This window comes from Ovis aries, chromosome 3, assembly GCF_016772045.2.
Source record: "Ovis aries strain OAR_USU_Benz2616 breed Rambouillet chromosome 3, ARS-UI_Ramb_v3.0, whole genome shotgun sequence".
Taxonomy (NCBI): Eukaryota; Metazoa; Chordata; class Mammalia; order Artiodactyla; family Bovidae; genus Ovis; species Ovis aries.
In genome coordinates, this window is record NC_056056.1 from 205,727,686 (window position 1) to 205,799,774 (window position 72,089).

The following is a 72,089-nucleotide window of genomic DNA, read 5'->3' on the forward strand; positions in this document are numbered from 1 at the left end:
AATTAACTTCAAATGTACAATATAGAAGTTCTAAATTTTTATACTATGTATATATAGTTATAGATGCAAAGAACAAATACATGTTTGCCAGGAAGGAGTGGGGGGAGCAGAGGTAAAGAAATAGTACGAGTGAGAAACCAAAACCTCTAGTTACAAAATAGATGAGTTATAAGTATGAAACATATAGTGCAGGGAATAGAGTCAATAACTGTGTAATTTATTTGCAAGCTGACATGTTGTAACTGGACTTATCATGGTGCTTAGTTTGAAATCCATTGTCTTGCAATTAAAGTATTATTTGTGAAATAGCTTCATCGTCTTTTCAAACATTCATACAAAGCCCAATCTTCTGTGTGTGTTTGTGGCAGTGGCCTTCTGACTAAAAATGTGTGGTTCACTGTGTAACTCTTTCACTATCCAAATTAGCTTAGCTTGACATTTTCAGTTACTCAGGAAGTTCCGACCTCAAACTGTTGACTCTAGATTTAGTTCTCTAATAAAAGCTGGAGGTAAAGTGCATGATATAAATATGGTAAAGAAAGATGTTTTCCAACTGTGTGGACTGCAAAAAGAGGTAAGAATTTGGGTTGTAAGGAATGAGGGTGAGGATTGAGGTGATAAAATAATGCTACTGATAAGATTCTAGTGTCTGCACAGGGAAAGTGGTTCAGAGGTACAGAGTTTTCTAAGGATGAGAGACCTTGAAAGAGTACTATAATTTATAAAATTATAAATGTGTTTGTAATTTGTATAAGAATAAACAGATATGGAAATTCTTGTTCTCACAGGTAATGAAAAGGAAATATTAAGAGAAAGAGATAAGAGAATGCAAACAAGTAAAATTTATGACTGACAATGGAATGATTAATTTCACTGGGAAAAATACGTACTGTAAAGTGTTACACAGATGTAGCATATTATTATTATGAATTAAGTATAAAACTTATTAGGGAAGCTCACAAAAGAGAAACATTAAAAGACAAGTAAAAGATATTTACCAATTTTAAAAAGTGAACAATTCCAGATAAAAATTTAAGAGAACATTCAAATAAAATATCTTACATTAGATGCCATATAGAAAGAAAAATGTGTGTGTGTGTATATATATATACACATATATATCTGTATATACGTATACATACATATATATGAGATTGAAATTAAAAATCATGTAAGACCAGAAACTATAAAACTCCTAGAGGAGAACATAGGCAAAACACTCTCCGACATAAATCACAGCAGGATCCTCTATGATCAACCCTCCAGAATACTGGAAATAAAAGCAAAAATAAACAAATCGGATCTAATTAAAATTAAAAGCTTCTGCACAACAAAGGAAACTATAAGCAAGGTGAAAAGATAGCCTAGTGAATGGGAGAAAATAATAGCAAATGAAATAACTGACAAGCAACTAATCTCAAAAATATACAAGCAACTCATGCAGTTCAATTCCAGAAAAATAAAGGACCCAATCAAAAAATGGGCCAAAGAACTAAATAGACATTTCTCCAAAGAAGACATACGGATGGCTAACAAACACATGAAAAGATGCTCAACATCACTCATTATCAGAGAAATGCAAATCAAAACTACAATGAGGTACCATTTCATGCCAGTCAGAATGGCTGTGATCCAAAAGTCTACAAGCAATAAATGCTGGAGAGGGTGTGGAGAAAAGGGAACCCTCTTATACTGTTGGTGGGAATGCAAACTAGCACAGCCACTATGGAGAACAGTGTGGAGATTCCTTAAAAAATTGCAAATAGAACTGCCTTATGACACAGCAATCCCACTGCTGGGCATATACAATAAGGAAACCAGAATTGAAAGAGACACGTGTGCCCCAATGTTCATCGCAGCACTGTTTATAATAGCCAGGACATGGAAACAACCTAGATGTCCATCAGCAGATGAATGGATAAGAAAGCCGTGCTACATATACACAATGGAGTATTACTCAGCCATTAAAAAGAATACATTTGAACCAGTTCTAATGGGTGGATGAAACTGGAGCCGATTATACAGAGTGAAGTAAGCCAGAAAGAAAAACACCAATACAGTATACTAACATATATACATGGAATTTAGAAAGATGGTAATGATAACCCTGTATGCAAGACAGCAAGAGACACAGATGTATAGAATGGACTTTTGGACTCTGTGGGAGAGTGAGAGGGTGGGATGATTTGGGCGAATGGCATTGAAACATGTATACTATTATGTAAGAAACAAATAGCCTGTCTATGATCGATGCAGGATACAGGATGCTTGGGGCTGGTGCATGGGGAAGATCCAGAGAGATGATATGGTGTGGGAGGTGGGAGGGGGTTCAGGATTGGGAACTCATGTTCAACCGTGGCGGATTCATGTCAATGTATGGCAAAACCAATTTAAAAAAAAATCATGTAGTAAGATTTTGTTTGATGACTTATTATGTGAAAAAAGTGACTTTTACCTGTTGGAGAAAATTGGGGTGTCATAATTTAGGATGGAAAATTTTCCTTATTCTTGATAAAAGTAGCAATCAATTTAAATGGAAGGCAATTCAGAGGAGGAAAAAGATGATTTCTAATTCTTGTTAAATGACTTCATTTATTTCTTCATTCCTTTGGTATTTTGAGTATCTTTATAATAGCTGCTTGAAATATTTGCTAGATAATTCCAACATCTGTGTCATGTCACCACAGCTTCTGTTGATTGCCTTTCCTCATGCAAGTCCAAATTCTCATGGTTATTCATATGCTGAATAGTTTTGGATTGTCTTCTGGACATTTTTAATAAATATTTTGTTAGGAGACTCTTTGTTTAAATGTCTTGAATATATCAAAATTTTTGGTTTGAGCAGACAATCACTTTGGCTAGGTTCAGGCCTTCTGTTGGCTCTGGTTCCAGTTCAGTTTTCAGAGCCCTTGTAGTGTTATTTGGATATTTCTTGCAAGTGAATCAACCAAAGGCCAATGTGGAATGTGGGCAATGTTCTGTTATGAAGAGTTTAGGTCTCAGTGTCTTTGGTACATTAGAGTGGGTGTAGGCAGCACAGCTCATGTGTCTATGGACAGGGGAGGTGCAGGAATTTGCTCCCCTCTAATCACATGGTGGTGGTTTTTCTGGTGGCCAGACACTCCCTTGAAACTGTACAGAACCTTCACAATGAGTGATCACTAGCATAACAAAATTAATTCTTCTATGACTTAAAAAATGGAAAAAATTATAATGAATTTTGAAGCTCCTTGCCAGGAATCAGAGGTAAAGATCAAATATGTTTTTTACAACACAGTTTTCAGTCACCCAGGTGGTGCTAGTGGTAAAGAATCCCCCTGCCAATGCAGGAGATGCAAGAGATGCAGGTTCAATTCTTGGATGGGAAAGATCCTCTGAGGTAGGCAATGGCACCCTGCTCCAGTATTCTTGCCTGAAAACTTCCATGGGTACAGGAGCCTGGTAGGTTATAGCCCATGGCACTGCAGAGGGTCATACATGATTAAGCACAGAAAACAAAACAAAAAGTTAAGCACAGTTTGAAAAGTATCAGAACTTAGATATATCAGAAATATTGTAATCATCACAGTGGAAACTATTTTAAAACTATGACTGACATGCTAAGGACTCCAATGCAAAATATAGATACCATGAAGAGTAAATAGGTAGTGTAAGGAGAACATAGAAATTATAAGAAAGGAAAAATAAATATCAGAGAATCAAAAACACTTACAAAGATAAGGAGTGTCTGATTGTCTCATTAATAGATTAGACATGGCTGAGGAGAGACTCTCTGAGTTTAGCACATAGCAACAGAAACATCCAAAACTGAAAAGTTAAAAGAAAACAACTGAAAAAAAAGAAAAGAAAAGAAAACCCAAAACAATATCCAAGAATTGTGGGATAACTACAAAAAGTGTAACATGCAATGGGGATACCAAAAGGAGAAGAAAGAAGTAGAAGCAATATTTTAAGAAATGGTGACTGAGAATTTACCCTCAAATTAATATCAGACACTAAAGCACAGATCTAGGAAGCAAGCAGCATAAATCTGTGCACGCACACACACACACACACACCTCCATCAAATACATCTGGGTATATCATAGTCAAATTTCAGAAAGTCAAACAAAAATTGAGAAAAAGTTTGGAAAGAAGCAAGAAGAAAAAAAGTTACCTTGCCACCTTTTGTTATCTAAGAAGCCAGGTAAACAAGCAGAGTGGAGTGAAAGGTTCAAATTGTTGAGAAAAAAAAAAAAAAAAAATTACCAACCTAGAATTCTATGTTCTCTGAAGTGAAGGGGAAAAAAACCTTCAGGGAATTTGTAGCCAGGAGACTTTCCTTGTAAGGATGTTAAAACAAAGAAAGAATAGAAAGAGATAAGGAAAGTGATACAAATCAGAAACTAGGATTTACTTTGAGGAATAAATGAGAAAATTTAAAATGTATCTTTCCTATTCTTAATTGATCACACTGGTAACAGCTTGTTCAAAATAATGGCTGTATTGGTTTCTTGTAGTTTATGCATAAGTGGGATGAATGGCAGTAATGATGTAAGGGACAAGAGTATAACTAGGATTATTTTGTTATTATAAGATATTGCACTAGTCTTGTGAGGTTTACAGTATTAATTGAAAGCATATTTGAGCTAGTTGTAATTTTGTATTACAAGCTTCAGGGCAATCACTAAAAACTTTTTTTTTTTTTAAAGAAAGAAGTACAACGGATACAAGATAGGAGAGAAAATGCAATAATCTAAGCTACTCAACTAAAACTACATAAGGCTGAAGAAGTAGAAGACAAAATGGAAACAAAGGAAAATAGCAACAAATAGAAAACATTTACATACATGGCAGATATTAATTCATCTGTTTAAATAATCATCTGCATGTCAATGGTTTAAATATACCAGCTAAAAGAAATTGTCAGAGTGAAACAAAAACAAGATGCAATTTTGTATTTTCTGCAAAAAATCCACTTTAAAGATGAAGATATATGTAGTCAAAAAAGAAAAAGAAACAGATGGAGAAAGATATTCCTTGTGAATACTAATCAAAAGAAAGCTGGAGTAGCTACACTATATTAATTTCACACAGAGCAACTTCTAAACAAGAAAACTTAACAGGGAGAAAGAAGGACATTACATAATCATAAAACAATTAATTCTCCAAGAAGACAATTCTTTTGAATATGAACCTAACAACAGTGTCAAGATGTAAGGTAGAACATGATAGAACTGCTAGGAGAGACAGGTGAATTCACTATTATAGCTGAAGACTTCTGTAACCCTCTGTCAGAAATGGGCAGACCCATCCAGCAGAAAATCACAACAAGGCTGTACTAATAGCACCATCAACCAACTGTATATAAAATAATTGACATGTATAAGCTACTTTATTTAATGACAGCAGAATATACATTTGTCTTGAGGTTATGTTGAATATTTGCCATGCTGGACCGCATTCAGGAAAATTATAGCTTAAAAAATTAAAAGAATAGAAATCAGATAATGTATGTGCTCAGGCCATAGTGGAATTAAACTAGAATCAGATGGCTACATAGAAATATAACTAGAAAATTCTAAATACAGGAGATTTAACAACATATTTCTAAACAATACATGAATCAAAGAGGACATTTCAAGAAAAATTTTAAAATATTTTTAACTAAATGAAAATATAACTTCAGAATTTGTGACATAGAGTAAAATAAGTGTTTAGAGGAAAGTTTACTGCATTGAATGCACATATTCAAAAAGAATAAATATCTAAAAACAAATATTTAAGCTTTAGCCATAGTGAACTAGAAAAAGAAGGGAAATGCAAAGTGAAAAGAAATGAAATTGAGCAGTAGATATCAATAGAGACGATCAATGAAATCGAAAGGTGGCTCCTTGAAAAAGATCAATAAAGTTGATAAGCCTCTACAAAGCAAAGCTTGTTCTTCAGAATAAATAAATAAAATTGATAAACCTCAAACAAAATGAGGGAAACAGAGAGAAGACACAAATCAATAATATTAGAAATTTTAAAAAGGGGAAATACTACAGAATTTTTGAATATCAAAAAGATAGTGAAAGAAAATTCTGAAAATTCCTAATCTACAAAGTCATTGTACAGTCTTGCTTCAGTTGGATCTTAACAGTCTGTGGGATTGCAGAGTTGTCAGGACTGAGCGACTAACACATACACACATACAGTACTACAGAGTCTTTGGACATCAAAAGATGGTGAAAGAAAACTATGAAAAATATTAATCCCACAGATTCATCGTACAGTCTTTCTTCACTTGGATCTTAACGTCTATACATTTCACAAGCACACATACTGAAGAAGGTTAATGTTTCTAATTACTATAAAATGGATTGAGCTATATATGGTTCATTGTTTAAAAGCAAGTTAGCTGGAGTTCCTTTTGTTCAACATCTGGAAGAAAACTATTATTTTTATTCTAGATCAGCACTTTTGAATCAACTTTCTACAGTGGTGGAACTATTCCACATCAGTGCAACCACAACTGTAGCCACTAGCCACATGGAGCAGGTGAGCACTTGAAATATGGCTAGATTTTAAATTTTTATTTAATTATAATTGATTTAAATTTTAATACTCAAGTGTGATTAATGACTATCCTATTGCACAGCAGTTCTAAAGGCTTCCCTTGTGGCTCAGCTGGTAAAGAATCTGCCTGCAATGCGGGAGACCTGGCTTCAATCCTTGGGTTGGGAAGAGCCCTGGAGATGGGAAAGCCAACCCACTACAGTGTTCTGGCCTAGAGAATTCCATGGACTATATAGTCCATGGGGCCGCGAAGAGTAGGACATGATAGAGTGACTTTCACTCCACTTCACTTCTAAAGGTATGGTTTGGATTTAGACCTTAAAGCACTTAGAGAAGAATTTTTTCACCACAGTTTTTAAAAAATTTATTTATTTTAATTGGAGGCTAATTACTTTACAATATTGTACCACCATTTTTTACCACCAATGATAGGAGTGGAGTAGCAAAATCAACGCATATTTGAACGCAAATTCTTCCGTACGTCTTGTGAAAAAGTGTACAGTTATAGATGGCAACAATGATCAGATATTTATTGGTTGTGTTTACACAAATGAGTACCTGAACAAGGTATTACTCAAGGATTGATTTCAAAAGATCTGATGCTTGTGGTCACGCAGAAGATATTATGTTGGAAAAGCTGTAAACTTGCGGTGCAAGATTAAAGCCTCAACAAAAATTCTAACTGGGAAAAAACTATGGTGGAAGTGTAATTCATGGTTACAAGGATGGGCTTTGAGAATGAACAAGAGAGTAAGAGTACTGGTTGGCCACTGGTAGCTGTGTGATACTGGCAAGTTACATAGATTCGGTGAGATTCATTCATTTTACTACTAAAGTAAAATGAATAATAATAATAGTTTAATAACTTTTAGGATACAATGACTTGGACAATATATATGCTATATATGTTAAATTTCATATAATTAACTGCTTATTGTGTGTCTTAAACATAGAATTATACAGATTCAAGAGATGTAAATATTTAAGAAAGAGCATCCTTGGTATGCAGGAAAAATTACTTTGCTAGTAAACAAGTAAATAGATCTCCAGTATTTCCAAAGGCATAAGAATGGAAATATGTAACTATTGATTACAGGTGCCTGTGAATATAAGCTTATACCACTGGGAGGCAGTATAACATTAGATTAAACAACTTTAGCACAGAAACAGTATTCTTGCCTGGAGAATCCCATGGACGGAGGAGCCCGGTAGGCTACAGTCCACGGCGTGGCAAACAGTCGGGCATGACTGAGTGACTTTACTTTCACTTTCTTTCACTTTTTGGCACAGAAACAAATTCGTGTACCAATCTCAGCTATTTTATTCAGTGATTCTGTGAATTCAACCAGATACTGTAATGTGTGTGTGTGTGTGTGTGTGTGTTTCTTTCCAGATATGGTAAACTTTTTAAAGCTCAACATTCAGAAAACTAAGATCATGGCATCCGGTCCCATCACATCATGGCAAATAGACAGGGAAACAGTGGCTGACTTTATTTTGGGGGCTCCAAAATCACTGCAGATGGTGATTGCAGCCATGAAATTAAAAGACGCTTACTAATGGCACCCCACTCCAGTACTCTTGCCTGGAAAATCCCATGGACGCAGGCACCTGGTGGGCTGCAGTTCATGGGGTCACAAAGTTGGACACGACTGAGTGACTTCGCTATTCCTTGGAAGGAAAGTTATGACCAACCTAGACAGCATATTCAAAAGCAGACATTACTTTGTCAACAAAGGCCCGTCTAGTCAAGGCTATGGTTTTTCCAGTAGTCATGTATGGATGTGAGAATTGGACAATAAAGAAATCTGAGCACAGAAGAATTGAGGCTTTTGAATTGTGGTGTTGGAGAAGACTCCTGAGAGTCCCTTGGACGGCAAGGAGATCCAACCAGTCCATCCTAAAGGAGATCAGTCCTGGGTGTTCTTTGGAAGAACTGAGATTGAAGCTGAAACTCCATTATTTTGGCCACCTGATATGAAGAGATGACTCATTTGAAAAGACTGTGATGCTGGGAAAGATTGAAAGCAGGAGGAGAAATGGACGACAGAGGATGAGATGGCATCAACGACTCAATGGATGTGGGTTTGAGTGGACTCCGGGAGTTGGTGATGGACAGGGAGGCCTGGCATGCTGCGGTTCATGAGGTCTCAAAGAATTGGACACGACTGAGCGACTGAACTGAACTGAATATTTTTAAGTCAAATATAAAGTGGAAATAATGATGTCTGTCTTGACTGCATCACAGTAGCGCTTGTAGTAGGCACCTTCAATTTTATTAATAACGTATTATATATATGTATCCATCCAGCCCATTGTTTTGTATGATGTACTCTGCATGTAAGTTAAAAAGCTCATGTCAACATACAGTCTTGACATATTCCTTTTCCAGTTTTGAACCAGTCCATTATTCCATGTCCAGTTCTAACTGTTGCTTCTTGACCAGTTTCTCAGGAGGCAGGTCAGGTGGTCTGGTACTCCTATCTCTTTTAAGAATTTTCCACAGTTTGTTGTGATTCACACAGTCAAAGGCTTTAGCATAGAAAATGAAGCAGTAGACGTTTTCCTGGAACTCCCTTGCTTTCTTCACGATCTAACAGATAATGGAAATTTCGTGTCTTCCTCTACCTCTTCAAAACCTAGTTTGAACATCTGGCAGTTTTCTGTTCATGTACTGCTGAAGCCTAGCTTGAAAAATTTTGAGCATTACCTTGCTAGCATGTGAAATGAGCTCTGTTGTACAGTAGTTTGAGCATTCTTTGACACTGCCCTTCTTTGGGAGTGGAATGAAAACTGACCTTTTCCAGTCCTGTCTGTGGCCACTGCTGAGTTTTCTGCTGACAGTGAGTGAAGCAGTTTAACAGCATCATCTTTTAGGATCTGAAATAACTCAACTGGAATTCTGTCACCTTCACTACCTTTGTTTTGGGCTTCCTAAGGCCCACTTCTCGGCCTTTTAGCTGAGATCGCAGACGGTAAAGCGTCTGTCTATGATGTGGGAGACCTGGGATCGATCCCTGGGTCGGGAAGATTCCTTGGAGAAGGAAATGGCAATCCACTCCAGTACTATTGCCTGGAAAATCCCATGAACAGAGGAGCCTGGTAGGCTACAGGCCATGGGGTCGCAAAGAGTCGGACACGACTGAGCGACTTCACAAGGCCCACTTCACTTCACACTCCAGAATGCCTGGCTTTAGGTGACTGATCACATCATTGTGGTTATCCTGGTCATTAAGACTTTTTTGTACCGTTCTTCTGTGTATTCTTGCCACCTCTTCTTAATCTCTTCTGTTTCTGTTAGGTCCTTGCCGTTTGTGTCCTTTATCATGCCCATTCTTGCATGCAATGTTCCCCTGATAGCTCCAATCTTCTTGAAGAGATCTTTAGTTTTTTCCATTCTACTGCTTTTCTCTATTTCAGTATAGGTGTGCATTTTATTAATATAGAAACCTTTTAAATAATATTTCAAAATCTTTAATGTATCAAGAAATTTTGGACCAAGCAAATCTCCTTCAAAGAATTTATCATAAGGAAATAAATGGATTCTTATATGATACTTATTTCAAAAATATTTAAAATAGTAAAATCATTATAAACAACTTTAATGTCCATATATATGAGTTAGGTTAAATTATGGTACATTTATACTCTACACTTAGAGAAGGAAACAGCAACCCAGTCCAGTATTCTTACCTGAAAAATCCCATGGACAGAGGAGCCTGGGGGGCTACTAAATAATACTACAGAAAACAATACAGATATTATAAACAATAATGTAGTGCTACAAATATTGCTATAAAGTTCTACAATGTTTTTTTTTAAATTTTATATTGGAGTATGGCCAACTGACCATGATTTGATAGTTTCAGATGCACAGCAAAGGGACTCAGCCATACACAGACATGTATCCATTTCCCTCCAAACTCCCCTCCCTTCCAGGCTACTGTGCTATACAGTAAGTCCTTGTCAGTTATCCATTTTAAAAATAACAGTGTGTACATGTCTATCCCAAACTCCCTAACTATCCTTCCCCACATCCTTCCCCATGGCAACCATATATTTATTCTCTAGGTCTGTGGGTCTGTTTTGTAAATAAGTTCATCCATATCATTTCTTTTTAGATTCTGTATATAGAGGATGACAAACAATATTTCTCCTTCTCTGTCTGACTTACTTCCCTCAGTATGACAATCTCTAGGTCCATCCATTTTGCTGCAAATGGTGTCTTGTTCTTTTTAACAGTAAGTAACATTCCGCTGTGTATATGCGCTGCATCCTCCTTATCCATTCCTCTGTCAGTGTACATTTGTGTTGCTTCTTTGTCTTGGCTATTGTTAACAGTGCTGCAGTGAACATTGGGATGCATGCATCTTTTAAGATCATGGTTTTTTGGGGGGGTACATGCCCAGGACTGGAATTGCAGAATCATATGGTAGTTCTACTTTTAGCTTTTTAAGGCCTCTCCATACTGTTCTCCTTAATGGCTATACCAATTTACATTTTCACCAACAGTGTAGGTGGATTCCCTTCTCTCCAAACACTCTCTAGTGTTTATTGTTTGGAGTTTTTGATGATAGCCATTTTCACTGGTATGAGGTGATATCTCATTATAGTTTGCTTTACATTTCTCTTGTAATTAGAGATGTTGAACATCTTTTCATGTGTCTCTTGGCTATCTGTGTGTCTTTTTGGAGAAATATCTATTTAGGTCTTCTGCTGATTTTTTTATTAGGTTGTTTTGATGAAATTAAGCTGTTTGCAATTTTTGGAGACTTCATTCCTTGTCAGTCATATCACTGGGAATATTTTCCCCCAATCTGTGTGTTCTCTTAGTCTTTCTAAATTTTGTCTATGGTTTTCTTTGCTGTGCAAAAGCTTTTGAGCTTAATGAGGTATTATTTGTTCATTTTGGTTTATTATTCTGCAAGATGGGTTGAAAGAGATATTGCTGCAATTTATGTCAGAGAATGCTCTGCCTATGGTTTCCTGTAGGAGTTTTATTGCTTCCCATTTCACAATTAGGTCTTTGACCCACTTTGAGGTTATTTTTGTGTGTGGTATTAGAGCAAAATCTTCTTTCATTTTTTTACATGTTGCTGCCCAATGTTTTCAACAGTTGAAGATACTGTCTTTCTATCATTGTGTAGGCTTGCCTCTTTTGTCATAGATTAATTGACCATAGGTGAGTGGGTTCATCTGTGGGCTTTCTATCCTCTTCCATTAATCTGTAGGTCTATTTTTGTGCCACTATCACACTGTTTTGAAAACTATAACTTTGCCCTATTGTCTGTGGTTAAGGAGACTGATTCTTCCAGCTCTGGTTTTCTTTCTCAAGATTGGCTATTCAGGGTCTTTGTGTTTCCATGCAAATTGTAAAAATTTTTATTCTAATTCTGTGAAAAATGCCCTTGGTAATTTGATAATGATTACATGAAATCTGTAGTCTGTTTAGGGTAGTATTGTCATTTGCACAATATTGATTCTTCCAATCCAAGGACACGTTATATTTCTTCATCTGTTTGTGTCATCTTTGATTACTTTCATTAGTATCTTTTAGTTTTCTGAGGACAGGCCTTTTGCCTCTTAGGTAGATTTATTCCTAGGTATTTTATTCTTTTTGCTGCAATGGTAAATGGAATTATTTCTTGGATTTTTCTTTCATAATCTTATGTTGTTAGCGTAAATGAATGCAAGAGATTTCTGTGTATTAATTATGTATCCTGAAACATTACTAAATTCATTGATTACCACTAGTGGTTTTCTGGTGGCATCTTTAGGATTTTCTATCATGTCATCTGCAAACAGTGACTGTTGTCTTTCTCTTTCAGTTAGGATGCCTTGTCTTGTTCCTGATCTTACAGGAAAGGCTTCAGTTTTTCACTATTGAGGATGACGTTTGCTGTCGGTTTGTTGTATATGACGTTTATTATATTGAGGTAGGTTTCCTCTGCCCATCTTCTGGAGAGTTTCTTTAATCATAAATGGGTATTAAATTTTGTCAAAAGCTTGTCCTTCATCTTTTGAGATGATCATAAGGTTTTTATCCTTCCATTTGTTAATATGATGTATCACATTAATTGATTTGCATATATTGAAGAATCCTTGCCTCCCTGAGCTAACTCTTACTTGATCATGGTGTATTATCCTTTTAGTGCATTGCTGGATTCAGTTTGCTAGTATTTTGTGGAGGATTTTAGCATCTATGTTCATCAGTGTTATTGGCCTATAATTTTCTTTTTTGAAATAACTTTGTCTGGTTTTGGCATCATGATGATGGTGGTTTCTTAGCTTGAGCTTGAGAGTGTTCCTCCCTCTGCAATTTTTTGGAAGAGTTTGAGAAGGATGGATGTTAGCTCTTTGCTACATTATTATTATCTGAAGTCTATAGTCTAGGATTCACTCTCTGTGGTGTGTATGCTACAGATCTTGAAAAATGTATAATGACTTGAATCCATCATTGCAGTATCATATAGCATAGTTTCACTGCCTTAACAGTCCCCTGGACTCCACCTTTTCATCCCTCTCAACCTCTCCACCTTGGCCCTTCAGACAGATCTTTTCACTGTCCTGAATTTGGAAAGATAAGTTGTTGAAATTTACAGTATGTAGCCTTTTCAGATTGACTTCGTTCACCTAGTAACCTGCATTAAAGGTTCTTTCATGTTTTTCTTCCTTAATTGCTTCTTTGTTAAGTCCCAGAATATTTTGCCATTGTTTGGAGAGTCTAAAGTGTGTTTAGTCATTTACATATTGACAGGCATCTTGGCTGCTTCCAAGTTTTGGCAATCATGAATATAACTGCTATAAACATACCTGTGTATATTTTGCAAAAACATTAGTTTCCAAATTATATGTGTAGTTTTGGATCATATGATGAGTATATGATCAAAAACTGAGATGTTTGGATATGATGAGTAGAGCAATGCCTTAAGAAACTGTCAAACTGTCTTCTAGAGTCATCTGCTTTTTATTATCACTACTTGGTGAAACTTCTAAATCATTTCAAGAACTAAAGTAATTCACTAGGAAAAAAATGTTCAAAGACAACTTTCTGCAGTTACTGTCTTGTTTCAAGAATATGTTCGTAAACTCTATTCCAACTGAACCAATCTCACTGTGGACAGATCCTTAGTTTGGTATTTGATCACCCAAAAAAAGGGTAATGAAAACAGGTGATGACATATTCAAGATCATTTAAAAATTAAAATGAAATATCTATGGCTCACACTTTCAAAATGGAGCTGGGTAGCCATCCATGGATGTGGTGTCACACATGTTCTTAAATCTCCGAGACCTTGAACTTTAGGGACTATATCAAACTCAAGAATACCACCAGCATTTTTTTTTTTTTTTGGACATGCCCTGCAGCATGCAGACAGAGGTGTGCCCCATGAAGTAGAAGCTTTGAATCTTAACCACTGGACCACCAGGAAAGATCCCAACCATTCTCAGAACAAAATCTGCAAGCTGCAGGCCAGCTGCAAACATAGTTTCAAAGTACCCTATTCCCCTACCTGCAACTATGTAACCATTTTGACCTCCAATCAATTCTTACTTAAAGAAGCACCTTTATTTCTTGCCAACTCCAATCCTAATTCTTGACAATTTATGTAACATTGTAGTTTGGGTTTTTATAAATTTCCCCTATTTTGTAATCCAGGGGTAGTTTCAGTGATTTTGATCTGTGGCTCCTGAGAGATAACACTCCTAACAAGCCAGAAATCAAGGCCTTCTGAGTATGGATGTGTGTCCTCAACCAGAGTTTCCGCCCTGGTCACCTCAGGACAGAAAAACCAAGAAGTCTTGGCTACCTCAGATTGAACCTCCAAGAGACAAAGCCTTGTCCGCATCTCTGCTAGGCCAAGCCGATTTCCAGGCTGTGACACCTTCTGCAGACTTTCTTTTGCTCTGCCAAGAAGGCACCCAGAGTGGCAGACAGCCTGAGCAGAGGTTCATTCTCTTAGATCCACCATTAGCCCACCAGCCCCCGTCAGGCATTTGGCAGTTTGAAGAGGAGCCAAAGACCAGCAACCTTCAGGCGTCCTCTTTACTCCTGTTCTGACTTCCTCTTCTGCCTTGAAGCCCTGAGAAACAAATCACAGGAAGCAGAACTGGGTTAAAACAAAGCCAGTAAAAAAAAATCAAGAAATAAAACAAAGCCAGTATGTGACATCCAGACTGAGGGGTACCTAGTGTCATCTGGTCTACTGTCAATGCTTGATTTCTGGCCCCTGCATCTTGTGCCCCCCCCCCATCCCACCCCGCCAAGTCTGGGAGGAAGACTGAGGCCTGGAAGTGAGAGACCATCCAGCAGAGGCCGTGGGTGGCGGGTGTGTATGAGGACCCAGGAAACAGGAGGGCGTGGCAGTAGCAGCAGTGTTTGTGGTCCTGAGACCAGCCAACCCCATTGGCCAATGGCAGCTCACAGTGAAGAGGAACTGCCACCGGGAGAGCCAAGGAGAGGATGAAGAAACTGCCTTCCCTGGTTTCACTCGGCCGTGACTGAACCCACATACAAGTGCCTGTGTTCTTGTCTTTTGAAGTAGAATGCCAGCTCAAGAGTCGGTCATCAGGAAATATGAAGATGCAGAAACAGAGACGAGCTGTTGGGCTGGGGAATCAGTAGTAGTTTAGATTATAATTCTGCCATATGGCTGAATCACTGAACTCCAAGCTCCCTGAAAGAGATAGACAAAGGCCTGACACACATTCCTAAGCTGTTTTTACAGAAAGTGGACCCTCTCCAGATGAAAACTGCTGACCATCAGAACATTGATCCTAGACTGGTTGAGACCAGAAGACTGAAGATACTTGAAATTTCATCTTGATGCCAACCAATCTGAGAATTGTCCTCGCCCTGCTCCTTGAACACTGTCAAACTCCTTGTGACCACAGTCTTGAGGGCATTAGCCTGCTCTGGCCCCCTTTGCCTGGAAAAGAAATTAACGGCTATTCTTTTGTACTTCACCCAACACGGTCTCCATGTTTCTACTTGGCATCAGTGAACAGAGGCCAAGTTTTGGCAACATGACCTCCTAGGGCTTTGTTTTCAATGTGAGTACCTGAACTAGTAACTAGTATCTGAACTCGTTACCTAGTAACTAACTAGGTATGTAACACAGCTACTGCAATAAATAACCTCCTAAATTTCATTGATAGCACACTATATATTTACTTATCTCTTATGCAGGTATGAGTATCTGGCCTGGAGAGGAGATGTGGAAAAATATAACCTGATTTCTCCCCAGATAACTGTGCCCCTAAGCTGCCCTCTTCATGGAAGTTTGCAGAACATTAGCAGGTGACTGGGAGATTCCTTAGGACAGGCCGTGTGGTCTGGGGATTAAGGGCTTTGGAAAGCTGGGAGAGGGTGGCCAGTGTTCCTAGTGAGCTGGTTCAGAATATTGCCCCCCCCTTTTTTTTCAATATACCCTGCCCCCCAGGAATGGTATCTTAATTGGAAACTAGAGATCTCTCTGGAACTGGCCTGAATCCCCCTCTTTTCCAGGAACACAAAAGTCTCGGGGAGACTTCTCTTTAAGCTTGGTTTGAATGTCCTCAAGGTCTCTCTGGCAAAATAAATGTGTTTTAAAAGAAGTTCCCTTCTTGGTGTCATACAGCTTAAGTGAGCTTGGTTAAGTGTTATGTGTTGTGAGCCTGGTTCTGTCAAACTGGCCTGAGGTGATCTTCTAAAGGAGTTTCTCTGGTTCCTTTAATTTGGAATGAAGAATCTTCATTCTGTTGGGGATCTTCCATCTGTTGGGGATTTAGTTCTATAAAGAACTTAAAGATATTGTGTCATATATATATATATATATATATATATATATATATATACACACATATACATGCCTCGAGGTAGAACCAGGATCCTGCCCCAAGCTTGCTCTATTGTTTCTTGGCTGCTCCTCCTCCCTTGTCTTGTGTCCCTTTTCTTCCCTGATTAGCACCTGTTCTAATCTGCTCTTTAGAACTCAAGGGAAAAATTTAGAAAGTAATGTGTAAAATAGATGCTAGTGGGAATCTGCTATATAAAACAGGGAGACCAGCTTTTTGCTCTGTAATGACCTAGAGGGGTGTAGTGTGGGGAGGCGAGGAGAGATGCTCAAGAGAGAGTGGATATGTATATATATAGCTATGTCTGATTCCCATTCTTGTATGGCAGAAACCAACACAACATGGTAAAAGAAGTATCCTCCAATTAAAAATAAATAATAAAAAGAAATACCATAAGAAAATGTAAAAAACTATTAAGAAAAAAAAAGAACACAAGGAAGATCTTAGGACTGGAGTCTATAACCTACAAACAAGAAATGGGGGACAGAAAGACTTCCCTACCCAGGAGCCCTACAGAGTCCTGCTCGGTTTCATTCCTGGGTCTGTTTTGGTTTTTTTTTTTTTTTTTTTTGGCTCACTTTCTCCACATCAGGGGCCATACTTCTCTGCTTCTGTGCAATCTTTGCACTCCAGAGATTGTGAGTTTTTACCTTTGGATGCTGGATATTTTTGCCTTTCTCTAAATATTCTTGAGTTTGTTCCAAATGATGTTAAATTATTTGAAAGCAGTTCTATCCTTTTCAGTCTTCCTTTTAAGATTTGTGTAAAGGAAAAATCCACAGTTCTCCCTCACTGGTTTTTCTTTCCCGTGAATCTCCGTTATTGTGCACACAGGCCTCTTCACTTCTGACATTGGTGGACACCAAGTGCACAAGACATTCCTACTAAACAAATGACTCTCTGTGACACTAGCCTGGTGTCCCATAGTTGAGCTCACTTCTCACACTACCAACCTGGGGATAGCATCAGATCCCACAGGCTAAGAGCTCAGCTCCACAAAACTGCCCCCCACCCCTACTTCAAGATGCCAATGCAAATGACAGGACCCAGGTTACAACAACCTCTGTTCAATTTGACTACAAATCAAAGAGAGTATGACCCCTCCTCCATTTTGATTAATTTGCCAGAGTGGCTCATAGAGCCCAGGGGAACACTTGTGCTTACCAGTTTATAAAAGGGTGTGATAAAGGATACAGACAAACCACCAGATGTATAGATTATACAGAGTAAGTTCTAGGAGGGTCTTGAAGGTAGGAGTCCACACAATGCCAGTCCCTGCACACAAGAAAGACTTTTCTTTGCCAACACATTCATGTATATCTCTGCTGTGTATACTTCACATTCTTTCTTTCTGCTGTGTGCTGTGCTTAGTCACTCAGTGTTATCTGACTCTTTGCGACCCCATGGACTGAACCCTGCTAGGCTCCTCGGTCCATGGGGATTTTCCAGGCAAGAATACTGGAGTCAGTTTCCATGCCCTCCTCCAGAGGGTCTTCTCTATCCTGGGATTGAACCAAGGTCTCCTGCATTGCAGGTTGATTCTTTACCAGCTGAGCTGCCAGGGAAGCCCAAGAATATTGGAGTGGGTAGACTATCCCTTCTCCAGGAATCTTTCCAACCCAGGAATCGAACTGGGGTCTCCTGCATTGCAGGCAGATTCTTTACCAGCTGAGCTACTGGGAAAGCCCCCATGTATACCTATCAGATCTCAAAAATGTAGATCACCCTAATAGAGAGAAATTGTTTCTCATGGGGATAAAAAGAGGTAAAGGGTGGGAGGGAAGAACTTTCTATCCCCTCCATCCAATTTGCCTTCCTGAATAAATTCTAATATTACATCTTTTTTTCCCCCTCTCTCTGAAAACTGACTTTCCACCTTTAGTTATGGGTGTGAATAAAATGTTTTTGATCCAGAGATGTGCATTAAAATACATGTGTACAGAGAGATGTGCTGGGAAATTAAGCTTTCTTTGAGAGGCCATCATTTGCCAATCTTCATCTGGTTGCCATGAGACCACTGGGAAGCACAGCATTATCTGCACAAGGCTGGGACTGCTTCTTCACCACGGGGTAGAAGTGTGGGCGCTCCATGGCCTCTTTGTCAGTCAGTCTCTGTTGTTGGTCATATCGCAGAAGTTTGTCCAGAAGATCTAGGGCCTCAGGGCTGATAAAGCATCTGTTCTCACTATGGGTAAAATTTTTCCAGCGTTTCCATGAATGTTGTCCACAATATTGTTGAAGTGTAGATCTAGGTCTTTGTGATACTTATTCAGACTCCCATGTAGCTCCTCTGTACCCAGAACCTTGGCAATGTGAACAAGCTGGTCATAGTCATCCTGTCCATGAAAGAAGTGCATGCATGCTAAGTCACTTCAGTCATGTCTCACTCTTTGCAGCCCCATGGACGGTAGTCCACCAGGCTCCTCTGTCCATGGGATTCTCCCAGGCAAGAATTCTGGTGCAGGTTGCCATGCGCTCCTCCAGGGGACCTTCCTGACCCAGAGATCAAACCTGAGTCTCTTATATCTCTTACATTGGCAGGCAGGTTCTTTACCACTAGCGCCACCTGAAAGAAGGGCTCCTTTCAAAAGATCATGCTTGCTAACATACAGCCCAAACTACATATCCAAGCTATACTCATACATCTGCTAGTCCACAAAGTGCTCTGGTTCCATGAAGTACCTGGAGGTCACTTGGACATTGTAGTCCTGGGCAGGATGGTAAAGTTCCCCTCCAGACCCCAGTATATCAGTCACAGTTTTCTGTGGTGCTCTTTCATGACATCATGAGGTTTCACATTCCTGTGCATATTCCCTTGATGTGGCAAGTAATTCAGAGCTTTAAGTAGTTATAAAATAAGGGTATTTTTAAATTAAGGACATATAAAACCGGATATCAAAATCTGTCAGGATATGAGATGGATCTTAAAATCTGTATTATTGATATATTCAAATACCAGAGCTGGTCTCTCCAACACAGAGTCCTTCACGGTGTTAATCAGCTAAATGATAGTTGTTCCACCAGGAGAGTCCTCCAGAATGATTGCCTTCTCATTTTATCATTTTTTTTCTTCCCTGGCTTGAGAATTTTTACAACCACTCTGTCACTGTTGGTGATGTTAACAGCCTCAAATACTTCACTATAATTTCCCCGACGCAAGTTTTCCAACCAGCTGGTTTTTGTTGATTAGCTGCTTGGTCATGTCGGACTCTTTGAGACCCCCATGAACTGCAGCACGCCAGGCTTCCCTGCCCTTCACCATCTGCCAGTTTGCTCACACTCCTGTCCGCCCAGTCAATGATGCCATCCAACCATCTCATCCTCTGCCACTCCCTTCTCCTCCTGCCTTCAGTCTTATCAGGGAGTGAGTCAGTTCTTTCCATCTGGTGGCCAAATTATTGGCGCTTCAGCTTCAGCATCAGTCCTTCCTATGAATATTCAGGATCAATTTCCTAAGTTTAGGATTGACTGGTTAGGTCTCCTTGCTGTCCAAGGGAACCAGCTGGTAATCATCTTGATTATCTGGGCACACTAAGTGCTGCTGTACTTCCTAGCCCCTGCAGGAAGGCCCTCTACGTCATAGCCCCTGTACCTGCTGCTGCTCAGGCTGTTTCAACTTAGATTCGCCAGCCGGGGCAGGCGGAGATGGGGACAGGGAGGGGATGAGTGGGGTGCCAAGGGTGGCTGGGGCCAGGCGGGCGGAGGCGGAGGCCGGTGGGCGGAGGCAGGCTGGCGGAAGCGGCCTGGCAGAAGCGGCCTGGCGGAAGCTGAGGCCTAGGCAGCGGCGGAGTGAGCGGGAGAGGCAGTTTGACTTTGCTGCCAGAGGAGGAGGAGCGCAGCTGGCCCAGGAGCAGGCAGCCACACCAGGCTAGGTTTGTGGGGGTCAGGCGGGCGGGGGGCTCCCAGGGTCACTGGCCTAGCTGCCCAGTCTTTGGAGCAGCCTGAAGCCAGCCGTGGCAGGCTGTCCTAGGTCTTCAAGCAGCCTCCCTGGCTTGGCTCTCAGCTCCGAGTCTGCCCTGGGGTCATGGGCACCAGCAGAGGCAGCTGCGCCTGAAAGGCGGGGCACACGGTTTAATCCTTGTAGAAGTGAAGTTGCTCAGTCCTGTCCGACTCTTTGCGACCCCATAGACTGTAGCCTACGAGGCTCCTCCGTCCATGGGATTTTCCAGGCAAGAATATTGGAGTGGGTTGCCATTGGCAAATGCCCATGGCGAGTGCCAATTTGTAGTTGACAGAGTTTTTTGGTTTTTGTTTTTGTTTGTTTGTCCCTCCATCCTTGTATACAAGTGATCAGTAAGCTGCTGGATACCCAAAGGGAACACTGTACCTCCCTCCAGTTCTCTCCCTGTGCATCTCTCTCTCTCTCTTCTGATACTCTGTAGTCTTACCCCTTCACTTCTCCTGTTCACCTCAGCGAATCTCTTGGCATTTTGTTGGTTTCCCTCTGCTTTGGAAAAGACCCTGATACTGGGAAGGATTGAGGACAACAGGAGAAGGTAAGGACACAGGGTGAAATGGTTGGATGGCATCACCAATTCAATGGACTTGAGTTTGAGCAAATTCCAGGAGATAGTGAAGGACAGGGAAGTCTGGTGCGCTGCTATTATGGGGTTGCAAAACGTCTGACAACTTAGCATCTGAACAACAAAAACCCACCCCTACAAAGTTGTCTATGGGCTATAAGCTGGGGCAAGTGTAAGGCTCACTGTCCTTCATTGAAAGGTGCCCAGTGATTGAAAGGATTTTTTCTAACATTTTTTTTTTCTAACATTTTTTTTATTTCTAGTTTTTTTTTTTTAGTTGATTCAGACAGGAAAGTAAATCTGGTCCCTGTTACTCCATTGTGATAGGGAACAAAAGTCTGTGGAGTAGATCTTTCTAAGTTAAAAGCCCTTTGCATTTTAAATTTAAGGTCTGGTCAACAATAAATTGAAAGGTCTTGTCAATTTCACTAATCTTGTTGCTGCTTACTCATTGAATGAGAGTTTCCTGCTTTACTTCTCAGTTCCTGTTTTGGCAACCCGGTGAAAAACAGTGTTGGATACCCTTAAGTAGAAACATAACTCTGACAGAGACGTTGGAAATGTTGCAGGGAAACTCTACCTCGGAAGAAAGTGTGGAAGAGGGGAGATCTGGTAAGTGAAAATTGATAAACTTTGACAAAACAAAATGAGGGTTGAGGGAGGGGGAACTCTAATACCACCAGCCACTGACAGGATAGAAATCGCACTTTAGGACTATCAGTACTTCACAGTTAACTTTGATAGAAGGAGATATGTTTTGAGGGTCTAGAGGTGGATGAGAGGACAGGTGTGTAATTGTCACATCAGGTGTTTTGTTACTGGCATGTTACTTAAATATTTCTGCACAGATTTAGGTTACAGAATTTTAAGAGAAAAATGTTCTCTGGATTTATTTTATTAGTTCTCATATTTTCCCCAGGTTGCGGGTGATTTTCACTCTGGCAAGTCACATTATAATATTAAATAACAGATGATTATATTCCAGAGGTGATGACAAACAGATACCAACAATTTTGTAATACATATCCTAATAAAAGTTGCCCATACCTACTGTGTAGCACAGGGTACTCTGCTCAATCTTATGTAACCAACTAAATAGAAGAATTTGAATAAGAATAGATTCATTTATATGTTTAAAAAATTAACCATGACACGTATTCTGTAGTCTGATTGAATGTAGTAGTGAGATATTTAGAACCTGTTATTTGTTCTTTGCAACAAAGATGGATTTTATTTAGACCCTGCTTTCAGGACTTCATTGTCTCAGGGACAGACAAATTGATTTACTTTCATTTGATGTGATCTGTGCTACAATGCATTTAATGAAACCTAGGGAGTTGGTGATGGCTGCTGCTTCTGAAATTACTTTTGACTTGGGCCTTGAATGATGGCATCACATTTTCTGGAGGAATAGGAGTAAAAATCACAATTTCTTTCTTTTTTTTTTAATTTTAAGTAAATGCAAAACTGTTTTTATTCCATTGGGCACAAAAGTGCCCTGCCACGTTTCCTTTTGGTATTAAGGGTAAATGTGTTTTCCAGTAATATCATTATGTGTTTCAGCTAAAATCCACTGAGGCTCATTTATGTGAACAAATAATTCTCTTTGTCTTTCCCTCTGTATCTTTCCCTCTTTATGTCTCTTTCTCTCTCTCACGAGGTCTGGTATACTTCTGTATTTATATATAGTGTTATTTCTATATATCAGTTCAGTTCAGTCACTCAGTTGTGTCTGACTCTTTGAGACCCCATGAACCGCACCTCACCAGGCCTCCCTGTCCATCACCGACTCCCCCAGTTTACCCAAACTCATGTCCATTGGGTTGGTGATGCCACCCAGCCATCTCATCATCTGTTGTCCCTTCTCCTCCTGCCCTCAATCTTTCCCACTGTCAGGGTCTTTTCAGATGAGTCAGCTCTTCTCATCAGGTGGCCAAAGTATTGGAGTTTCAGCTTCAGCATCAGTCCTTCCAGTGAACACCCAGGACTGATCTCCTTTAGGATGGACTGGTTGGATCTCCTTGCAGTACAAGGGATTCTCAAGAGTCTTCCCCAGCACCACAGTTCAAAAGCAACAAGAACTCGTGAGAGAGAGAAAGAGACATAAAGAGAGAAAGAGACATAAAGAGGGAAAGAGACAGAGGGAAAGACAAAGAAAACTATTTGGACACATAAATGAGCCTCAGTAGATTTCAGCTGAAGCACTTAATGATATTACTGAAAATCACATTTACCCTTAATTCCAAAAGGAAACTTCTGCGCTCAGCTCTTCTTATAGTCCAGCTCTCACATCCATACAAGACTACTGGAAAAAGCATTAGCCATTTAAGGTCCACTATGATCAAAGGACCAGAGAATGAAAATAAGAGAGAGCTATAATAACAGAAGTACACTATATATATACACATATATATAGTATATATACTAATATATATACTATAATAGTTTATATACTGTAAAATATACTATATTCTATACTATAATTTATACAATAGTTTATATATTATACTTCTCTATATATACTATATACTATATATGGTACATATATATGTTTATATACATATGTACGTATATATACGATACATATTTGTATACATATATATGTATACATACATGTATATATGTATATATGTGTATATATGTATACATACTATGTACACATACTATATGTATATGTATATATACTATATATGCATACTAAATAGTATATATAGTATACATAGTATGCTATGTACATATATGTATATATACATGCACATATATGCATATACATATATACACAGATACATGTATATATGTGCCTATGTATATATACATACATTCATATACGTACATGTATACACAAAGACATACACACATGTACACATGCACATGTATTACACACGTGTGTGACACATACATATATGTATACATATGTGTACAGTCATACATATGTAGTATATATGCTATATAGTCTGCTCATCCTGCTGCTGCTAAGTCACTTCAGTCATGTCCGACTCTGTGCGACCCCATAGGCAGCAGCCCACCAGGCTCTGCCGTCCCTAGGATTCTATAGTTTATATATACTATCATAGTTTACATACTATAATTTTGTTCTCTGGTCCTTTGATTATAATGGATCTTAAATGGCTAAGCTTTATATCATCCTTTTTAGAGTACATGACAAAGTAGTCTATATAATATCTTAACAGACATTGTCACTAGTGATATAAAAATATGAGCATCATTTAAATATAACCATTTTAGTTAAACAAATTTGATTTAATGAGAGTGTCAGAGTGTTAATGTAACATAGTGATTGATTATTAAAAGAATTTGTTGAAATATAGTACCTGTCTGGCTAATGTTATTATCAATAAAACTGCATTAAAAAAAAATTGTAACCTCTTCTCACTTTCCCCTGATGTCAGCTGAGAATTAATATCTTACTGTTCTCTAAGAACTTTTGTTTAATAAAGCCATGACTAATTATTGACAAAAAAAGGTTAACTGCAAAAACTAGGGCTATTGGTGAAAGGGTTTGGTGTCATTACAGGAGCTCCAAAGAGCTCCGGTACCACAGTTCTTCATCTGTGAGCGCAGAAAGAATTCATTGAGAGGCAAAGTGATGAATAAGTGAAAGTGAAAGTCGCTCAGTTGTGTCCGACTCTTTGCGACCCCATGGACAGTAACCTGCCAGGCTCCTCTGTCCATAGAGTTCTCCAGACCGGAATACTGGAGTAGGTAGCCTATCTCTTCTCCAGAAGATCTTCCCAAACCAGGAATCACACCCAAGTCTTCCATACTGCATGCAGATTCTTTACCATCTTAGTCTCTTGGGAAGCCCTGGTGATAGATAAGAAGTGATTTATTGGAATAGAACACTTGTGAGGCTTTCGAGTGGGTGGGCAGTGTCCTCCTGCACTGCAGAACGTACTGGGCTACAGTCAAAGGAAAAGTAGGTGGTGGAGAAGACCTTCTTTGTTTTTCCGGACTACATGTCATACTTCCATCATCAGCTCCTCTCTGTTCTTCTGTGAGATAATTTCTAACACCATTTTTTCAAACTAGAAATTTGAAGGTTATTGTGTTCAGAGTGTAATATAAAAACCATATGAATTTAAAGGGAAACAGGAAGAGGACACGACACACCACAGGAGAGTGTAAGAGCAGTTCCTCTGCTCTTCTGGTTTAAGAATTAAATTAACATGAGATAGCTATCCAAAATCACAAAAGAGTTTGCAGACTGATAAAATATATGCACCTTAATGTTGAGAGTTACCTTTTATTCAATGAGAATTTTTAGGTCTTCAAGCCTGGAAGACAATGTCTCATGTAACCCCATAAAAACTGCTCGGAGGAGAGGGGGGAGAAGTCAGGTTATGTAGAAGTTTGGAACAAGGGGCAGGTAATCTGAACATCCAAAGATCATTGTGATTTAGAGAAAACCAGATATCCCAAGTTAAGGAATGTAGTGATTTCTTTGTACTAGAATATGCAAGAGTGTGGGCTCACTGAAATCATTCCCTTGAGATGCACCTCAGCTGTCTGGGGCTGGTCTCCTGCACTTTTCCTTAGTGCTCACGGCAGGGAGTGGCTGCAGCTTAATGACTGCCAAATAGCAAGCATCATTCTCCTTCCTAAGCACACTCAAGGCTCAGAATTTCACATTTGGAGGGTCAAAACTGCTGATGGCTGTGACATCCTTGTTTATTGATATGGCAAGAAATTCCACATCTCAAGTTGAATCATATGTATACGTGAGACAGACCCAGGAAAACTGAGTAACTCACCAAAATGGCCAATAGCTTCACCTTCAATAGCATCTTCAGCTAAAGACAAAAGATGTTGGGGGTAGTGGTTTGGGACTTCAGAGAGAAGGAAATGGAAATGGAAATGCAAAAGTTTGGTGAATGAATGTTTGCAGGGCTGTGCAGAGACACAGCCATGACAGATCTCTAGGGCCATGACAGACTCTGATCTCTAGGTCCTGCCCAGTCTCCCCCACCATACTCAGGCCCATATTCTTGTAGATATTTCTGGTAATAGCTCTCTTTTAAACAACCCCTCCATTTAAATTTTTTTAGACAGATAGGGAGAAGATCAAAGATTCTTCCTGGATTTTGGGTGCCTTGCTGATTTCCAGGTTGAAATAACCTACATGCTGAAGACACATTTTGGGGGTGGCAAATTTTATTTCCGTACGATAAAACAGAACAGAAGTAAGTAAGCAAGAAAGAGAAATGAAACAAAGGAGGGTGTTAGGAGAAAGATATAGAGAAATGAAGAAGAAAAAGGGAGGACTTTTAGAATACTGTGCTTAGTCACTCAGTCACGTCTGCCTCTTTGCGACCCCATGGACTGTAGCCCACCAGGCTCCTGTGTCCATGGGGATTCTCCAGGCAAGAATACCATGACCTCCTCCAGGGGATCTTCCCAACCCAGGGATCAAACCCAGGTCTCTTACATGGCAAGCACATTCTTTACCAGGTGAGCTACCAGGGAAGCCCCTTTTAGAATATTAGTAAGGAGCAAATAGGAGATTCTTTGGAGAGAGGTAAGAGGAGATTCACATCTTACTCTTCTAAAATGAACAAAAATTGTGGAAGTGTAACTTAAAAAAGTGTTCACAACCTAAAAGTTGAGTATTACCCAAGTTCACTCTGCTCACCCCTGACAATAGGCTAATGAATCTGAGAGATAAGGTGTTAAGGCAAGGAATAGGACTTTATTCAGAGAGCTGGCTGACCAATAAGATGGCTGACTAACATCTCGAATTAACCATCATGTCGGGGTCTGGATGCCTGGTTATTTTATGGATCAGGTGGGGGGAGGTGAGAAATCAAAGTACAAAGAATATAACTGTTTTTTTGTCAGCATCTCTTAGAATAGCAAGCCTCATTCCGAGGGATGTGTTAGTTTCACTTTACGGTCAATCATGGGTGGTGTGACATGAAATATTTGCTGTGATGTCAGTAAACAAAGATGAAACAGCTCTCTGCAGTTCTGGCCGCCAAATATGAATTTCTGTCAGGCTGGTAATCAACAGAGGAGGGGTGCCATTTCCCACACAAAGAACAGGAATGTCATAGCCTTTCACAGGTGAGAGGAGTCAGGCTCTCTCCCTGTGAGCCAAACAAAGGCACCCTAGCCCAAGAGGCAGGCAGAAGTGTGGCAGACAGGGCTCCCTGAGTCAGGCCATTATGTATGCCTGTAATAACAAAAGCAGTGAAATGAGAGTTAAAGTCACAGAAACAGATCCTGTATGGAGTCAAAATTAACCCTTCCTGGTTACAAGAGTTATGTTTTATTCAGTGGGAACTTTAGAACTCAAGCCAGGGAGACAGCATCTCAAATAACCCTGAGAGAACTGCTCCAAGGAGGCAAGAGGGGAGCCAGGTAGTACAGAAACTGCAACATGTAGCCTTTGAATATCAAAAGATTTTTTTGTAAATTAAGGAAAACCAGATATCCCAGGTTAAGGAATTTAGCACTTTTCTGTGTATGGGAAGATGCAAGAGTCTGGTCTCACTGAAATCATTCTTTTGATATGCACCTCAACTATCTGGGGCCATTATCCTGAGTTTTCATATCCTGAGTTCCTTCAGGGCTCAGCATAGGGAGTGGCTGCAGTCTGAGGGCTACTAGAAGGAGGGATTTCTCCCCTTCCTGAGTTCCCTCAGGGCTCACCAGCTCACCATTCTGTGCTGGCTGCATTGCTGATTACTGTGGCATCCTTTGCTTACTGTTATGGCCGGAAATCTTCCATTTCTCAGAAGTCATAACATATGGAATTTCTGAGACAATTTTGTTCTAATGCAGAACCAGAAAGAATGAAGATGGAAAGTTTTATATGTAGCCAAAATCCAAATGCCATTGTATAGCATTTAAAGAAGTAATTCCTATATTTCCCCCCCCCCCCCCCCCCCCCCCCCCCCCCCCCCCCCCCGCCTAGCATTTAAACTGACGTTCCTGAACATTCTGGGAGATACAGTTGCAATGAGTGAAATGTAGCAGTTAAAGTTAGCAGGAACTTTTAAAAATTATAATTAACATTCAGTAAAATTCACCTTTTGCTGTACATTTCTATGAGTTTTGACAAATACATATAATCATGTGGCCACAACACACTAAGAGTACCCCCCAACACCCCCCAACACACACACACATACTCTCTGTATATATTTCTTTCCTCTCTCCTCATCATTTGGCAACCAATGATTTGTTTTCTATTTTAATACTCTTGCTTTATAAGAATGCCTACAGAGTCAGGCTTTTTTTCACCAGCATGATGCATTTGAAATTCATTTATATTGTACTGTATATCAATAGTGTAGACTTAATAAAGAGAGACATTATTCACAAGGACTTTCACAATAGGAAACACTCTCTGAAAAAGGTTCTCACTTTTAAGTAGGCAAGAAGGGGAACAGAACACTTTGTTGGGAAGGGAGAGCGAGGTGGAAGAGCAGGTGGCATTTCCAAAGTCACACTTCTCACGTGTTCTAGGGACACGAGGTCATGATCACACTTGAGTTGGGAAGCATCTCATTGCTTTCTTTATTGCCTTTTTACATTTTCAGGCAATCCAGAGTTTTTGGAGTCTTTGGGGAGGAGAGTCTCAGTAAAATTTACTGAGTCAAAGCAAAATAATAAATGAGCAATTGTGAGCATGGGGTCAAGCTTTTCTTTTTTCTTAGTACAAAGTGGTATTTATTTACCTTTTTCCCAGCTGAAGGATATTTGAATTGTTGCCAGTTTTTGGTGACAATAAATAAAATTATTATAAATGTTCAAGTATGGGTTTTTGTGTAAATGGAAATTTCCATTTCTCTTGCATAGATACCTAGGGATGGCATTGCTAGGGCATGTGGTGAGCTTATGTTTGCCACACCTCACTGCCAAGCTGTTTTCCAAAGTGGCTGACTGTTGCATTTTCAATAGTTTATGAGAATTCCTTTTCTATCATTTCTTCACCATCATTTAGTTTTGTTATTTTATTTGCCACTGTGATACACATCTTGTGGCAGCTCACTGTATTTTATGTTTCCCTAGTGACTGGTTGGAGCTTTCCAGGTGGCTCAGTGGTATAAAGAATCCTTGTGCCAAGCAGAAGACATAGGTTTGATCCCTGGATTGGGAAGATGCCCTAGAGAAGGAAATGGCAAACCATTCCAGAATTTCTTGCTTGGGAAATCCCATGGACATAGGAGCCAAATACTATAGACAGAGGAGCCTGGCAGGCTACAGTCTATGGGGTCTCAAAACAGTCAGACAAGGTTTAGAAACTAAACAACAATGACTGGTTATGTTGGTTTCTTGATTCATGGGAGCCAGCAGGAGTGATAGGAGCTGCCAGTGGTCACGGGAGTCCACAGTCCCGAGGGTGAAAGGTGGCCTGGGTTACCAGGAGGCTGCCAGGAGCCTAATGTCACAGGAGTCACTTGGCTCACTGGAGTTGGCAGGCATGGGGAGAGGGTGGCCTCGGTTAGTGAGTCTGCAGGGTGTCACCCAGGACTGCAGGAGTCAGACTGATGTGATGCTAGAGCAGGTAGACCTGAAATCTGTAGGGAAGTCAAGCACCGCTTTACTCTCCTTTTCCCACAGGGAGAGGGTCTTTCTCTCTCTGCTGAACTGCTGAGTCCAGAGGGAAGGGTTTGAGGGGCCTGGTCCCCAGGAGTTCACCAGGAGCCAAGCGTCACAGGAGCCCCACCTGGAGCTGCTGGAATTGGCAGGTGCAGTGGAAAACAGGGCTCCTAGGAGCCCACAGGAAGCCCAGGGTGGAAGCTGTCTGAGACTGCATTATCTACCAGAATTGCTGGAGTGCAAGGAGCTGGGATGAGGCAGGGAGTGGCTGTACCTGGAATCCTTGACTCTTGGGAAGGGATTTTCATGTGCAGATAATTTTCGAATTAATATTTCTAGTGGGACATGAGTGGATACCACATCTAGAAACACTTTCACTTCTTCCAAATCTCTATGTCTTTTATTTACTTTTCTTTCCTTATTGGCACTGATAGAACCTCTAGTAAAATGTTAAATTGGTTTGGTGAGAACAGGCATCCTTGCCTTGTTCCTGACCTTTAGAGGAAGGCATTCACTTTTTCACCATTAAGTATCATGTTAGCTATACTATTTCTATGAAAAGTGAAAGTTCAGTTGATAATTTGTTGGGCTTTGTTATTTGGGATGACTCTTAATGTTTTCCACATTTTATGTCTATGCATGCATGCATGCATGCTAAGTCACTTCAGTCGTGTCCAACTGTGGGTGACCTTATGGACAGCAGCCCAGAGGCTCCTCTGTCCATGGGATTCTTTAAGCAAGAATACTGGAGTGGATTGCCATTTCCTTCTCCTTTTATGTCTATATCGATGGTCATATCCTTTCTCTTCTCTTATTCTGTTAATGTGATGACTTATATTGATTAGTTTTCTAAAGCTCCTCTTAGAACTTCTAACCAAATTTGTAATTTGTGGAGGTAAATCTGGATTGTTTGCATGTTTTGTTTTCATTCTGATTTCTAGTCTGTCTGTCTCTTACTCCCTTATTAGCTCTTCTTACAATAACTGGAAGACTCTCCAGGGGAAACATACTGTTTCTCTTATCTCTGGGTCGCTTTTGGGCCGTGGCCATCTCTCCTGGACATGGACCTTTTGTGAGAGAGTTTGGCAATAGGGAAGGTGAGGTAGAGCTGACTTTACATGTTGATTCTGTGATAAATTCAAGTTTTTCTTGTAATGCTTCCATGAGATTGAGATTATGACATTTCTATTTATAGGTAAAGATCTCCGAAAGAAATGCCTAGCAATTATATCTCCTGTTACACCTGCCAAGCTTTGCTCCTGCATCCTGATTATCTTTATACTTCTGGCTCTAAACGTGGTGATGCTTTCTGCTCTTGTGGCAGGTGAGTTACCTTTTCTCCAAACCATACCATGTTCTTTGCACATTCACATTGTCCATAAATATTTATTGAGCTTCATATGTGCCAGGGTGTGTGAAATGTTTGAGGTATACCAGTGAACAAAACACAAAAAATTCCCAGGGAACTCCTATTCTATCAATAACAGAAAGAGCAGATATAGGATAACAGATTGAGATGAATATAAGTGCCCAGGGCCAGCCTCCTTGAGATGACTTTTCAGCAAACTTGAAGGAGATGAAGGAGCCATGTGGCTATGTGGGGAAAGCACTCCAGATGGCAGGAACAAGTAGAATGAAAGGAAGAATCTCCTGGTAGGTTTGGGGAACAGCATGGAGGCTTCTACAGCTGAAGCAAGGTGAGAATGAGGAAGAGTAACAGGCTGGGGGTCAGGGAGGTCACAGCCTAATGAGTCAGGTAAAGGCTTCAGCTTTTAATCTGAGCGCAATGGGGGGTATAGGAAAAGGGAAATTGTAGGAGAAGAATGCCATGATCTAAATTTCATTAGAATAAAACCATTTTGACTGTTGGAAGCAAAGTTAGACTTCGGAAACACCTACTAGGGTAACCTTATAGAAATCCACACCAGAGGGGACCATGGCTTGGCCCTGGTGATAACAGTGGAGGTGGGACCTGTTGTCAGAATCTATCTTGAAAGTTGAACCAACAGTATTTCCTATCAGATTGGGTAAGGGAGGAAAAAGTGAGGTTATGAAGGAAAAACATTTATTCTTCCCATTGCCTATACTCTGATATCTTGCTGGTTCAGAGCATCTAACAAGGGCCCAAATATTTTTATACATATTTAACAGAAATACATATAAAATAGCATTTCCAGAAACACTGGAAATACTACATTGTATTTTTGGTACTAAAATCAATCATTGAACTATGTCATGTTTTGTCTACTAGAAGGTTTTATACCCCTAAGAAATGTAGCATAGTAAAATCTAGGAAAGGTAAGGAGTTTGCATTTCTTTTGTCAGAGTAAGAAGGACTGATACTAAGGAAGATGTGGGGAAAGGGAAATCTGTATGATGCTAGGAAAGCATACTACATGAATTAAATGCTACAGAAATTGATTTCCTTAAAACCATTAGTGTCCATGGACCCCTGAGAAGTGAGATGCACAGATTCTCTGCTTGGAGTTCAGTGGATTGATGGCTTTTGTGCCTGAGATAGGACTGTTAGTGATGACTCTGGGAGGCAACAATCAAATGTACAATGTGTACTTCAAGACTGACCTCGGGGGAAAAAGTCACCAGATAAAATATATATATATATGTATATTCATATGTTGGTTTTCAGAGAACATTCTTTCCAAGGCAAATTCTCAATCTAATAAAATCATTTAGGAAAAACAACTATCACTAGCTTGCACTCAGCAAGTGACCACAGATCTCGATATTACATTTTCCAAAAACCAAAAAAAGAACATAGATCTTGGAGAAGTCTACTGTTTTGGCAAGCAGCAAAGTACAATCACTTTTCCACACACTAAGTAGCAGTTGGTGTTTTATGAATGGTTAAAGCTGGTAGCATTTCACAAGGCATTAGAAATATTAGTTGGAAGTTCATTCAGTTCAGTTCAGTCGCTCAGTTGTGTCCAACTCTTTGTGACTCTGTGAATTGCAGCACGCCAGGCCTCCCTGTCCATCACCAACTCTCAGAGTTCACTCAAACTCACGTCCATTGAGTCGGTGATGCCATCCAGCCATCACATCCTCTGTCGTCCCCTTCTCCCCCTGCCCCCAATCCTTCCCAGCATCAGAGTCTTTACCAATGAGTCAGCTCTTCTCATGAGGTGGCCAAACTACTGGAGTTTCAGCTTTAGCATCATTCCTTCCAAAGAACACCCAAGAATGATCTCCTTTAGAATGGACTGGTTGAATCTCCTTGCAGTCCAAGGGACTCTCAAGAGTCTTCTCCAACACCACAGTTCAAAAGCATCAATTCTTGGCACTCAGCTTTCTTCACAGTCCAACTCTCACATCCATACATGACCACTGGAAAAATCATAGCCTTGACTAGATGGACCTTTATTGGCAAAGTAATGTTCATTACAGCTTGGCAATTCTGCATATAACCCAAAGTTGGGTGGCATCCATAGAGAGTGTTTAGTACATAGACAAGCACCTGAGAATATGACTCTGGAAGCAAAATAATATGAAATTATGTAGAATGGTGCCAAAATACATATAAAGTAAAACTGCATTCTGATAAACAAATGCATTGGGCATGGAAGATGTTTCTAACAATCTGTCTGCCTATGAAAAGTAGGTCTTGGTCAGATTTTAAGAAAAACAAAATGCTGTTTGCACAGCCATAAAAGTACAAGAGTCTAGTTTATATTTGGCCATGTTTTTCTTCAAACTCCTCATTTTGGAATTTAGTTTTGCTGTATTTACATATATGAATACATGTGTGTATATATGTACATACATACATATGTGAGATATATATATATATATATATATATAAAGATCAACCTCAAGATGGTAAGTGGAGTAATAGGTAAAAGGGATGAGAAAATTTCTTTGTTATGCTTCACTGTGTCTGTCCAACTTTTAGTGAGAACAGAGAGCTGGTTCCACAAATCTATATATAAAAAATGGTGCAACATACATATAAAGAAAAACTATTCTTTGGGAAAACAGTGGAGTTTGGACTGGGAAGACATTTCTAAGAATCTGTCTGCCTATAGAAAGTAGCCCATGTTCAGATTTTGAGGAAAACAAAACGCTATTAGCCAAGGCCATAAAAATATAAGACTCTAGCTGTTCTTTGGCGTGCTTTTCTTCAAAGCTGTCATTTTGGAATTTAGTTATACTGTACCTACATATACATGTACACACATGTATATATGCATAACTAGACCTGTATATATGTATAACTCAGAATGTTAAGTGGAAAAATAGATAACATGAATGGGAAATTTGTTTGTTATGCTTCTCTGTGTCTGTCCAACTTTTAGCGAGAAGCAGAAAGCCAGAGTTAAAAGTTCTGTATGTCACCTGCCCAGAAGGATGGATTGGATTTGGGAGTAAGTGTTTTTATTTTTCTGAAGAATCGAAGAATTGGACATTCAGTCAGACATCCTGTACTAAAATGGAAGCTGTTCTTGCTCAGTTTGAAATGGAGGAGGAGCTGGTAAGGAATATTTTTGGATCATGTTCTTTGTTAAATACTTAGCCCCTGAGAAGGCTATAGGCCGCACAGGGTGACAGCTGAAAGAAGAGGAAGGCTCCCATTCCAGGCAGACTTGGGGGCTTGGAGAGCATATTAGTGCCTGGCATTTCTTGGTTATGTTCTCTGCCTGGAACCCATGTGAGACAATTTGGACACGTTCTCTCATGTAATCCTCATAGTTAATCTTCAAATTAGATATATTGTTCCCATTGTAAAAAGAAGTATGCTAATCATGTAATTTATCATCCAAGTTGGGACATTTTGGGGAGTGAAAGTGACCATAGTATATTGGAAGTGACAATATTATGTTGGAACCATAGGCATAACCTGGGACTTTCCCGGTCAAATTGATATGTGTGATCACTTTAACGTAATTTAGGATCAAAGACATTTGAGTAACTTAAGCTGAGAACTGGGGACTAGTCTTCTCCCTTCAATGTCTAAGCTTCTCAACCTTACCAGGCTGTCATGCAAAGAGAGAAGGCTGGGGGGAAGAGGAGTCAAGGGTAAAATGAAGGAGACATGTGTTTTTGCTTTTGGTGTTTTATAATAGAACTTTCTGAAAAGATACAAAGGCCCTTCTGACCATTGGATTGGCCTTAGCAGAGAATCATCACATCATGCTTGGAAGTGGACAGACAACTCTAAATGTAATGCCTCGTAAGTTTTTAGACTCTCTTCTATTCTATTTATATGTAGTTTGGGTGTGAGTTGTATTTTGGGGAATGTAAATTTAATATCATGGAAAGTTTGCTGCACTATGAGGTATAAAATAGAAATCCTTTGTACGCTCTTCTGTTTATTATCTGTGCCTTTGAGAAAACTTCACGTATCATGTTTTTAATTGAAATCTTCAGCATGATGATGACATTGGACATATTCATCCGCTTTCACCCACTGACTTAAACTGTGCTGAAATCCATATTTAGAATGTAGAGAGAACAGCTGAGGTACTCTGGGATCCTACCGTCTTGGAAAGGCACTGAAGAATTGGTATCCACAGACCCTCAGTCCGCTCTGCTCGCTGCCCTGTCCATTCCTAAAGGGAAGGTCATCAGAGAACCAGTGGGAATCCCTCCTGTGATAATTTATCCCTGGAAGGAACTTAGTAACACATCTTCGGTTGTGAACACTTCAGTGAGAATGTTTTAAATGTAACCATTTTGGAGCATATAGAATATAAGGGGCAATCACTTCCCTCAATCAAAGCTAAGCCCATTTAAGAATTTTCTAGTAAGCACATATGTTTATTTTCACACATGTATGAAACAGGTCAGGAGAACACTGAAAATCATGTTCCCTGAAAGCTAATTAAAATAATCAGTAAACGATCAAAAATAAGAATAGAAAAGAGTTTTATTTGAGCCAAGTTGAGGACTAGCCCAGAAGCCTACTTTGCAGATTTACTCTGAGAAACTGCTTTAGAGAAACAGGGTTTCTGGCCCTGTTTTATATCTTGTCAGAAAAGAGAACATTAAACAAGTCAGAGTTACATTCCTTCAAGGTTTTGCTTTAATAAAAAAATAAAAAAGAATAGACCAGCAAGCACACGGTGGGTCAATTGGCACCTGGGAAGGGAGTCTTATCATCGAAGCAGGACCAGAGTTGGTGTCTCAAGAAGAGGGACATTTCAACTTTATTTTTAATTTGGACATTCTTCACTTCTGCTCAGTGTGCCCTTTTGTTTAATAATTAAAGCAGATGTACAGTGGATGTTTATTATGGCACAGAGAGTATTTTATAGCGTAAAAGTCAAGTTAAGACATGTATAAGCCAGAATGACTTACCGATATTTCAATATGTGACAATTTCTTTTATCACCACCCATGGCAGCAGTTCACTTGGCTACATCAGCGAGCCCTAGTTAAATACCTAGTCAACAACATAACTGACTTTGGGATGGATGATGGTAAACTTCCAATTTTCCAGCAGGGACTTTGAGAATACAAAAGGAACTGAATACAGAAATGGTGTATACTTACTCAGAAGCCTTATGAACAACAGATTTTCATTTTTCTCTTGTCCACATTAAAAATACCTGGAGTGGAGGTGCTGAAGATTATAGAGGAAGAACAAATGTAGATGTCCAGCCAGTGCTTTTTTAACATTTTCATGTTTGGTTTTAGGTTCGTCATCACAGGCGATGGGGAACGTGGCTACCTAAATGACCTTGGAGTTAGCAGTGCCAGAAGTTATACAGATAGAAAATGGATTTGCAGCAAACAAATCATGTCCTTAAATTCTTCAAGGCCTTATTAGGGAATTTCACACACCATCCATAAGAGATGCATTAGAAATTGTTTTTATATTAACATTTTATAAATGTTTATATATACATTGTAAACAGTTGCTCTATTGCTTGCTCTGCCAAAAATATCAATATTTGTTTATAGTGTTTGTTAACCGCATAGAAACAAGCTATACTTGAATGAGATAGGGATTTGGAAGTGAGATTCTAAATTAAGTAGGTGTTAAATAATATAAGTTGACGTTTATGTTTCGAACCCATAAATATGAAAGAATTCCCTTTTTCTATACAAACAGCACTTTATTTGCACACATGAGACCATAAAAATGACTATGATAGCTAAAACCATGCACAATTATTTTAACAACCAATGAGAAATGTTATAATTGGTTAACACATTCAAAATTCCCTTACTGTCAGTTCCAAATGTACATGGTCACTGTTTTTGGACTTCCCTGGTGGCACAGTGGATAAAAATCTGCCTGCCAATGCAGCGGACATGGGCTCCAACCCTGGTCCAGAAATATTCTATTCCCCACACAGCAGCTAGGCTCTTGTGCCACAACTACTGAGCCCACTCTCCAGAGGCCGTGAGCCACAACTAGGAGCCCAAGGGCTGCAACTACTGAAGCCTCAGCCTAGAGCCTGTGCTCCACTGCAGGGGACATCACCACAATGAGAAACCCACACACTGCAGCGACAGCCCAGTGCAGCCAAAAATTATAATTAACTAATTACATTAAGTAAACACATCTATAGAGAAGTTTCTAACACTACTGAGACTAGGGACTTCCCTGGTGGTCCAGTGGCTGAGACTCTGCTGCCAGTACAAAGGGACTACTGGATCCCTGGCCAGGGAACCAGAACTTGCATCCCGCAAACAAGAGGTCCCACTTGTGGCAACTAAAGATTCCACATGCTGTACAACAAAGTGAATCAGATGTACCTCATGTGGAATCTTTAGTTGTGGCATGTGGGATTTTGCTCCAATAATAATAAATTATCCATTTACCACAATAAGTAAGAAACGAAAGAAATCATAAAATTAGGGAAAAAAAAAACACAACAACTAGATTTTACATGCTGAAATGAGTATCAAAGATCCCACATGCTGCAACTAAGATCTGGGGCAGCCAAAAAAATTTAAAAATTACTGACTAATTTTACTTTAAACTTTGTATTTTAAGGCATTAGAAATACTGTAAAGGTGCCTTTTCACTTTAATTCTCAGCGTTTCTGTTTTAAATTACAGTGTGCTGAGCAAATATTATACCTATAAACAAATACCTATCTGTTTTTTACACTTTATTGGATTTTTAAAATGCTGCTTTCACACCATTTAAATCACAAATAGTGAATTACCTCCACTCACTACCGAGTGATACCCAATCTCACAAATGTTTATGTGCGATTGAGTTTTAGAAACAGAATGTACATAATACACTAACATAGCTTAAGCAAACATTTCTATAAGAAAAATGCATTGGTTAGCTCAAGGTTTGAGAAAAGTTAAGTTCAGGTGGAGCCAGGTGTTGTCATGGCAACACAGAATTTTAAGAAAAACCTCCTTTTAAAAATTTATATAGAGAAAGGGAAGAAATCTAACACTTGTTTGTTTCCTCCTGCTGCTTAAGAGAGAGAGAAAAAATGTCTGACAATTGCAGCCTATTTCCTCCATTTGGAGACACCTGGCCTTCCTGCCTGTTACCCTCTCATTGTGACCTTTATAAATTACTTCAAAGCAGAGATACTTCACATGAAAAATAAATAGATCACCAGTTTCACTGGCTAGTTGAAAGATTCAAATGAGATAACTGATGAAATTCTCTTGTTACTCTATTTGACTCTTTAAATATTTAACACATAGTTTTTCTTTCATCATTGCTTATGGAAATAAAAGTAAAAATAGTGCCAATAACATTTTGTGTTATTTTTTTGTGGTGGGTGTTAGATCAGCATCTAATTTGGGTGTGTGTGTGTGTATGATTAACTGTTCAAGTGTCATTTGTTGAAAAGACTTTTTCTCCGTTGCATTTGTTGTACCCACGTGTTCTGGGAAACAAATTCACTCAGAAGTACAATGCAGATAGTGGAGTGCAGTTTATATACACTGGTGGGCCCAAGGCAGAGTCTCCTCTTAGCCAGGGACCCTGACCAGTTTTTGTGAAAACCTTATATACCCTAAGTGTACGTGCTCAAACCCACCTCCCCAAATTCCTTGAAGCTAGTCTGGACAAGATAAAAGAGAGATAAGATCAAAGTTAACCCATGGTTGATGTGTCATAAGCCTAGGTAGTTAAACAGTGAACATTTATCAATAAGCCTGTGGTCATACCCCAATAAGCGTAATAGTATTTATGACTTTGTTCTGTTACAGAGATAATTAACATAATCTTTTAGGCAATGGAGAGTCTAGGTACAAGTCCTGAGGCTCCTTCATCGGGGTCTGGTTTTCCATTGGTATGTCATTTCCATAGATACTGGGCATATAGCTCAAAGTCCACAGTCCAGCCCAAGATGTAGTCCTGCTTTCAAGATGGAGCCTGTTCTGTTTCCTCCTTCATATTGCCTTTGCTGTTTGGTCCAATTTCAGTCAACTGCGTTTACGAGGGTCTATTTCTGGTCTCTCTATTTTGTCCCATTGATCTGTCTTTCAGCACACTAACTTGCTTACTGTAGCTAGATAGTAAGGCTTGACATTGAATAGGGTCTGTTCCCCAATTTTCTTCTTCAATATTGGGTTGGCTGTTCTGGGTATTATGACTCTTCATATAAACTTTGGAATTATTTTGCAAATCTATAAAATGACTTGCTGCATTTTTATTGTGAGTATATTGAACCTATAGATGATGTTGTAAAGAACTGACATCTTGAAAATATTCTGTTTTTCTACCTATAAACATGGAGTATTAGTTGATTTAAATTATTTGATTTTGTTTACCTGAGTTCTGTACTTTTCCTCATATGGAACTTGTACACATTTCGTTGGACTTGTACCTAAGAGTTCAAAATAAATGGTATTTTGTTCTGAATTCCACATTTTGCTTGCCATTGTTGGTGTCATATAAGGCAACTGACTGGGATATTCTCTTTACATTCTTGGACAGAAAGCTACTCAGTCTCAAATGCAACTCAAAGTCATGACCCTCTACTTGCATGTGCTCGCATGGTTGGTCTTTCTGGTATGACTACCCTCATAGTAGCATAAACTATTGGGGACTGAAAATATGCACAACCTATGAGTTGAGAATTATGTTTTATTCAAAAGACTTACTGAGGACTATAGCCCATGATTATCATCCACTTAGATATCTGAGGGGACTGTTCCCAAGGGGTAAGTTGTAAAGCAGGAGCTAGAATATATAGGAGCTTCTGCTGAGAAAACACCCATGTAACTGAACATCAATATTCCATTGTATGCATGCACAGTGTTTTAAGCTTTTGTTCATTAAAACCTTTGTCTTTGTTCTTAGTGGCCCCCAGAAGTTTAAAGGATGCTAGGTCCAATCAGAATTATCATATGCTGGGCCTCCTTTGTTCTCTGAGACAGGCAAATTAGAAGCCAGATTCCTGGGTAACAGACAAAAAACTAGTGGTGCAAGTTGTGTGGTCCAACTTCTTCTAATGAGAAGCTGGAAGTGGATCATCTCTTCATTCTGCTCTGAGATGAAGGAAGGAGCGATATAAAGTGCTTTCAAAGTGCTCATTTAAAACCACCCCTTTGCCATATGAACCAGTGATCCCTCTCCTGGGCATATGTTCAAAGAAAGCAGTAATTTGAAAAGATACTTGCACCCCAGTGTTCATAGCAGCACTATTTACAATACTCAAAATATGGAAGCAATCTAAATGTCCAGCTACAGATGAATGGATTAAGAAGATGTGGTTCATACTTAACAGTGGAATATTACTCAGCCATAAAAAAGAATGAAATAACGCCCTTTGCAGCAACATGGGTGTGTCATGGGAGTGTGTAATTTCCTTGGTTCTGTCTCATCACAACAAAAATTTGAAGAGACGGATGTTAAAGCCCTCAGACAGACCGTGTCACAGCTCTTGGACAAATCAGTGTTACAGCTCAGTTTTATTTAGAAAATATAAGAAAAATACATCCTCGAGGTGTGAGGGCATGCCAACACAAAAGATGCAAAGAGAAGAGAGTGAGGGACACCGTGCCTTTTGGCTCCTCTTTTTCATATGTTTTTCCTACCCCTCTCCACCCTGGGTCTGCCCTATGTAAATTGGGCTAGCCAGGAGTGCAGTTTGTTCTACTTGATGTCCTCACTCTGGTCTTTGGACCTTCCTTTGTTCTATTTTTGAGGGTTTTTCCCTTTCTTGTCTGTTAGCCACCTCCATTCTGGACTCCTTTTCCTATTCTAACTACCTAACAGATGGACTTAGAGACTGTCATACAAGGTGAAGTAAGTCAGACAGAGAGAAACAAATATATGATATCACTTACATGTAGAATCTAAAAAAAAATTAAAAATAAATTTATTTATTATACAAAAGAGAAATAGATCCATAGACACAGAAAACAAACTTATGGTTACCAAAAGGGGAGGTTAGAGGAGGGATAAATTAAGAGATTGGGATTAATATATGCATATTACTCGATATAAAATAATCATCAAGGACCTCCTGTATAGCACAGGAAACTGTACTTAATATTTTGTGATAACATAAGACAGAAAAGGATCTAAAAATATATATATATGCACATGTATACTAGATATGTATATATATATAAAACTGAATCACTATGCTGTACACACACAGCATTGTAAATCAACTATACCTCAAAAACAAAACAAAACAAAACAAAACACAACATTGTAAACCAACTATACTTCAATTCAAAAACAAAAAAAGGCCCGTTATTCTTTGTAGTCCTCAGGGAATGAGGTATGCCTAGCCCCTCAGGTAGCACCTGGAAAAACTGAGATACTAGATATGGAGTCCAAACTTTCTACTCCTCATATGGTGAGGTTCAGGGGGTGGGGAGTGTGGTGGAAAAGTGTTGTCAGCTTTTCCTACTAGTTTTGATGTGGTTAGTTTCACAATTACTCTGCCTCTTGGACAGTTTCTGGATTTCTCACAGAATTCAGCCATGTGTGACTGTTGAACTTGTGTATTTTGGTAGGAACAACAGTCCAGAACCTATTTTGCCATCAAGTTGTGTTAGTCACAGTGTCTTTTAATACTAAGCATGCATCTCTGTAATAGTCAAACCTATAAAGAACCAGATGTCATAAAATGGGTGTAAACAAACATTGTAACAACCATACAAAGGCTTACAACTCAGCAATCAAAAGGAATGGGCAGTTGATACATGGAACAATTTGATTGAAGCAATGAAAAAAATAAAACTAGTCACACAATTTTACATATTGTTTGATTCCATTTTTATAACTTTATTGCAATGACAAAATTATAGAGATAAAAAACAGCAGCTAAGGACAATCATGAGAGAGGAAAGAAGAGTGTGGCTATGAAAGAGATACAGGCTGTATCTATGTGGTGATGGAGTCATTCTGTATCTCCACCACATCAGTGTCCACATTAGTTGTGATTTCACACTTTAGTTTAGTTTTTAAGATGTTACCATGGGGTCCACTAGGTAAAAGGGACCTAATATTTTCTGTAATATTTCTTACAACTGAGTGTGAGTCTGTAATGATCGGAAAAGTTTTTTTTTTTTTTGAAGTTTAATTAAAAAATAATGTAGGTAAAATAAAAAACAATTGAGGTTCAACAACACACTGCTCCAAAAATCAATACTCGAGGGAAGAAAATACTGGTAGAAAGGAAATTTGCTTTTAATTAGAATGCTGGAAATCTGAAGAGATGGTGGACTCAGTGTCCCTGAGAACCACCTCCAAGATTCTGCTCAGCCCTGAAAGACTTTAAAGGGGAAAGGGAAGTAATGTCAGTTAATCCTTGAAATAAGGGATCAGAGTCATCACTATCCTCCAGTGTGTGGGCTTGTTGACTTCTTGTGACCTTTCTTTCTAAGATATCTTGTTTACACTCTTCATGAGATTACAGAAACTAGGGAAAGAGAAAAGATCATCTGTTAACTGGAAGCTAATGGTTTGAAGACAGAGATAAAACAAGGGGGCCTCAGACATGCAAGGTGCTCTTTGCAGAAAACAGATCTCAGCAGTGAGAAATGGAGTATTTCCTGCCATACCAGTAAACAAGGATCTCACAGACATCAGTAATTGCAGCCCTCTGATGTTAGCCTGTGAGACCTAGGGGAACACAGGAAGGAGAAAAATATCTGCTATCTATCAACCATCAGACCACAGCCACTACCCTATGGTGAGCCCTGAGGAAACTTTAGATGTGAAAACACAGAATATTGGCCCCAGAGAGGAGAGGTGGATAGGAAAGGAATGATTTCAGTGAGCCCAACTCTTGCATCTTTCAATATGTAGAAAAGTGCTAAATCCCTTAACATCGAATATCTGGCTTTCTTTAATGAACAATAAAATCTTTTGATTTCAGACTACCTGCCCTTTGTTGCAAACCTTCTATATAACCTGGTTCTTCCCTTTCACCTCCTCAGAGCAGTTCTCTCAAAGCTACTTGAGAAATTGCCTCCCAGGCCTAAAGTCCTAAAAATTCCCATCAAATAAAACACAATTCTCAACTTTTAGGTTGTGAATATATTTTAAAGTTGACAGCAGGAGGCTCTTTTCCTTGTCATTAGAAAAACTGTATTGTAAATGACTTTTAATCAGTTACCCCCGTGCTCTACTCATCTCTGACCCTTAAGCATACCTTACAAATGTTTTAACCATACAGCAACTTGGCTAACTTGCCAGTTCTTTCCATAGATCAAAGAAGTAGGAATGGAGAATAAGTAATTAACAGATGATCAGATCTCATTCTTAGCTTCCTCTTCAGTGATCTTGATGGGGACAGAATAAATAGCTAATCCCACTAGGGGATTATAAATTAAAAAAAAAAAACACGTATGAGAGACCCCTGTAAGTTAAGGATCACTTAAGAAAATAGATTTGCTTAACCAGAAAACCAGCAGGTTTGCTTAGCAACAAAACCATGAGGTATGCCCCAAAACAATAAAAGAATTGTGGCATGAAACCCACATCCTTCCCAGTGAGCTCCTTAAGTTAATGACCCCTAGAATATGCTTTCTACACACATTAAAAAAAAAAAAAACTAAACAAAACAATAATTTATGGAAAGGTGACATTTCAAAGCAAATTGTATTGAGACCTGAAATATTTCCTTAGTGCCATGACAATCCTGGTTTGATCATTTAAGGACAAGAAAACTCCCCAGACCAACCTGAAGGAGATGCTGATGATGGAAAGATGATGTCTACTCAGAAATGAGGAAGAAAGTGATTTTGCCCCTCTCCACTTTTCATTTGATTATAAAACTGCAGCTGATTTAGTTCTTGGTGCAGAATCCTCTCACCCACCTGTTGCTAAGTCTCACAAATGTCCTGCTCTAAGAAATCACCTCTTATCTATCACTTTGCCTCTCGCTGAATTTTTTCTGTGCCTAGACATAAATGAACAGAGTTCTTCAGAGCACCCCTCCTCCCAAAATGCCACCCAAGAGTTTCAGTCTCCCAAATAAACCATGTGAACAAGATAGAGGAACGAGTCTAGAGGAAGACTGCCAGGAGACCACAAGCCTGCATGCAGTGGGGGGTGGCGTCCCCCGTCTCAACAAGGAAGTGAGATCACTTCCTCCCTTTTCTTTACAACTTTCAGGGCCGAGAAGAATCTTCGGAGGTGGTTCTGGGGGGACCCTGAGTCTACCATCTTCTCAGATTGCCAGCTTTCTGATTAAAGACAGCTTGTCCTTCCACAAATGTTCATAAGTTTGATTTGGTAAGCCATGAGCATCTGGGCCCAGTTCAATTGGTAACTTGGAGAGAGCTCTTTCCTTCGAAGAACTCTTTCCTGCCAAAAGCTGCTAACAATAAAAGCTAGATTGCTGCTGCTGCTGCTAATTCGCTTCAGTTGTGTCCGTCTCTGTGTGACCCCACAGACAGCAGCCCACCAGGCTCCCTTGTCCCTGGGATTCTCCAGGCAAGAACACTGGAGTGGGTTGCCATTTTCTTCTCCAATGCATGAAAGTGAAAAGTGAAAGTGAAGTCACTCAGTCTTGTCCGACTCTTCGCGACCCCATGGACTGCAGCCCACCAGGCTCCTCCATCCATGGGATTTTCCAGGCAAGAGTACTGGAGTGGGGTGCCATTGCCTTCTCTGAAAAGCTAGATTAGATGAAGGAAAAAAACCAATTCATCCCTTCCATGCACATGGAGTTAGAATCCACTACATCATTTGCACAGTCAAGTGCAAAATAAAAAGGGTGGAGTGCTTTGTTTAAATTTGTTAATAATTTTAAGATATCAATGGTAGGGCATTAAGTCAAGTATGAAGTCCCTTTTCAGTCTGGAAAAGTGAGCTCCCAGATGGTCTGCATGTCCACGTAGCTGATGGTGCACACAGAATCATTTTTAGTTACCATTCACCATTGACTGTGCACACTCTGTATTCTTGCTCCTTGAAGAGAGTACGTTCCTCTCCTGTTAGCTACCTAACAGGAGTTGCTTTGATTATTGGGTTTCACTCGTTTCTCTCAGATATTTTTCACGATGCACAAGGATGAAATATACTTTTATCCTACCATTGAAGAAACACTAGCATTCAGAATATTTAAACTCAGGCACTGGCCAATCAGAAGAGTCAGTGGTCAGTGTTCTATACTTGGGGGTTACAGTTTTATCTTGAAGGAGGAATTCATAGGGCCTGGACTCCATCTTAGGCCTGTTCATGCTGATCATGCTTGGCCACCTTTCCAATGGACTCTGAACTCTGTGTTTAGTACCTATGAAAATGACAACCAAAGGATAAGACCCCCTCCAGACAGGGGAACCTTGAATATCGTATCTAGGTTACTCATCACCTAAGAGAAAACATACACTAATCACCCCTTCCTCCAGACAGGCCATGAATTTTTCTGTCTCTATAGGAGTGTAACCTCGGGTTTATTGATTATTGGCTAATTGTTTGACTGTTTGAGCACATAGTATGTGAATGATGGGGTCATTGGGATTGTATTCTCTTTGGTTTATGTAAGTCTCAAGGAATTTGGAGTGGTGGGTTCAGACACGTACACATGGGGTATAAAAGATTTTCACAAATGCTGGTTGGGGTCCTTGGCTAAGAGGAGACTCTGCCTTGGGCCCGCCAGTGTAATAAACTGCACTTCACTATTTGCGTTGTCCTTCTGAGTGAGTTTGTTTCTCAGAACACGTGGCTACAACAATCTGAGCCCTGAAGAAAAGATTGTAAGTATTCTCTAGACCAAAGCTTCACCGGGGAGATATTAGAAAACAAAATTCATACTATTTTCTTACGAATAACTGTGACTAAGCAGGACTCTATGGGGCTTTCTTGGGATGGACACCTCCTCCCATGTCCTCTCCCTGTCTCCTGCTTGCAGAAAAGGTATTATTTCCCAGGCACCTCCAGAGTCACAAAAGCCTGCTTCAAAAATTTAGGGGTAAGATGGCAGGGGTAATTAGGTGAAGGAGGAAAGGAACAGGCTGAGCTGACTCCATATTGGAAAAGAAGGAAACTCCATCTTACATTCGCAGTGAACTTTGGACTATGTGGCTGGTAGCAATGGAGATAACGTACCTATCGCGAACAGGACTCGCAGACTGATATACACCAGATTCCATACCAATATTTCCCATCACCAGAAAGAATGTAATAATCCCCTAGGTAGTCAGTCACCATTATAATTTTTATGGTACCCATTGGTATAATACATAACCAGCTGACCCTTCTGATTATGAATCATGGCTGTGACCTGATTGTTTTCTCCCTTTGACATCTTCCAGAGTACGACTGAGGAATTTGGGGATGTGGGCTTGTGCACATACACTTAAGCTATATAAGGTTTTCACAGAAATGGGTTGGGGTCTCTGGCTAAAGAGGAAACTGCCTCGGACCCACCAGTGTAATAAACTGCACTCCACTATCCACGGTGTCCTTCTGAGTGAGTTTGCTTCCCGAAGCGTTTGGCTACAACATTTGGTGCTTTGGCTGGGAAGCTCCTCACTTTGACGAGACAAGTCTCGCTTGGGGCTACTCTGAGTCCTTGTGGCTTGGATCTTCTAGAGTGGGGAAGGCGTCTCGCCCTTCTGGAAAGATTCCGTTTCTCAATGCCTGGACCTTTCACATTGGTGAGTAGTGGACAGCAGCAGGGGAATTGAGCGCTCAGGTGTAAGGAGGTTCCCACCTAGCAGGGTGGGAGAGGGGGCCTGATCAACCCCCTGTGAAGGACGAGGAAGCACGTGGACCGCAACTGTCACAAAGAGATGTCACTAAATGCTCCACATTGTTCTGGGATAGATTGCTACTGGACAAATGCGAGAAAGTTTTGGGGAAAGCAGGGCTGTGAATGTCACAGAGGAGATGGTGTTCACACCATCTGGGGGTAAACTATTACTGGGCAATTGTGAAGGGGCCTCTAAGGAAAGAAACTTGGCCTTTGTGTACCTGTATTTTGCCCTCCCCAAGGAGGTGTCCTATCTGCTGTGAAATTCTTGAACCCTTCAGAACCGTCAGGCTAGAAGGAGGGGGATACATAAGTGAGTACGAATTGGCTTTTCTGGAGATGGCCTGGGACATGGGATATTTAACCCATCTGTGTTTTCATCCGCACCTGATCAAGCCCACCAAGGCAGAATGAACTTTAAAAGTCAAGGGAGAAACAGTCTTGGTCCACGTGGTGTTCTGGTTCAGCTGTGCCGAGTGGCAGGTGAAGCCATACTGATCCCCCTTCTCCCTCTGGGATCTGGCAGGTAAGGCTCTTCTCACCCCAATTAGGAAGGAGGTGGAATCGCAATTTAAGTGTCACTGAGTGGAAATATCAGAAGTACATAGGGGACTGAGAACTTCATAGACAGAAAGAAAAGGAAAGGAAGAAGAAGGTCCAAGAAGGCAAGCAAGATGGGGGAAATGAATCTAAGGCAACTGTATTGGAGTGCATGATTAAAAATTTTAAAAAGGGATTAGGAGGAGACTATGGGGTGAAGAGGATGCCTAACTGCCTCCACATACTCTGAGGTCGAACGGCCCTCTGTGGGAGTAGGATGGCCATCAGAGGGCACCATGGACCTTAAAAATAGTGGAAGCTGTCTATACAATAGTCACAGGAGAGTGGGGACACCCAGGTCAATATCCATATACTGATTTATGGCTATGGTTGGCTCAAGATCCTCCCCCTTGGGCAAGGCTTTACATTCAGAAAGGGAAAGGGAAAATAATGGTACAAAAATTGACTGATAACGAAAAAGAAATTCTGCAGAGTCCGGACAGGGACGATTTGCCCCTTCCCCCATACTGGGTGACGCGCCTGCCATCTAATGCTCCACCTGGACCGGAGGTGGCCTTACCCAATCCAGGGCCTGCTGGGGCTCCTGCAGCTGCCCTCCTACCAGCTCCCCTGGAGAAGGTAGAGCTACCACCTCGGCAGGCTCTGATCCCTGGGGGAAGGAGCCTCTAGTCAACACCCACAGGATTCAGCCCCAGCGGAACATCCTATGCTATACCCACCCTTCCCAGTGAGTACTGATGGGAAGGGGGATGGAGACACTGGAATTAAACAGAGGCTGCACTCCACCAAGGAGGCGGTGGGAAATGGCTCCACTACAAATGCCCCTGAGAGAGCTTCAACAGCCCCCAGTTCAGGGAGCAGACAGATATTACCACCAGCCTCCGATAACCTATTGTTACAGGCCGTTTTCCTCAATGGACATATTAAATTGGCAGAAACACACTCCATCGTACTCGGAGGAGCCACAAGGCATGATCAGGCTGTTGGAGACTATTTTTCGAACTCACTGCTCTACATGTGATGACATAATCCAACTACTAGTCTCCCTTTTCAGCACTGAGGAAAGACACAGGATCCTAACTGAGGCCAGAAAATGGCTAAGAGAAACGGCACCTGAGGGTACCACAAACCTGCAGTGGTTGACAGAACAAGCCATCCCCGATGAGAAGCCCAATTGGGACCATAACACAGAGGAAGGGAGGGGACACCTGGAGAGATATCGGCTGGCTATTTTACAAGGCCTCAAGAGGGGGACCCAAAAGTCCATGAATATGGCAAAGCCCACCGAAATAATTTAAAAAGAAACTGAATCACCCTCTGAGTTCTACAAAAGACTGTGGGAGAGGGCGAGGGTGGGATGATTTGGGAGAATGGCATTGAAACATGTATAATATCATATATGAAACGAATAGCCAGTCCAGGTTCGATGCATGATACTGGATGCTTGGGGCTGGTGCGCTGGGACAACCCAGAGGGATGGTATGGGGAGGGAGGAGGGAGGGGGGTTCAGGATGGGGAACACGTGTATACCTGTGGCAGATTCGTGTTGATGTATGGCAAAACCAATACAATATTGTAAAGTAATTAACCTCCAATTAAAATAAATAAATTTATATTTTAAAAAAAGACTGTGCGAGGTGTATAGGCTCTATACGCCTATAGATCTGGAGGGTGCTGGATTTCAGATGATGGTAAACACAGGCTTTGTGTCTCAAGCCTACCCCGATATCAGACTCAAGCCTCAAAAGGTAGAAGGTCTATTGGCCATGACTAACTCACAGCTGATTGAAATCACTGATAAGGTATTCAGGAATAGAGACACGGAGGTTATATGACCCTCCAGGAGAGAAGTCAGATGAGTTAAATAATCGAGAAAGAGAGCTGATCCAACAGTTCCCTGAGGTTTGGGTGGAAGATAACCTCCCTTCTTCCGGCTTGCCAAATATCAAGCTCCGGTGGTAATAGAACTCAAACCCAGTGCCATAACAGTCAGGAAACGTCAGCGCCTGCTACTGCTGGAGCGGGTTGGCATTTTGCCACATATAAATAGGTTGCCAAAGGTGAGCACCCTGATTGAATGCCAGTCAGCCTGGAACACACCAATCTTTCCTGTTGAGAAGGGGAACTAGACTGCAGGCCTGTGCAGGACCTTAGACTGGTCAACCAAGCCACTGTGACCCTACATCCCACCGTTCCTAACCCCTATACTTTACTTAGCTCCTCCCACTGAATGCTAAGATCTATACTTGTTTAGATCTCAAGGATGCCTTCTGTATATGCCTTGGCCTGGTGTCTCAACCCATTTTTGCTTTTGAAAGGGAAGACTCAGCAGGGGGCACCAAACAACAGCTCACATGGACTTGCCTCCCACAAGGGTTTAAAAATTCCTCAACCATCTTTGGGGAAGCCTTGGCTTCTGACCTGGACTCATTCCAGCCAGAGAGGTTCAGATGCAGATTGCTACAATATGTGGACGACTTGCTTTTGATTGCCAAGAACAAAGAGGACTGCTGGGAAGGGATCAAGGCTTTACTGGAGCTGTTGATGGAGTCTGGCTACTGAGTTTTGAAGAAGAAGGCACAGATCTGCAAGGAGGAGATAACGTATTCAGGGTTTGTTGAGGGGAGGCACGAGGCTCTTCGACCAATCCAGAAAAGATGTCATTTTGAGAATCGCACAACAAAAAAACAGACGACAGGTCCAAGAGTTCTTGGGAGCTACTGGGTTTTGTAGGATTTGGATTCTGGGTTATTCCCAGATGGCCCAGCCATTATATGAACTCTTAACTGGACCAGAAGGAGATTCACTGAATTGGACTGAGAGACAGCAGCAGGCCTTTGAGGAATGAAAACTGGCAATTACATCAGCACCCACCTTGGGCCTGCCAGACCTTACCAAACTGTTTACTCTTTACATAACTGAAAAAGACAAGGTGGCTATGGGAGTGTTGACGCAGACTACGGGGACATGGGACAGACCCATGGCTTATCTCTTGAAACGACTGCACCATGTTGCCACCAGGTGGCCAGGATGCTTCCAGGTGATTGCTGCATTTGTCTTACTAGTCCAAGAGGCAACCAAGCTGACATTGGGCCAGGACTTAACCATAAAAGTCCCCCATGAGGTCAACACTCTCCTACGAGGGGACCCCACAAATGGCTGTAAATATCTTGGATTACTCAATACCAGGGACTTTTATGTGAGAACCCCCATGTCGCTATTGAGCCTTGTCAAGCAGAAGATGGGCCCTCACATGATTGCAAAGAAATCCTAGAGGAAGTTTATGCTAGCAAACCTGACATGAGAGACTACCAATCCTGGAACCAGATTGAGTCCTGTACACTGATGGCACCAGCCTGGTGAAACAAGGACAATCATTGGGATATGCAGTAGTCACAGAAGAAATTACTGTCAAGGCCAGCTCACTGCCATTACACTGGTCTGCTCAATGGGCCAAACTATACCCTCTAATCCGGGCCCTCCAGCTGTCAAAAGGTAAGAAGACAAACATTTACACTGACTCTAGATATGCTTTTATGGCACCCCACTCCAGTAATCTTGCCTGGAAAATCCCATGGACAGAGGAGCTTGGTAGGCTACAGTCCATGGGGTCGTGAAGAGTCGGACACAACTGAGCAACTTCAACTTCACTTTTTGCTTTCGTGCATTGGAGAAGGAGATGGCAACCCACTCCAGTGTTCTGGCCTGGAGAATCCCAGGGATGGGGGAGCCTGGTGGGCTGCCATCTATGGGGTCGCACAGAGTTGGACATGACTGAAGCAACTTAGCAGCAGCAGCAAGTATGCTTTTGCTACTTTACATGTGCATGGGGCTTTATTTAAGGAGAGAGGTCTTCTGACTGTCAACTGAAAGGATATTAAAAACAAGGAAGAAATCTTGACTCTATTAAATGCTGTATGGGAACCTGAAAAGGTAGTGGTGATGCATTGCTGGGGTCACCAAAAGGAAGACACTCCACAAGCACAGGGGAACCAACTAGCAGATAAAGTCACAAAACATGTGGCTGAGGAATTTGGGGCTCCTGGTGGCAGATCTATCAGAACCTTTGTTAACTTTGACTCTCCCACAGTATACCCCGGCCCAAGACCAGCTGGCTGAAACAGAAAGGGCCACCAAAAATGCAAAAGGTTGGTGGGAACTGCCAGATGGCAGATTACAGGTACCCGAGGCATTAGCCCCCACACTGGGATCTCAGGTTCACCAGATAACTCACTTAGGACATGACAAAATAGAAGAATTAATTCGGAAATATTTCCTAATTCCATGACTTTCCTCCTTGTGTAGAATGGAATCCCAGAACTGTTCTACTTGATCGAAGGTCAATGCTGCCCTTGGACATAAACAAAAGTCCCCAGGGATACAATTAAAAGGCACTCTACCTTTTGAACATTTAGAAGTGGACTTTACTGAAATGAAACCCTGCCAACACGGTCACTATTTACTGGTCATGGTATGTACCTTCTCAGGATGGATGGAGGCCTTCCCTACCCGAACTGAAAAGCAAACAAAGTGGCTCACTGTCTGCTTCAAGGAATAATCCCCAGATTTGGGTTCCCAACCAGCATAGGATCAGACAACAGCTCTGCCTTCATAGCCGACTTAATTCAACAGGTATGCAAAGCTCTAAATTTCAAATGGAAATTGCATATAGCATACAGGTCCCAGAGTTCTGGAATGATAGAAAGAACAAACTGACCTCTTAAAGAAACACCAAAGGGATTATAGAGACTGACTGTTTATGGATGGACTTGCTTCTGGTGGCCTTGCTCAAATTAAGGGTGACCCCGTGTTCTCACAGTTATCCCCTTATAAAATTATCTATGGGAGACCCCCTCCCATAGTGAGACAGGTGTCAACAAACTTGCTACACGTAAAATAGGATGGGATTTCACAGCAGATAGAACAATTGGGTAAGGTAATACATCAAATAACTAAGTTTGTACAAGAAAGGGTGCCATTCCCTCTTGGGGAACAGATTCACGAATTTGTACCCGGAGATCAGGTGTGGGTCAAGGACTGGAAACATGACTCCTTGGCCCCACGTTGGAAGAGTCCATATACTGTTGTTCTAACCACTGCTATGGCAGTTAAAGTTGCAGGTGTCACTCCCTGGATTCACCACACGAGTGTGAAGAGAGCATACCACACAGACCTGGAGAACACCGAGTGGACTGCACAGAAGGACCCCGCTGAGCCATGTGAAACCAAGATCATCTTGAGATGGAAAAAAAAGAGATGATACTCTACAACCAACTCCTGCTACCTGGACTTTCTGGTATCATCTTGAGACTAGCCATAGTTTCTGCACAGGACAATGTTTTCATTTCATGGGCACATTCCTATGCTGACTTTCGTAAAAAAATTTAACTGCTGGGTGTGTGGAGCCATGCCCATGTCTGTCATGGATGGACTCCCATGGTGGGTATCACCTCTACAGAGGGGTGATATGCCTAGCTTATGTGATTTTTTTGCATCAGGCAAAACAACAAAAATCGAGTATGGAAACTGTAATCACCACCCACTGGTTATGTGGAACTGACTTATGGCCTTGGCTGCCCCAAGGATGGATAGGGAGGTGTACCTTGGATCTAGCCTTTGCCCATGGAAACATCATGTCAGCAATACAAGAGCCTTTAAATTTACCCTCCTGTGGGCTAGATGATCATGATCAGTTTTCCATTGGTATGATTATTGTCTGCTATATTTGTTCCTTAATTGGGCACTACGGACATAATGATCAGAGTTGAAATTCTAACTAATTTCACCCAAAGAGCCCTAAATGACAACCTGAGAGTGATTCAAGCACTAAATACTGAACAAAAACAAATGAGGAAAGCGGTAATTCAAAGTAGAATGGCTTTAGACATACTTACAGCCGCTCAAGGAGGGACCTGTGCTATAATCAAAGCTGAATGTTGTGTATATATTCCTGATTTATCTGACAATATATCAGCCACTCTAGATGACATGAAAGGTCAAGTAAAAGCTATGTCTGATGATAATCTTCCTTTTTGGACTTCTGTTCTCTCACAGTTGAAGGGTGTTTGGTGGAAAACTATATGAGCCATTGTTATAGTTGCTCTGTTGATTCTATTATGTGGACATTGTATTCTCCAATGTGTTGTTAACTTTGTATCACAGAGGCTAACTTCATTTACCCAAATATATACCAGGAAACCTAAAATGCAGTATATCCTGATGAGTGATGTTCACACTGGAAGCTGAGAGCATCAAGAGAGGGGAATGAAGGAGGAAAGGAACATGCTGAGCTGACTCCAACTTGGAAAAGAAGGAAACTTCATCTTACATTCTCAGTGAAACTTTGGACTATGTTATAGCCATGGAGATAACATACCTACAGCCTAACAGGCCTCCTGGACTGATAAACACAAGATTCCATACCAAGATTTCCCATTGCCAGAAAGAATGTAATAATCCCCTATGTAGTCAGTCACCATTGTAATCTTTACGCTACCCATTGGTGTAGGCTACAATGTGTAACTAGCTGACCCTTTTGATTATGAATCATGGCTGTAACCTGATTGTATCTCCCTTTGACATTTTGCAGAATAGGACTGAGGAATTTGGTGATGTGGCCTTATTCCCGTACAATTAGGGTATATAAGATTTTCACAGAAATTGGTCGGGGTCCCTGACTAAAGAGGAAACTCTGCCTTGGACCTGCCAGTGTAATAAACTGCATTCCACTATCCACATTGTCCTTCTGAGTGAGTTTGCTTCCTGGAGCATCTGGCTGTTACATAGAGAGTTGGGATGGACATGTACACACTGCTATGCTTAAAATAAATAAACAACAAATACTTACTATACAACACAGGGAACTCTGCTCTATGTTACATGGCAGGCTGAATAGGAGGGGAGTTTAGGGGAGAATGGATACATATATATGTATGCCTGAATCCCTTTACTGTTTACCAGAAACCATCACAACATTGTTAATTCTCTACACTCCACCCCAAAATTAAAAAAGCTTTTTTTTTTTTAAAGAAAGAAAAGACTTAATGATTGAAAAGTTGTAAACATGTAGTGACAAAAATAACTGGGGCCAGGAGAACTGATAACAGTTTTACAGTAATCAGCCATATGGCAGTCAAAGAATCTTTACCCCCTCTCTGAATTACCAGGATAGTAGTATCTGATGCACATTTCCAGAGCTGTTTTACAGATGCTTAAACCTCTACCAAATGGAAGAAGTTAACTGCATGATGCCCATAAACAGTGGCCCTCAGAGCCACTGCAGCCCAAGGAATGATAATGTCAACCCCTGTGATGCCACCCTGGTTCGTCACCATCAGACAATCAGAGAAATGAGAGGATCACACACCTTGAGAGGATCACACACCCTCACTCCCCTCCCTCAGCATGCCTTTATAAATGCTTTCTTGAAACCCATTGAGGAGTTAGAGTTTTTGAGCACTAGCTGTCCTGAACTCCTTGTCTGGTACCTGCAGAAAAACTTCTTTCCTCAGTGAAATTAAAACAACTGTGTACTTTCTCCCCTTACACTGCAGCTCCCCAGGAACCATGTAAAAAACATCACTGTATCTTATGTATGGTATCAGGTATAGGGTTTCATGGTGGTTTAGTCGCTATGTCGTGTCTGACTCTTAGGACCCCATGGACTGTAGCTGACAAGGCTCCTCTGTCCATGGGATTCTCTAGGTAAGAATACTGGAGAGGGTTGCCATTTCCTTCTCCAGAGGATATTCCCAGTTCAAGAACTGAACCCTGTCTCCTGCATTGCTGGCAGATTCTTTACTAACTGAGGCTTTCCTGGTGCTCAGATGGCATAGAATCCACCTGCAGTATGGGAGACCTGGGTTGGGAAGATACCCTGAAGAGGCGAATGGCTACCCACTCCAGTATTTTGGCCTGGAGAATTCCACGGACAGAGGAGTGTGGCAGGCTACAGCCCATAGGGTTGCAAAGAGTCAGACATGACTGAGCGACTTTCACTTCACTTCACATAGGGTTTCATAAGAAAGTAAACAGGACGATAAAGTTTAGGAATTACAAAGTTCGTAGTTTAAAAAAGAGATTTTTGTGTTAAAGAGAGTTATTTTCTCATACTTCCTCTTTCATCATTTGTGCTCAAAAGTGAAAGTGTTAGTCACTCAGTCATGTCCAGCTCTTTGAGACCTTATGGACTGCAGCCTGCCAGGCTCCTCTGTCCATGAAGTTCTCCAGGCAAAGTAAAATAAAGTAAAAAAAAAAAAAAAAAAAAAAGAATACTGAAGTGGGTAGCCATTCGCTTCTCCAGGGGATCTTCCCAACTCAGAGATTGAACCTGGGTCTCCTGCATTGCAGGTAGATTCTTTACCCTCTGAGCCACCAGGAAAGCAATTTTTGCTTAAGCCATCTTAAATTTCAAAGGATAACTCAACTGCTATACATGTTCTCTTCTCTTTTGCAGTTCCCTTCAACTGAAACATTTCTCCTTTCAAACTCAATGCCTTACTTTTTTGTTTAGCCAATGTATACTCAAGTCTTCAGTCTGCACATTTATTTGACATTTCCTTGGGAAAATCTCCTTGAGTTAGATATCACACTAAGTTCTCTCATAATAACTTACTCCACTGCCTTTTGTAATTTGTATATAAAATTTGTGATTTTATATACCCAGTAAACGTTTCAGTTTTCTGTTAAGTTGCTCAAATGAAGGAATCACATCTCTTCATTATTATACACTCAGAACACACCATGAAGCCCAGTAACACAAAGATATTAAACTTCAAAAACATGTTCTAATTGGCAAGTGAATAATCATATCAATGATATGGACTATTACTTTTTAATGACTTTCCTAAGAATCAGGAGTGGTTACAGCAATGTGAAATTGAGGGACTTTATACTCATGGACTCTGTGACTAACCCAGAAATGCCATGAGTCAACACTAACATTTATTTGCCGCCTTAATTTCAAACTAACTTTCAAAGAAGATCATTTAATCATGCATTCTGTCACCAATTTGAGAACAAATTTACTTGGTCTCTCAATCAAAAAGCTCATCTTAAAATAAGAGTAATAATAACAGCTTCATTATGTAGTTGGGCCAATTAATTGAGACACGTTTAAATCTTTTATCAATGTTTCTGGATCATGGCAAGTGATAATAAACTGTAGCTTTTTGTTATCACACCATGATAATAATGATAATTATGAGCTCTGTCAACTGTTTGAGAATGCCAATAAAATGAAATTTATTAAGGTTTACTTCCTTTTCTCTTTGACAACAAAATCTTGAAATGATGTAAGAAGGATAAACTTGAAAGTTCTTATGTACTTCCTTCTGTAATAATGCAGGTTGATAGAGACCAGCTGATGCTGAGAAAAATTAGAAGAGCAGGATCCAAACAAACAAAATTTTTTAAAAGCACTGGAAAGTTTTCAAGGTAAATGAAGAAACAGGAAAGATTCCAAGACATAAAAAAATAATTTGGGAGTTACTCTTCTCCTAGCCATATCTTGGTGAAGAGTCATCTGCTCAAAATCTGGGCAGAAGGCCATGGCCAGCAGACACTGTCCTAGTTGAGGTAAAAATTTCTGTCAATCCACTTGAAAAAATCCTGAAGTCAAAAGAGGGCCAAAGATATTTAGCTTAATATTTTTCCTTCAAGCTGCTTGCCAAATTACTAAACTTCACAGGGAAAGAGGCTAACAAGAAAAATGTGAAAAGCAGAGTAGTGTTTTGAGAGTCATGTAGCATTGAGGAGAAAAAGTTCAATCTCCAACAAGGAAAGGCGCTTTAGTAATAATCCAGGCTCTCAGAATTTCTAGAGGTCTGGTCATGGGTGCTAGGATAAATAAGAAGTGGTGGAATGGTAGAACACAACAAAATATTAATTGATTACAAAGATAAAAGAGAAACTTTACAATGGAGTCTGATAAAATGAAAGTGAAAGTCGCTCAGTCATGTCTGAATTTGGTGATCTTATGGAGGGTAGCCTGCCAGGCTCCTCTGTCCATGGAATTCTCCAGGCAAGAGTACCTGAGTGGGTTGCCGTTAATAGGCACCACATTAACCATGTGAACAAAGTAAGCATCATAACAATGGAACAAAAAACTGCATCCTCTGAAAGAATGAACAAAGCTTCACTACATTATTGCTCTGCTATTCCTGCCAAGGAGACATAACTTAAATATAACTATGAGAAATAATCAAACAAATTTAAATTGAAGAACATTTTACAGAATATCCAGCTTGTAATATTTAAAAGCATCAGCTTATGAATGTCAAAGGTTAAGGAAGTCTTCTAGATGTTAGGAGATTAGACAAAGTAACTAAATGCAGAAAATATTTCTGATCTGGATATTTAGCTCAAAAGAACATATTTGACAACTGGAAAATGTTATAGAGACTTAGAGATGGTAGCACTGTCAGTATTAATTTGTTGATTGATAATTGTATTTTAATTAAGTAGGTTATGTTTTTTGTAGGAAATACATATAAAAATATCCAATGATACTTGAAATTTTATAATGAAATTCATCAAATTGGCAACTAATTCTCAAAAGGTTTGGGGAAAAAGTAAGTTTTTTCCCCTGTACATATAATCTTTTTATAAGTTTGTGAAAGTTTCTAAATTTAGATTAAAATTGCATAAAGTCAGCAGCAAACCAAAAAAAATTAACACTTTTTTACCGGGAATATCCAGTTTTAAAGTTTATATCATAGAATAAAAATGCTACCATTTAAAAAGATATTCAGAATGCTGCAGCATAGTTTATAGAAACAAAAATCTGAAAAAAAAGTTAATGTTCATCAATAAAGGAGTGTAAAATATAAAGCCATGTGCATGCATGCTAAGTCGCTTCAGTTGTATCTGACTCTGTGCGACCCTATGGACCACAGACTGCCAGGCTCCTCTGTCCGTGGTATTCTCCAGACAAGAACACTGAAGTGGGTTGCCATGCCCTCCTCTAGGGTGTGGGGCCCTACGTAGGAAACCTTAAAAAAAGCGGGGGGGCTAGCTTTTGCAGTTGGAAGCCAAGATGGTGTCCCGCAGAAAGAGATACGGGCGTGGTCTATGTTAAAGTTTTTGATTGGCTCTCTTGACTGCAATACACGTGGACAGTGTGTGATTACCATAGACTCCTGTTACGCTCATGACGGCTTGACCTTATATGCATATTATAATTTGACCTTTAACATGATTGGTGCAACTATGGCATATTATAATTTGACCTTTAACGTGATTGGTGCAACTATGGGAGGTCCCTCGCAGATCCCCCTTGCTTGCCTAAATAAACCAAGAGTTTGTGGCAATAAAGCGGAACTGGCCAGACGGAAACCCTGTCACATCTGATTGTCTCTCGCTCACCGAGGGGCTGGGTTGGCGGACAGCAGGCTCACCTCTCCTCGGGACCCCTCAGCTTTGCTGAGGGAAGTTCCAATGCCTCTCACTTTCTGTGGAGCGCCCCCCGCACTAGGGGATCTTCCAGACCCAGAGATTGAACCTGTGTCTCTTACATCTTCTCTTACATTGGCACACACGTTCTTTACCACTAGTGCCACCTGGGAAGCCCCATAGGAAGTCACACTATGATATGACTCAGAACTATATGAAATTTTCATAGGATATTGTTAACAATAAGAACAAGCAAAATAACAGAAAAGCAGATATAATTTGTTCACATTTGTTGTAAAAGAAAAGGTGAATTACATCATGAATATAAATGTATAGGTTCACTTTAGATTATATTATCACACAAAGAATCAGAGGGTATATTTTAGACTGTCAACATGAGTTACTCTGTGACTAGGACCCATGAACATGACTGAGGGAAAATAGAGAAGCCAGGTTGGTGTTTAATTGCAATTTTAAATTCTTATTCCTAAAGATTCATGTTAGATCAAAACTTTGATCCTTGATAACTCACTGTCACTTTTAAAATTTTAATATTGGCAAATCCATTTGAAAACACTGTTGCAAGTTTCAGAGTAAATTCCATTTTCCTTGATGGCAGCACAGCTATTTTCTTGAGCCGGTCCTTTTATTAAAAATCTGAAAAGGAGAAGATAAAGATATTATTCATCATCATTGCTGAAGACATCCATTCTGTTCTCAGTTAAAAACCTCCCTTAATTAAAAGATAATTCAAATATTTAAGGCATTTTCAAATACTTAGAGTCATGAAACATTTCAATACCTCTGTAATTTAGTATTACTGTCTGTGATAGAGAATTCCAAAGTCTGTTTGTAAATGACAGAGCTAAGAAATCTGTGCTCACATTTCTATCCTAGTATTCTTTCCATTGTTCGATGTCATCCATTTAGATTAAAAACTGGGAGCAAGTCACATGGGTAGCTCATTAAATCTTTCTTGGTTTTTCTTATCCATTTGTACAACTGTGATATAAATATTTACCTCATTATGTTGTTACAGAGGTTAAATGACTAGATGTTTGTAAAGAACTTAGTACACAAATTGACCTGCTTGCATTGGTGGTTCAGTGGTAGAATTCTCACCTGCCACAAACTGATCCATGTAAGCCCGAAATAAATTATACACTTATTGTAATACTTATCCATAAAGTGATGTGTTGAATACAGTAATGAAGTTATATATAAAATATTGTACTGCTGGTGATTTATTCTGTTAAGAATTTATTTAAACTTGGAAAAAAGGTTTAAGAAGGGGTCACAGAAAAGATATACATGATTTTCAAAGCTTCCAGAATAATAGTGGAAAAGTAAGTGTTGGATTTTCATATTGGAAAATACACCTACATTTGGATTTATACATGTTTATGCTTGAATTTTGTATTGAATGTTTTTGAACAAAAATCCCTAGGCATAGTCCAGAGTTAAAACTCAATCCTAAAGGTAGTGTTTAGTAGATTTAAGATGAGGAAGAAACCTAAGTTAGCATCTTCATAACTAGCCAGTCAGGTCATGTCCAGTGATACAACTTAGATCTCACCCATAATTTTATCCTCCATTCCAAATAATGTCTTCAGTTGACTTCCTTAGATTTATTAATTTAGTGCAGTGAGATAGAAAATGTGTGTGTCGTTCAGTCGTGTTCAACTCTTTGCGACCACATGGACTGTAGCTCACCAGGCTCCTCTGTCCATGGAATTCTCCAGGCAAGAATACTGGAGTAGGCTGCTATTCCCTTCTCCAGAGATAGAAAATAAGTAATATTTAATAATGAAACAGGAGTGAAGGGACAATAACACAATAGTATTCATTAACCAATAGTATTGGTTACCATAGTGAATGTTTCTTATCACTGCTGTAATAAATTATCAAAAATTTGGTGGCTTAAAGCAGCACAAATTCTTTATCTTACTGTTCTAGATATCAGAAGCTCAAAGCTGGTCTTAAAGAACTAGAATCAAGTGTCTTTGGAGCTGTCTGCTGCAGGCACTGGGGAAAAACTTGTTCATTGCCTTTTGCAGGTACTAGAGGTTGCCTGCACTCCTTGGCTATCAGACAACTTGGACCTCTGCATTTATCTTCAAATCTCCTCCGAGCCTGCCCCTACTTTCTCCTTCTCATAAGGACTTATGATTACACTGGGCCCACCTGAATAATCCAGCATAACACTTCTATCTTAAGATTATTAATTTAATCACACTCATGAGCTCCCTTTTAGACTTAAGGTAACATTCACAAAATTTGGAGATTAGAACATTTAGGGGCACCATTACTTTGCCTACCAACATAGGGATTATATTTGAGTTTACTGGTCCTACTATAGTATAATATAATTTTATAAATTAATACAAGTGAACAAAAGCATTCATAAAAATTTCAAAATCTCAATAATCTCCTGCAGCTGCTGAGAACATTTAGGATTATTTTGTTCTGTCTTGTGTTTCTTATTTGTTGTTTAGCATTGCGATGATCTTACAATACAAAAAAAATCTGTAATTTTTTTTTTAATTACTAAAAATAACCAAAAGAAGCATTGATACCAGGGAAGGAACCAAGGGTAAAAGGGAAAGCATGATATTGGGAGATTGGGACTGACATACATATACTATTGATACCATGGATAAAATGTATAAAATAGGTAGCTAATGAGAACCTACTGTATAGCTCCAGGAACTCTACTCAGAGTTCTGAGGTGACTTAAATGGGAAGGAACTCGAAAAACAAGGATGTACAGCTGATTCACTTAGGTGTACAATAGGAACTAACACACTATTGTAAAGTGACTATAGCCAAATAAAATTAATTTTAAAAATAAAAATTTAAAAAATATTGAGAACTTTGAAAGCAGAAAACTACATTGTTTCAATGTACCTTTCCATGATAAAGTGTGAGTAGTTTTTAAAATCAGTAAGTGAACAATCATTATTGTTTTTAAGTCCTTTTCCTTTAATAACCAAGCCAAAATTTGTCATTACTCCAGCCAACATTCATTTTCATCCTTTCAAATTCTTTAGTACCAAGAACTATTTGAGTTCTTTTTGATTTGTTTATAGATGCTTTAAGGAGATAAATTCTCTGATAGACAATAGATCATAGTGCCTTTTGGGAAAGACTCACATCTTTGAATCCAAAGGAGAATCATCCACCCAGGTCCATGTTCTTTTCAGGGAAGTAAAGTTAAGCCCAATCCACACATAGTTTGATTGTTTTAGAGTTTTCTGTATAAAAGCCTAAAAAGTGGGTGATGAGTAATTAAATGAACAGGATAGCTTAATGATTTCGACATACTAAGTAAGATTTTAGAATTCTACTGGACAACTCACACTGTACATGAAGACTCTTATCCTAGTCAATCATCTTATTTACACATACATTATATATCATATGGACTTCCCTGGTGGCTCATCTGGTAAAGAATCCTCCTGCAATGTAGGAGACCTGGGTTTGATCCCTAGGTTGGAAAGATCCCCTGGAGAAGGCAACAGGCTACCCACTCCAGTATTTTGGCCTAGAAAATTTCATGGGCTGTATAGTCCATGGAGTTGCAAAAAGTTGGACACAACCGAGCAGCTTTCACTATATATCATTTACCAGGACATACACTGTGAAGTGAAAGTGAAAGTGGCTCAGTCCTGTTTGACCCTTTGCCACCCCATGTAGCCCACCAGGCTCCTATGCCCATGGAATTTTCCAGGCAAAGATACTGGAGTGGGTACCTGTCCCTTCTCCAGGGGATCTTCCCAACCCAGCAATTGAACCAAGGTCTCCTGCATTGCAGGCAGATTCTTTATCAGTTGAGCTGCCACTACTTGCAAATTTAACATCAATATTCAGACCATAATTACCCCAAGTCAACGGAAGCACTGGATTCCAGCTCAGAATTTAAAAGGGCACCAAAAGTTCAGTAGCCAAGATAACAGATAATTTAATGAAAAGGTGGGAAGACATTTGAGATAAGCCATTTTAACTGCAAAGCAGCAAGTATCATAAGCCTGATACTAAACCACTTACCAGTTCAAGTTGGTTCTGAATAATTAGTAGATGAGATTTTTCCCCCAAACAATATCTATAACTGTCACTCCAACTTTTCATCTCGTTAGAGAACCAATAGCACTTTTCTTGATAGTTCAGCCATTCTGATGAGCACATTCCTACAAATTGACAGTGAAAATACTTGCATATTGTATGAAAAAGAGTAGAGCTATGATAAAATCATAACAAAGTGTTCAGACTCAGACAAGTTATCCAAAATACAAATGAGAGTCCATGAAAATTAAGAAAACTGATTTATTTAAAATATGTCTTTTATATTTTTGTCTGTGTTAGCTCTTCATTGCAGCATGCAAGCTTCTCTCTAGTTGTATCATGCAAGCTCAGTAGTTACAGCATGCTGGGCTAGTTGCCCTGGGGCATCTGGGGTCCTAGTTCCTCCACCAAGGATCTAACCAGGTCACCTGCATTGGAACTTAGATTCCTAACCACTGAACCATCAGGGGAAGTCCCAAGAAAATTAATTTCGTAAGATGAAGCAAAACCTGTGTGTGTGTGCTAAGTCACTTCAGTTGTGTCTGACTCTTTGCCATCATGGGATTCTTCAGGCAAGAACACTGGAGTGGGTGGTCATGCCCTCCTCCAGGAGATCTTCCCCACCCAGGGATAGAACCTGCATCTCTTATGCCTCCTGCATTGTTGGTAGATCTTTACCACTATTGCCACATGGGAAGTCTGAAGCAAAACCTAGACAGATATAAAAGGATTTTTTTTCATGTCATAATCTAATATGATTACTAAAATAATATGTACCAGTCAAGATATATATAGCATTAATGGAGAAGGCAATGACACCCCACTCCAGCACTCTTGCCTGGAAGGTCCCATGGACGAAGGAACCTGGTAGGCTGCAGTCCATGGGGTTGCTAAGAGTCAGACACGACTGAGCGACTTCACTTTCACTTTTCACTTTCATGCATTGGAGAAGGAAACGGCAACCCACTCCAGTGTTCTTGCCTGGAGAATCCCAGGGACGGGGGAGCCTGGTGGGCTGCTGCCTATGGGGTCACACAGATCGGATAGGACTGAAGCGACTTAGGAGCAGCAGCAACGCTATGAGAGATTAACTATTATCTATACCATTTGCTTAGCATTTACCCACACAAAGTTTTAGAAATCTTATTGCTTTATGTGTGTAAATTGTTTTTAGTATCTCCTTTCTGATATTAAGTAATATTGAGATGAATAACAATTTTTTATCCTCTTTATAATTACAGGTCTTTTGACTTTCTTAAGTTTAAGTTAAGGCATTCTCAAATCGAAACAGACTTTCAGAATAACAATGAAGAAAAATGCAGTATAATATAAAAATATAAGCACGGATCAACATAACTATTCAAACTTCTGGCCTTTACAATCTCTTTATTTTCTGAGACAAAATTTATGTAGCATAAAGTTCACAATGCTAGCCATTTTAAAGTACAAAAGCCATGGGTTTTAGAACATCCAAAAAGTGTGCAAACATGATGCACACCTATCTAACTCCAAAATAATTTTCTCACCCCAAAATGAAAAGAGGAGTGTGGGATTTCTCTTTAGGGTGATGAAAATATTTTGGAAGTAGATAGATATGATAGTTGCACATTTGAATGTCATAACACCATTGATGTTTAATTTTAAATAATTATATTTGTTAACATTACCTCAGTAAGAAAATTAACAGGAAATTAATTTCTTATAGTTAATTATGCAGTATTTAGACTGACTTTAATGAATGCTTAATGGCGTCTATTTGATCCTATGTTTACCCATCAAAGCTTTCTTATTTTTGAAAAAGTTTTATTACATAATGAGAAATTAGATAGCCAGAATATAAAAAAGTGGTAAAATTATAATATTTCAATTGGATAAGGACTTGTACATGTAAACAGACAGGTAATCTGAAAGAAAAGAGTGTTAATAAGTAAATATAATACATATGACATTTTTACATGAGATAAGGAAACTGTAAACTAGTGGATTTCAGAAAATTATTTGACAAGTAATTATAAAATAAATCAACTGTACCTTTTTCATATATCAAACTATCAAATAAAAGTCAAAGATTTAAAGAATAAGTGTTAAAAATTTAAACTAAAAAAAAAGTTGAAAGTAGGAAGAATAGGTTCCCAAAATTCTGGACGGTTTGAAGTTCTAACTTTAAAGTCATAACAGATAGCCTGTTAGATATAATTACTTTTATCCATTTTGTATTTGAAAAAAGGATAAATGAGGCAAAAAAGTTATTTACATCATTCCTTATGATCAAAATTAATTTTCCATGTTTATATATCTCAATATAATTTTAAATTCCTAGAGGGAAGGGCCTTTTATGTTGTTTTACAGATCTCCTCCCACAACGACAAAAAATTAAAAATATGTGAATCAAGTTTTGAGTAAAAAGTAGATTTATATCAAACTTCGTTAATTTTGTCTACTACATTCCTGTTCAATGGGATTTTTTTTCAAACTTAGAAAATCCGAATGATTAAAAGTGATAGAGGCCAAAGCCTTGAGAGATACCTTTATGACCTGTAGCTCTTGAAGCACAGTGGCCTGCATCTTTCTTATGTATATTGCCTCTTGTGTCACTATTGACTTCCAAGTATCCAGTATCATCATGCTGGGTGATGTTTGAATCATATTCTTTTAGGCATTTTGGCAGCACTTCCTGAGAAACTTGAAAATAGGATTATTTTAAGGTTGGGAAAACATCTTCTGTAGGCAATGTCTCAGAGACAAATTCTTCAGAACAATTCAGATGGTTGGAACAAGAAATAAGGGATAATGATAAATTTTCTTCTAAAACATGTTTGTGTTTAATGAAAAATGAATTAAATTATTACACAATGAATTCAAGTATAGCACGTGTATTTGCTTAGGATCTATTCTGTGCCAGGCATTGTCCTAAGAACTTGTCATACAATAATAAATAAAGCAAAGTTCTAGTTCTAGGGGTTATGCATGCTCTTTCCATGCTTCCTTTTTTTTTTTTCCATGCATTTTTTAAAGTGCACCAACAGGTGCATTTTCATTCCCTTTTTATTTAATTATTGGAATATGGTTGCTTTACAAATGTTGTGTTAGCTTCTGTTGTACAGCATAGTGAATTAGCTATATATATCCTCTCTCTCTTGAGCCTCTCCACAGCCATTTCACCCTTCTAGGTCATCCCAGAGCACCGAGCTGAGCTCCCTGTGCTGTCTCCACTAGCTGTCTATTTCACACATGGTCATGTACATATGCCAGTGCTACTCTCTCAATGCGTCACACCCTCTCTTCCCACTCTGTGTCCACAAGTCCATTCTCTACATCTGCATCTCTATTCCTGCTTTGCAAATAGGTTCATCAGTACCATTTTTCTAGAATTCATATATATATGTTAATATACAAAATTTGTGTTTCTTTTTCTGACTTACTTCACTCTATATGTTGTATTTAGCCCAGTCTACCCTAAATTTTTTAATGTTTTTTCCACTAAAATATGAGATTTCTCACCATGACTATTCCTTTTTTTTTTTTTTAAAGGATTTGTAGCAATGTTTGGAGTCTAAAGATTGCTCAGCAAATATTTGGACAAAATCAAGAGTAAACTGAATTCAACTTTAAATAATAATATATAATTTTTTAAGAAAAATAATGTAATTCAATCTATTCACAGATATCTAAGAAATCCTGAAGTATGATTTCAAATACATTACATACACACACACTTACATACACTTTTCTCCTAGTAAACTGTATGCCAGTTGAATACAAGATATGTACCTGATTCGAATACTTAATCAATATGTTACTGTTGGTATAATATATTGCTTTATACATAGTTAAATCATTAAATCTTTAAATTTAATCTCATTAAATCTTTGTTAGTGTAAATAAGAATGAATATGAAAAGAGTAATAAGAAATAAGCAAACATTTTTCATATTTTAATTTAATTAAGATCTTTTAACTTACCTAACAGACTCAGGGTGATCAAAGTCAAAACTAGAATACCATTTAGTCCTCCAGATATCCCCAATAAGATTTTATATCGGTGTGACATCACAGAACAGTCTAACAGATTAATCACATAAATTAGCTTGGAAAGTACATTCTTGTGAAGTGATGGCAATTGTAATAACAAGGTACTACACAATATAGATTTTGAATATCATAGAACGTTAGGGAATAGAAACATAAAACCTAAGGAAACAGAAAAATACATATTTATGTTATTTAGCAATGATACTACTCTGGATGATCAGAATGGTGGGAAGAGAAAAGCTACCTTTGAAGTTGCCAATCCCAGTCAAGAACGAGTGTAATAAACCACAGAACAGTATCTCAGGGAACTAGTGCACACCTTTTCTCTTATAGTAATACTAACAAAAATAGTAAAATAAGTTTTATCAGAGTTCAATTAAGGAATATTTTATATTTTCCAGATTGCTTTTGGATATTTTGATATAGTACTAATGATAGTCAATAAATTTCAATGTAAAAAATGCCATCATATTAAAAATCAAACAAATGATTATCAGAAAATGTTATGATAAAGAGCGGTGAAGCCTATTCAAATTCAATTCAGACTTAATTATTTCTCATATGTATCATGGGATAACTTTCAAAATATGAATTTGAGGCATGTTAAATTCAGCATTATGAAGAAGCTAACATTTTCATTACCTTGAGAAGTGGTATAATTTAACTTAGAAGCTTAGAACACAAGCACTTTACCATCAAAAATAAATGTATTTTAAACAAGCAAAAACCAATGACCTTTAAGAGTGTTCACACAAAAATCTTAAACATGTTAGTAGTAGTCAAAACATACCATGATCATGTTGAATTTATTCTAGGAATACAAGAGCTGTTCAATAGTAAGCAATCCATTCATCTCATATTCATAAAGCTTGGGGAAAATATGTCATCATCTTACAGAAGTAAAAAAACAAATGATAATATCCATCACTTATGCTAAAAATTAAAGCTGAAATCGATGGGCACTTTTTCAAGAGAACAGTTCTTTGCCTAAGGAAGCTAATATCATACTTAACAGAGATACATCACCAAAATAAAAAGCAAACAAACAAAAAATCAGTATATCATGAATACAGACTTGAACAAGTGGAAATTCAGCCATGAGTACTTTGAAGGCTAAATGTCAGAGATAAATGTTCCTTAAGTTGATTGATAAATTAGGAAGCATTTAATATACCATAAAACTACATCTCTTTGTTTTTTATTTTGTTGTTTCTAGTGAAAGTGTCTGCAAAATGTATTATAAAATTATTCAGGAGAATAAACAAGTAAGAATACTTAGGTAAACACTGAAAAAGATGGAAATATAAAATTGTTGATTAGATTAAAATGTCATATGTCTAATTTGCAACTTTACAAAATGTTAGCAAAATTTACTAAATACCAGCAAAACATATTAGTAAATAATGATTATTAGCATGTGCCACTTAAAATACTAGGAGTTGCAAGTTTATTATTTTACACTTTCCTGACCTCTTTTTCTGTGCTAAGACACATTTTGGTTTACAGATGACATCTACAAACTGAATGTGAGAAAAGTTTTCACAGAAAAGCCCCTACATTTTGTGGTCTTTTATGTTAATATCTCTATTGTCAAAACAAGTGTTTTTACCTGATGAAAAACATATTTTAAAATTTTTGACATGCTGAATTGAAAGTTGATATTTCAAAATGTCATTATTTTATAAATGGTAAAAAGGTGAATGACCAGCACCAAAGATTCACTTTTTAATTATTAATTTTAACTAGATGTGTATATTTCCTAGGTATATCCTTAATAATATGAGACAAAATATTACTTCAAAGCAAATAGCTGTTAGTCCCATATTGATAAAGAGAAAGAGAGAAAAGATAGACGCAGAGACAGAGAATGGGAAATATCGCAAAAATGAAACAGTCCAAGAATAGAAAAAAAAACATAATAATGGAAACTTCTATCCACATTAATATTCATATGAATATTATTGTTCAATCTTCAAGGCACGTCCAACTCATTGCAACCCCATGGAATGCACTGTCTCACACCATTTTCCAGAATTTGCTAAAGTTCATGTCTATGGCAGGGGTCATAGATTTATGAAGTTTCTCAAACCCCTTCACCATGACAAGGCAGTGATCCAAGAAGGGGCATATGAATATCAACTCATAGTAAATCCTCACGCATATTAATCCACAACAATTAAAAAAAAAAAAACACTTGAATTCCATACCTTGACATTTAAATTGAAATGTTTGGATAGAACTCCTTTTCTTCGACTGTATATTCAAGGTCATGTATGTTTCTTCATCTTGCATCTTCAAATGTGGGTGAATGTGTATGTAAAAGTGTGTGTTTTGCTTTTTTAAATATGCAATAAGAGAAGAATAATAAACCCACTCCTAATCAGAGACTGTCCTCAAATGGTCCACTCAAGGAACATACAACAGGTTCACAGTTTCATCCACTGGTGAAAACCTCAAAGGAAATGCTATTTTTAATTTCTGAGCAAAGATAATACATAATTTCTCAACCGTCCACCACACATTGAACTTAATATAATGTTTCTTTTTTCTTTTAAAACTTCCTCCTGATAAATTTGTAAGGTCAGGGAAATGAAAATTGTACCCTTCTTAGAGCCGAGTTAATAATAGCTAGTTGGTTGCTTCCATGTTCTGACTGTTATAAACAGTGCTGGATGCAGGATACACAATGCTTGGGGCTGGTGCACTGGGATGACCCAGAGGGATGGTATTGGGAAGGAGGTGGGAGGGGGTTCAGGATTGGGAACACGTGTACACCTGTGGCAGATTCATGCTGAGGTATGGCAAAACCAATACAATATTGTAAAGTACTACTACTAGTAATAATTTAAATAATAATAATAGCTAGTTGGTCTTTTGCATTAGCTTAAAAGGGTGAATTTTCAATTATATTCCCAAATAGATGGATGTTTGATTTATTATAATAGCTTGCAATTACTCAACAGTTAAATTCTTTCCTGATCCTAAAACAACATTGATTATAAATTATACCAGTAATTTAATAGTATAATATAAAGAAAAAAAACACTGGCTGCTGGGGTCCAGCCCCAGTGGATCCATGGTAATTCGAAGCAGGGACGGAGTTGTCGTCCTAGGAAAAACCTATTTAATTAGAAGATAAAGAGAGATTAGAAAAGAATAGTGTAGTAGGAAAATTAGTGAAATGAAAGAGAGGCTGAATAACCTGGTTTATGTGGGATACTAATAAAATCTCAAGACGAGAGATTTGCACCACCTACTTAGGCTACAGGTGCCCACTTGAATAGTGGAGGGTGCCCTGCCTTGGGCTCCCTCTTGCATGGATCTTAGAAGCCAGGGCAAACTTAGCAGGCTTGGCGAGTACCCACACTCCAGATGGGATTTCAGCCAGGAAAACGGAGAACAAGAAAGAATGACACGGGGGAATCAGTCTTTCCAGAAACTGATCCGTTTTCTTTATTTTCAGGTTTGCTTATATACCTTTTGTTACAAATAGAGACAAATGGAAATTTTAAAGTCACGCAGAAATCAGGTGCTTCATATAAATGTATACAAAAAGGTCTTAGGGGTTTTACATCATCTTCTGGCCAGGGGGCCTACTAACATTTTATGATCCTTTCTTTCTGATAACAGTCAGTCAACCAGAAACTTATTTTCCAGGGGTGATTTTTCTTAAACCAGGCACCACCCTCTGAAGGTACCAGATAAAGTTGCATTTCTATAGGGTGAGAGTGTAGTGGGTAACAATTAAGGAAGGAATTTATTTAGCCTAAGGTTAACATGATTAATCTTAAAGGTTAATACTTATTTCTCCTATATGCTAGTTATATTCATGATAAGGGCAGGGAATATGGAGACTTAGCAGCAAATATTGGCCCAACAAATGAAAAACCCTTCACCAATATAATTCCTAATCAACCCACTACACTAATAATTTCTAACTTCCTAAAAGAATGTGCCTTTAGTAAGTCTAAAACATCTTGTGCCTCTCACAGTTGGGAGGCTGTAAACAATCACATGTGGCTGGATGAACCTGTTCAGGCAGGCTAGATAACCTTCAGAGGAGTTTGTAAGTTGAAACACTCTTGTCACGCCCAGGAATTTTTATTATCTTGGAGCTGTTAACTCCTTGGAGAAGTTAACTCCTTCTTTGAGAGAGGTGATGGGGGACAGCACCCTGTGAAGTCAGAGATGTAGGTGAGAGCATAAAACAGTAAAGTAGGCAGACTCTGGTTTTGGGGGTAGATGCTCGGGAACAGGTGTAGAAGGCAATGGCACCCCCACTCCAGTACTCTTGCCTGGAAAATCCCATGGGTGGAGGAGCCTGATTGGCTGCAGTCCATGGGGTGGCTAAGAGTTGGACACAGCTGAGTGACTTCACTTTCACTTTTCACTTTGATGCATTGGAGACGGAAATGGCAACCCACTCCAGTGTTCTTGCCTGGAGAATCCCAGGGATGGGGGAGCCTGGTGGGCTGCGGTCTATGGAGTCACACAGAGTCGGACACGACTGAAACGACTTAACAGCAGCAGCAGCTTGGGAACAGGGGGTTTCTTGAGGCTCAATCCCTCCTTTGTGTATGCCGAAGCCTCCTTCTTCATGACCTTTGCCACGGGCGGAGTTCCTCATGCTGGCTCCCGGCAACTGGCAATATTTTCTGGCATTCTAAAGACTCATCTTATGTAGAAACAATTTCCAAGAAAAATTTAGGAAACAAATCATATTGTCCAATGACCTTTTCTGGTATTCGAAGGGGTTGCCCAAAATTCACGAGATAGTGCAGATATTTGAGATATTTCTTTTCCTCTTAGCTTTAGCGAGGTCTAATTTTAGTTCAGTTCAGTCACTCAGTCGTGTTTGACTCTTTGTGACCCCATGAATTGCAGCACGCCAGGCCTCCCTGTCCATCACCAACTCCCAGAGTCCACTCAGACTCATGTCCATCGAGTCTGTGATGCCATCCAGCCATCTCATCCTCTGTCGTCCCCTTCTCCTCCTGCCCCCAATCCCTCCCAGAATCAGAGTCTTTTCCAATGAGTCAACTCTTCCCATGAGGTGGCCAAAGTACTGGAGTTTCAGCTTTAGCATCATTCCTTCCAAAGAAATCCCAGGGTTGATCTCCTTCAAAATGGGCTAGTTGGAACTCCTTGCAGTCCAAGAGACTCTCAAGAGTCTTCTCCAATACCACAGTTCAAACGCATCAATTCTTTGGAGCTCAGCCTTCTTCACAGTCCAGCTCTCACATCCATACATGACCACAGGAAAAACCATAGCCTTGACCAGACGGACCTTAGTTGGCAAAGAAATGTCTCTGCTTTTGAATATACTGTCTAGTTTGGTCATAACTTTTCTTCCAAGGAGTAAGCGTCTTTTAATTTCATGGCTGCAATCACCATTAGCCGTGATTTTGGAGCCCAGAAAAATAAAGTCTGACACTGTCTCCACTGTTTTCCCATCTATTTCCCATGAA

At 39.4% G+C, this 72,089-nt stretch overlaps 2 protein-coding genes, 2 long non-coding RNA genes and 1 pseudogene across 5 annotated transcripts; 3 read left to right on the top strand and 2 right to left on the bottom strand.

Moving 5' to 3' along the window:
* The first annotated feature begins 443 nt into the window (after window positions 1-443).
* On the top strand, window positions 444-9,112 carry LOC132659633 (uncharacterized). Its single transcript, XR_009600288.1, has 4 exons — window positions 444-574; window positions 4,692-6,522; window positions 6,623-6,838; window positions 7,934-9,112. It is a non-coding gene; the product is annotated as an uncharacterized LOC132659633 (long non-coding RNA).
* Window positions 9,113-10,145: 1,033 nt separating this feature from the next.
* On the top strand, window positions 10,146-16,137 carry LOC121819208 (uncharacterized). The gene is made up of 2 exons (XR_006059445.2): window positions 10,146-15,594; window positions 15,731-16,137. It is a non-coding gene; the product is annotated as an uncharacterized LOC121819208 (long non-coding RNA).
* Window positions 16,138-18,372: 2,235 nt separating this feature from the next.
* Window positions 18,373-19,958, bottom strand: LOC114114109 (casein kinase II subunit alpha'-like; annotated as a pseudogene).
* Window positions 19,959-21,380: 1,422 nt separating this feature from the next.
* On the top strand, window positions 21,381-39,278 carry LOC101103714 (C-type lectin domain family 2 member H-like). Its single transcript, XM_027967906.3, has 5 exons — window positions 21,381-21,512; window positions 30,661-30,789; window positions 33,779-33,954; window positions 34,547-34,653; window positions 36,120-39,278. The coding sequence occupies exons 1-5, from the start codon at window positions 21,461-21,463 to the stop codon at window positions 36,250-36,252; spliced, it is 597 nt and encodes a 198-aa protein (XP_027823707.2). The 5' UTR covers window positions 21,381-21,460; the 3' UTR covers window positions 36,253-39,278.
* Window positions 39,279-58,786: 19,508 nt separating this feature from the next.
* KLRF1 (killer cell lectin like receptor F1) lies at window positions 58,787-69,020 on the bottom strand. 2 transcript variants are annotated; one of them, XM_004006884.5, is made up of 6 exons: window positions 68,829-69,020; window positions 66,553-66,651; window positions 65,117-65,272; window positions 62,576-62,715; window positions 61,682-61,794; window positions 58,787-59,185 (listed from the first exon to the last, which is right to left on the bottom strand). In XM_004006884.5, exons 1-6 carry the CDS (start codon window positions 68,911-68,913, stop codon window positions 59,077-59,079), a joined length of 702 nt encoding a protein of 233 aa, XP_004006933.1. In that variant the 5' UTR covers window positions 68,914-69,020; the 3' UTR covers window positions 58,787-59,076. The 2 variants fall into 2 exon arrangements, with proteins under 2 accessions (XP_004006933.1, XP_042103495.1); XM_042247561.1 differs by lacking the exon at window positions 66,553-66,651.
* Between the last annotated feature and the right edge of the window lie 3,069 nt (window positions 69,021-72,089).

Excerpts from the sequence above, each read along its gene's own strand:
- LOC101103714 (XM_027967906.3), top strand. The coding sequence starts at position 21,461 with ATGTTGCAGGGAAACTCTACCTCGGAAGAAAGTGTGGAAGAGGGGAGA. Across the intron at positions 30,790-33,778 it reads GCTTTCTGCTCTTGTGGCAG|CGAGAAGCAGAAAGCCAGAG; the intron begins GTGAGTTACCTT and ends TCCAACTTTTAG. Across the intron at positions 34,654-36,119 it reads AACTCTAAATGTAATGCCTC|GTTCGTCATCACAGGCGATG; the intron begins GTAAGTTTTTAG and ends GTTTGGTTTTAG.
- KLRF1 (XM_004006884.5), bottom strand. The coding sequence starts at position 68,913 with ATGCAAGATGAAGAAACATACATGACCTTGAATATACAGTCGAAGAAA. Across the intron at positions 65,273-66,552 it reads GATCACCCTGAGTCTGTTAG|TTTCTCAGGAAGTGCTGCCA; the intron begins GTAAGTTAAAAG and ends CCTATTTTCAAG. Across the intron at positions 59,186-61,681 it reads TCTCCTTTGGATTCAAAGAT|ATTTTTAATAAAAGGACCGG; the intron begins GTGAGTCTTTCC and ends TCTCCTTTTCAG.